Source organism: Lactuca saligna, chromosome 4 (assembly GCF_052625555.1).
Source record: "Lactuca saligna cultivar CGN05327 chromosome 4, ASM5262555v1, whole genome shotgun sequence".
Classification (NCBI taxonomy): Eukaryota; Viridiplantae; Streptophyta; class Magnoliopsida; order Asterales; family Asteraceae; genus Lactuca; species Lactuca saligna.
Genome location: NC_136420.1, coordinates 312748424 through 312820512, shown reverse-complemented (window position 1 = coordinate 312820512; position 72089 = coordinate 312748424). Strand labels below are relative to the sequence as shown.

The 72089-nt window shown below is 34.8% G+C and overlaps 5 protein-coding genes across 11 annotated transcripts in view; 1 reads left to right on the top strand and 4 right to left on the bottom strand.

The window, feature by feature from the left end:
• LOC145043975 (DUF1336 family protein (DUF1336)) overlaps positions 1-3258 on the bottom strand; it is a 4854-nt gene extending 1596 nt beyond the window's left edge. Inside the window, exons 1-5 of one of the 4 annotated variants that reach the window (XM_078992770.1) lie at positions 2959-3258; positions 2179-2243; positions 1227-1562; positions 874-960; positions 1-399 (exon numbers count right to left, since the gene is read on the bottom strand). The exon at positions 1-399 is cut by the window's left edge and continues 9 nt beyond it. In XM_078992770.1, the coding sequence (XP_078848896.1) occupies positions 1-399; positions 874-960; positions 1227-1470 (730 nt within the window). In that variant the 5' untranslated portion in view covers positions 1471-1562; positions 2179-2243; positions 2959-3258. Of the gene's footprint in view, positions 400-873; positions 977-1226; positions 1563-2178; positions 2244-2958 lie in introns of those variants that run through there. The other 3 variants (XM_078992767.1, XM_078992768.1, XM_078992771.1) reach the window with 3 other exon arrangements.
• Positions 3259-15695: 12437 nt separating this feature from the next.
• On the bottom strand, positions 15696-17041 carry LOC145043972 (ethylene-responsive transcription factor ERN1-like). The gene has a single exon (XM_078992764.1). It carries the CDS (start codon positions 16978-16980, stop codon positions 15988-15990), a length of 993 nt encoding a protein of 330 aa, XP_078848890.1. The 5' UTR covers positions 16981-17041; the 3' UTR covers positions 15696-15987.
• Positions 17042-18467: 1426 nt separating this feature from the next.
• LOC145043971 (hyperosmolality-gated Ca2+ permeable channel 2.3-like) lies at positions 18468-24467 on the bottom strand. Of its 3 annotated transcripts, XM_078992763.1 has the most exons (12): positions 24246-24467; positions 23806-23823; positions 23258-23589; positions 23023-23175; positions 22870-22933; positions 22327-22536; positions 22062-22250; positions 21140-21438; positions 20771-21047; positions 20393-20668; positions 18892-19125; positions 18468-18707 (listed from the first exon to the last, which is right to left on the bottom strand). In XM_078992763.1, the coding sequence occupies exons 3-12, from the start codon at positions 23536-23538 to the stop codon at positions 18549-18551; spliced, it is 2142 nt and encodes a 713-aa protein (XP_078848889.1). In that variant the 5' UTR covers positions 23539-23589; positions 23806-23823; positions 24246-24467; the 3' UTR covers positions 18468-18548. The 3 variants fall into 3 exon arrangements, with proteins under 3 accessions (XP_078848889.1, XP_078848888.1, XP_078848887.1); XM_078992762.1 differs by lacking the exon at positions 23806-23823 and having other exon boundaries at positions 23258-23594; XM_078992761.1 differs by lacking the exon at positions 23806-23823 and having other exon boundaries at positions 23258-23606; positions 24246-24466.
• A 28260-nt stretch (positions 24468-52727) lies between these two features.
• On the bottom strand, positions 52728-58211 carry LOC145043970 (hyperosmolality-gated Ca2+ permeable channel 2.3-like). 2 transcript variants are annotated; one of them, XM_078992760.1, is made up of 12 exons: positions 58073-58211; positions 57489-57807; positions 56402-56554; positions 56253-56316; positions 55977-56186; positions 55692-55880; positions 55093-55391; positions 54189-54465; positions 53807-54082; positions 53379-53612; positions 53059-53222; positions 52728-52934 (listed from the first exon to the last, which is right to left on the bottom strand). In XM_078992760.1, the coding sequence occupies exons 2-11, from the start codon at positions 57755-57757 to the stop codon at positions 53064-53066; spliced, it is 2130 nt and encodes a 709-aa protein (XP_078848886.1). In that variant the 5' UTR covers positions 57758-57807; positions 58073-58211; the 3' UTR covers positions 52728-52934; positions 53059-53063. The 2 variants fall into 2 exon arrangements, with proteins under 2 accessions (XP_078848886.1, XP_078848885.1); XM_078992759.1 differs by having other exon boundaries at positions 52728-53222.
• A 2867-nt stretch (positions 58212-61078) lies between these two features.
• On the top strand, positions 61079-63651 carry LOC145040866 (uncharacterized). The gene is made up of 4 exons (XM_078988756.1): positions 61079-61137; positions 61217-61910; positions 61997-63064; positions 63160-63651. The coding sequence occupies exons 1-4, from the start codon at positions 61079-61081 to the stop codon at positions 63649-63651; spliced, it is 2313 nt and encodes a 770-aa protein (XP_078844882.1).
• Positions 63652-72089: the final 8438 nt, after the last annotated feature.

Genomic DNA, 72089 nt, shown 5'->3' with positions numbered 1-72089 from the left:
GGTCGTCTCCATCGGTGGCTCGTTTTACAGCAAGCTTAATAACGGTGGGTTTTGTGGTATGATTTTGTGAGACGGAATGATGAGTGGTGGAGATTTGATCGTGGAAACTAGCAGAAGGGAACAAGTGGGGTCCACCACCAGACATCATCAAGATATGGGATTGGGTTTTATCATCTTTATCACAACCATTATAGCTGCTATAACTACGTCCGAATTTGTTTGTAGGGCTTGAATCACCATGATTCCCTACTGAGTAGTATGATGAGTATGCATCTTCTAAATCTGTCGAACACTTATCTTGCTTCAATGTCTTCTTTGTCATAATCTCATCGTCTACTTGGAAATAATCTTCATCCCCTTCCCCTTCCCCGTTTGGTTCATCATCATCACCATCATCGTCTTTAGTTCAAACAATCAAACAAACTGGGAATCAGTATGACATTAGTGAAATCTTACTCAATTATTATTGACTTTTTGAACCATCTTTTTTGGCATTTTGTTGCCATAAACACTATCTTTACTTATTTTATGGCCCAAAAAATCATCTTTTTGCCAATGAGACCATGTTTTCGGCCTTTTATTGCCAAAAGGACAATCTTTTGGCTTTAGACAAATATTGCCAAAGAACGATGGTCTTTTTGTTGCCTTTACATTTTCATGATATGTCCAAAATTGCTCATTCTTGCAAACTCGAGGGGACTATTTCAATCCCTTTATGTGAGAATGGATCAATTTGTGTTACATATATCACTAACAAATAAAATATTGGCTGATCAACCCAGCCTATTTGAACTTCAAAAAATTTTTTTCCCCATTTTTCTAAGAACAAATAGAATGGTTGAATAAATTATTTATACGAAGTGAAGTAATTACCTCCATGCACGCTAGCAAAATCATCCTCCGATACTGCACCATCACCATCACCATCAATGCTGCTAATCGTATCAAAAAATGGGTCGTCTACTGTAAAAAGAAGCTTTAATAAAAAAAAACTAGAAATAAAAACATAGTTTCATTAATCTATTTATTATAACATCCCACTTTCACTTGTTATTACGAAATAGTACAATCCGTAGTATATCGCCTTAATAAAAAACTAAAAGTAGAACGCTTTAATTAAAAAAAAAAAAAATTAAGTGGGATGTTCATGTTATAATACATAAATAAATAAAAATACATTGTTATTTCTTGCACAAGTTAAAAAGAAAAGAAGATTGTACCCTTACCATTAGCATTGGTGTGTGATTCGGTGTGACTAGGTATAGAAGTACGAAAGGAAGACACTGAGTCCTGAGAAACTGACATCCTATCAACATTATCAGTATCACCATCACCACCAGTAGGAACGGGAATGGAATCAGCGTCTCCCTTCTTCTTTGTTTTGTCGTGCTTACGTGTCTTTTTGCTTCGATGACGCCGTGATCTCCTTGGTTTGATTGTTTTCACGGGGCTCGAAGCACAACTACCCATTTTTTTACGTATTTATAAAACAACTACAAATCCTTTGATCCCTCAAAAGCATCAAGAAACGTCTCCGGGTCCCCCAAAAGTTGATCCCCAAACTGATACGAGTTAAAAGCCGACAGTTGGTAGAATATTAACATTGACATATGTAAGAGGTAGGCCCCACTTGTTACATAGATTCAGTGGATGAAAGTTAAATGGAGTCTCCATTTTATTACAAAAAAACATATGAACTAATAAAACTATGAAAATTTGGGTTTTTTTAGGCATAAATGGGTGCCGAGGAGGGGGGTTTTAATAAAAAAGAGATTTTTTAAAGATATTTTTAGTAATATACGGGTGGGACCCACTTCCAAGTATATAGTATATGACTAGACAAGACACAAGATTCCTATGTTTTACTATTTTATTTTTGGTGTGTATTGGACTTGTGATTAAGAGTAGACTAGATTGCTGTACCAAAACATGACAATTATTTCGCTACAAAAAATAGTGGGACCATTTTAACTTAAGATTTCTTATATGGTACAAAAGACATTAATGTCCCCATTCATATCATTGAAAATATCCCCTACAAAATTTATCGAGTCTTGAGTAAAAAATGGGCCGCATGGGAAATGTTTTTAGTACATTATGTAAAAAAAATTTCCATTTATAATTTCTATAAAAAGTGGTATCACTTTAAGTAAAATCCATTGGACATAAAAAACATACCTTACCTTAGCAAGCTGCAAAAATATTCCAACAAAGCCGATATCAGGATTCCTAACACAAGAATTCTGCGATAAACATCAATCAGATAGTTCAAATTTCCAATGCTGAAAGAACTTTTTGACATAAATGAACCTCTTCAATGGAAATCAAATAACTAAATTGTATGATAAGATGAAAGCGTGATGAGTAAAATAAAGCAAATGGTCCCTAACTAATGATTAATCTTTCATTTATATAAAGTACATTGTTCTTTTGTGTTTTATCGTTGTTCATGTTTTTATTGGCATAATATATAATGACAAGACTCAAAAAAAATGAGAAAGAAATAATTATTGCAATTCACAAGAATTAAATGCCAACCTCATGAAACCCAAAATACATAAAATAGAATTCAAGCCACAGATATCTCATACGTGTAGACATACAAATAGATATTCCCAAAAGTACAATAATTTATGTCCAATGCAACAGATAACAACATAGTTCGAAATTTTGGAATCATGCAAGATTCACCAAAAAGGGAACAAAAATAAGAAATAAATAAAAACAACAAAATGGCTAAATGTATCAAATCGAAAAGAAGCATGAAAACAAAAAATTGGGGAAGATAATGCATATAATTTGGATTTGAAAACTTCTTTTCATTACATAATGAGATATATCTAACAATACAGACAATAAATTATACTCTTAGAGAGAGAATTAGGAAAATAATGCATCTGACAATACAAACAATGAATTATACGTATAGAGAGAGAAAGAAGAGAGAGAGAGAGAGACCTGTAATTAATGAAACTATCAAGAGGCTAATGAATTTACAATCTCCTCTTTCTCTCTCTCACTCTCTCGCTCGATCACTCTGACGAATTGAAGGAAGCCACCATGGGAGGAGAGGGGAGGGGGAAAGCAGAAGGTGGGTCCGACTGTTGTCGGATCCGGGTTCAACAATCACAACCAAATCGATCTATTGATTCTCGTTGTTTCTCAAACCAATGCCAAGTTTCAGAAATTTTGAATTTATAAAGATAATCTCCGAGAAGCATTGTGTGTATGTGTCTCAGAGAGTCTTTCGATTTCAAACCCCTGTTTTTTTCCTAAGATTACGATGGGATTGGGAGGAAGAAGAACACCCTCTCCCTCCATTTTCTTCGCTTCCCACATTTTCACACAATTGTGCTTCATTTTGTGCACATTCGTTGCTTATGACTCCAAAACAAGCTGACATTATTGGAATGGAGGGAAATATTTATTAGATTATTTCAAGGTGAATTCTAATAAATAGTAATATATTATTATTTTTTTATTTCAAATTTTTGTAAATTATAATTTGTGTTACCTATAATAACAAAAATGATAGTGTCATTAGTAGTTTATTTATTTATTTATTTTGACTAACAACGATTTGTCAAGTATACTTTTAAAATATAGGGAGTAATTTTCTATCGATTTTATTGGGGTTTTCGCTTAAATTTAGTAGTTTATACGTATGATTTGTTATATAGATAAATTTTAAAATTACACTTTGAAGTCATCCATTAATAAACAAATAAATTAAAATCAATCACACCCACATTTGATACTCATGCTGTGTTGCATCAATCAAAGACACGATTGTTATAGGATATTGTCAAATGGGTAACATATTGCCTTGAAAATGAGAAAATAGATTATTACCATAACGTTTCAATTCACGAAAATTGTATAATGCAAGCATTTTTCACGACTCTTATAGCTTTTGGAGTAAGTTTCTATTTAAAAACAAAATCATAAAATAAATTGAAGATGCTCCGAAACTATAATTATGCATGGTAATACTTGTTGAATCATGAATGAACACCTTTCTAGAAGTGTTGTATTAAACGCTGCTGCATCAACATAGTATTTTCATTTTATGCTCCGATCACCAAAAGATTCATAATCTTCTTGACAGATGAACACGACGAGCAAAAAGTATTGAATATGGATGTCTTGTTTTCGTTTGTTTCCCACATTAGAGAATCACCAAAAGTATAAAAAATTATATAATTAAAGACCTAAACATAATGTCTATTTCGGCTAAACATAATATCTCTCCTAAACATAAAAAATTATATAATTAAAGGCCTAAACATAATATCTATCCTCTAAATGAAGATGTGTTTATATATAAATACAGGAGAAGATCTTGTCAAAATGAGAGTAAGAGTTGAAGAGGTCACATCTCACATCTGATTGTTTATTCTAATTTTTTGCTTCTAAAAGTTAACATTTGGACGTTTCTTCCTACCCTAAACATAAAATATTCAATTTGCATACGTATATAGTACTCTTTTTTTAATGGTGTGCTCCTATCCTAAGCATACAAGTTCAACCTATTCAAGGAAAAATAGGTCAACTTGTGTTAGATTTTATTGCTAATTATGGATCAAATGCATAACATCACAAAATTTAGCCTAACATGTAATTAGGTAAAACGATTTAGAAATCACACACCAAAGGATCTCAAGTGCTATGACCTCCCAAATTGTTCAGTTAAAAAATGAGTCATTTTTAATACTACTAGTTTTGAATTATGTATGATATATTAATTGTTAATTAATTATTCAGACGGGACTTGAACCTTTGGCATCTCATCGTACTACTAGGCCAAAGATATGTTGTTGGAACTTATTCAAAATTGAAGTGGGTGGGTTATTATTTTTAATGGCATAATTTAATTGGGTTTATGATAATAATATTATTATAAAGGGGTTTGGTTTTTGATGTTTAAATGATAACAAATGGCAATTACAAGTCAAAGGCCACTCTTATTCCTCCAAGTGGTATTGTATAAGCATAATATGGTGAAATGGCAACCAAAAAGAAAGAAATCCACGCTCATCCAACACTTAGAATAATCTAGACATGTCTATTTACTCCTAACCATGAAGTGTAATTAATTTGTACTTTTGATGGAACTAAAGATCTTTGCTTTATGGGGTGCAAGGTTGTGTTGATGTACTCATAAGTGATATGCATATCTAAAGATGTGTCTTAGGTATTGTTTGTTTTTTCGAAACAAAAATGTCTGAAGTCTGCGGATCACCTCTGTAACTCTTTGTAGCAGAAGATGTGGAACAAACGACTGCAACATTTAAAAAAAAATATGTTTGTTTTTTAACGTATGCAGACTGCTGCAGTAAGTTAAAGTAAAACGTGAAGAGGTTTGAAGCAACTGGTTTAGTGTTGCGCCACACAGCACACGCGCAATAGTTTTTAAGTCAGAAGTCTTTTGAAAAACAAACAGTTGCGAAAGGTCAAGTGTTGCGCGTGTGCTGTGCGGCGCATCAATAAAACACCGGAAGTTAGATACATAAAGAGTTGAAGAGGTCACATCCTATTGTTTATTCTAATTTTTGTGTCTAAAAGGTAAAGTTTGGACGTTTCCTACTGACTTATTCTAAGAGCAAAATATTCATATTGACTCCTGCATGAATAGCATTGTTTATCATAGATATGCCTCTCAATTATTGAGGGAAAATCAAACCGCATTACAATTTATAATTTGTGCTGATATGTATATGAGTATCGCAGATGGGAATATCCTAAAAATCTGTTGTTAATGTCATGAATGATGAATAATCTAAGAGTGTTTTCAAAGTCAGGGGGCAATATGAAGTTTGTGTAGCAACCAATGCTGACATCTGCATCACTTTAAATAATACAAATTGGCATATAAAATTTAAAAAGAAAAGAGTCAAAAGAATAGAAGTAATATATGTTATATAGCATATACTCTATCCATCAGGATGTGTAACATATTGCCTAATTAGATTGTCTCCAAAGAATTTTGTGAAGTTTGAGTGAAAACATTTATGTTTTATTTATCATCTCAAATGTGGTCAATTGCACTGCGGCTAGACACACCGTTTTTAGTTAGATTTTTTTTTTTTTTTTTTTTTTTTTTTTTTTTTTTTTTTTTAGTTTTGTGTTTTATACAATTATTGGTCTTCATTCAATAATGTTTCATTTACTCTCTTAATTATTTTGAACCCTCAAAGCTTTAATCATTAGAGTTTGACACTAAATTTAGTACTACTTGTTTTAGTTTTGTTTTTTGTAGTATATTAATTTTATATAACGTTCTTTTTAAGAATTATTTTTCATAATAAACATATGATGTATGCTAAGAAATAACAACTTAGGTACTGTTTGTTTTTTCTGAGGCAAAATGTCTGCAGTCTGCGGACCACATCTGTAGACCTCTGCAGTAGAAGAGGTGGACCAAACGTCTGCAGTCTGAAAAAAGAAGACTGTTTGTTTTTTTAACATCTGCGGGCTATTAAAATAAACTGAAATCTAAATAAACTGGTTTTTTAAAACTTCAAAGCGAATTTTTTATATATTTTTACGACTTTATTATAAATATATAACGAATCTAGATCAACTTTTATGTATTATTATATAAAAAATAAAAATAAAAATGGTATTAATTCATATACATATTTGATAAAAACCAACAACTTTGATTGCAAAGTTATAACTAAACATTATAATTAGTGATCAAAGAATTTGATACATAAATAGATGGAAATAAACTTCGATTTTTTCAAATAAATCTATTAAAAATGTACGATAAATATTTTCTCGAGAAATTGATGATACTCTATTAAATAAAGTTTTACAAAATTTTGGCAACTTCAACGACTATTATTATAATAAATTTTTATTTATAAATTTGTTAAAAATATCATGTTTGTATCGTCAAATGTTTTTTTTTTAAGTTTTGTAATTTTTTTTTTCATATTGTTTATCATTAATAAAGTTGGAAAAAATATAAATTAAAAAAAAAAAACTTAAAAAAAATAAAGATATATATGTTTTTTTAAGCTAGAAGATGTCTGAAGATGTTAGAAGACTCTTGTCCACATCTGCGCCAAGAAGAGGGCGCGCGGACATTTTTAGGTCTGCAGTCTTCAAAAAAACAAACAGTCTGCGAAGACTAATGTCTGCGCGTGGTCTGCACGGCGCAGACAGAAGACGTCTCGCAGATCTGCAGACAAAAAACAAACACTACCTTAGATAAGAGAGTTTTATACAACATTTCCAATGCATTGAACTTTTAAGAGTTCGTAAAGTTTAATAATTTAAATGACATAGTTAGTGGAATGTTGATGTGGTTCCACATCACCATTTTAGTTTTTTTTTAAATAATATTAATAAAAAAATATTACGTTAATTAGAAATTCAAAGAAACAATTACTAAATATTAATCAAAGATTACAATTTAGAAATTAAAAGTTACGAATATATTATAATGAGAACGTTTTATTTGAGTTGTTTGTGGGAAAAAATTAAATGTTATTTTCAATATAAATTGTTATATTAAGTTGATAAAGAAATTTTTTTCTTTATATTAAATTGAGAAATAAAAAATAGAAAATAATAATAATAATAATATAATAATAATAATAACAACAACAAGGAAATGCATCCCACTCTACCTACAACTCATTTTTAATCCATTAAATGACACATCACCACCTTTTTACCTATTAAACTCTTCATACAACCATTAGGATAGCCTAAGAATAATGGTGATTTAGTTAATTTTTTTAACATGACAATATTTAAGATGGTGTTTGTTTTTCAATATGTATGCATATAATTTTTTTTCTACGTATCCAGAAAAAAGTGTAGAAAGGAAATTTGTATTTTACATTAAAAAAAAGTTTATTTATATTTTAAAGTATGTTGACTAAAATTTATTATTTATTATCTAAAAAACACAAATTGAAACAAAACAAAAAATAATCAAAAAATGAAACAAACAAAAAATCAAACAAAGAAAACAAGAAAATAAACAGAAAATGAAACAAAGGAAAAACAAAGCAAAGAAAAATAAATAAAAAACTAACACCTAAAAAACGAAAAAATAAAACATGAACAAAAAAAAAAAAATACAAAGAAAATAAAAAAAAATGAGAATTTTCAAAGCTAAATGTTAAAAACTCTTTTAACTTCGCAAATTATTTTTATATTGAGCTACTATAGGTATGTTTTCATAGCTATTTGTACATCTAACATTAGTTAATCAATTAGCTACAGTCATATTAATTTTTAGTAAGAGATAGTTCAAATAAAGACAAATTTTGCTTCTTATCCACAAGAAACACATGGTATGTATTTTTATATTACTTAACTATTATAAATTAGTTAGTTTGTATTAAAAACTGAAGCTTCTCTTGTGCTTGAAAAAAAATTCTTAGTATTTGTGTGCATTTTTATGGATAAATGTCATCAACATCTAATTTTGATCTTGGGGGAATAATATTATTGATAGATTTTTTTTTTGCACAGAATCAAATGTTTTAGGGAGAATTTGATTGGACCTGTGTGAATGGAATTTTTTACTTTTATCTTATTTGGGTTTGGTTATAACTTGTAATTGATTTTCATGTCGCGTATGAAACTCTCCAAACCATTATCTCATGAAATTGTCACCCAATATCATTTGTTTATGATAGTTTTGTGTTACAAATGTTGTAGGATCCAATGAACCGAAATTTCTAGAGGTTCTAACAGTTTATGTATACGGTAACAAAAGAGTGACAAACTAAAGATGCAAATTCTTTATACTTTTTTTTTCTGTTGACAAATACAAGTTCATCAAGTTTCTTTATGAGGAAGATGTAATTGACATAGTGGCTCCAACCATCCTCCTACACCCTCTTCTTTCTCAACCTCATAAGAGGAAAACGAATCTCAATTATTTTTTCTCTTTTTTTCCTCTCTATTTTATTTATGCAATGTTTTTTTTATTATATTGATATATCATTATTTAGCTCACATAAATTGTATTTAAAGATTTTCTTACTACCATCTTGCCATCTCCCCACCTCTATTTCACACGTTTAAAGTAAGGATATCTACAACTTAGAATTTTATTAAAAAGTATTATAAATAAATTTACTTATGTGTTCCAAGAAAATCACTATATTGAGCTTTTGGTTGTTGATTACTTTTTTACAAATTATCACATATTATATTCACTTGATTTTTCAACTATTTATATAGGATTAGTTCACCTGGGAAGATGAAAATTGCACAACATGCTTTGACAAGATACAAATTTGCTATAAAGATCCTCAATCGCTGTAATATAATTACACAAATATGCAATTATAATTAAAAAAATGGTAGTGGACTAACATGACCATGGAAGAAAATGGTAGTGAACTAATATTCACTACAACAAGTGTAATATATTACACAAATATGCAATTATAATTAAAAAAAATAGTTGACTATAGGAAATAGAAATGTCATTTTCCATTTCGTGAATTGTTTAAGCATTTAACATCTAGAAAACAAATAAGCAAATATCGTCATCAAATGCAACAGAAGTATAGTTTAGCATAAATATAAAAAGTATTGAGAAACAGTTGCATTGAAATTTTAATATAACTGTTAATAGTCATGTCATGTGTGATTTATATATCATCGCAAATGATAAGAAAGAAAATTTTGTTAAAACTTACAAAGTAAATGATCCTGTTGCTGTGTCAAATGAGTCTGATAACATGCTTGATGCTCCTTAGATCAAACATCGGTGAAGACAAATCAACAACCAAAAATATGTCTTCTCTTGTAGCCACAATTCCTTTGTCATCAGCTAGAGAAATTAAAAAATATGTTGAAGTTAAGAACTTGCAAAGAATACGCCATAACCAATTCCAATGATGAAGCATATTGTTTAAGAAATTCCAAGTTTCATCTCCTCCAAAATTGAAGGAAAAGTTTCGGAATTTGTCCTACCTTTAGCATTTCCTGTTACACACAAGATGTTCATCGGGCAAGCAATCCAAGGCCCACCAAAAAAAAAGTAAACGTGGTCTGTTAAAAGATGGTAACTATCTTGTACATATTTTATGCAAATAGATTACAAATGTCTATTGGGTATGTAAATAATAGGTAATTGCAGTTGACGACCATCTTTGAGTGGTTTCTTTTGGGGTATAGATCATTTAGATCTATGTATATAAACCTCAAGTTTCTATATGAAATATCGACCTACTTGGCTACTTCTACTTTTATTATGAAGTTTGCAAACTGAAATTACAACTTTATAATCATACATGTTTACTTTTCTTATTAATTTGTGTGTGTATATGAGAATTACTACATAAACCAACTTTCTTATACTATTAAGAAAAATATATACATTAAAAAATGCAACTAACTTTCTGATTACTCTTTTACAGGATTGGATTCATTTTTTTAATAAAACTATATTTACTTTTATTTTATAGCAAAATTGTCATTGGATATGTATGTATGGTAATTCTATTATTACATTTATATACTTTACATTTTTGTGTTTATAGAAAAATTGTATTATTTGTTAAAGTCAAAACAATACGAAACATAAATGAAAGAGTCATAGGTCGCTATACATTGATCATCTTACACATAGGAAATAAAAAATATGTGGAATGACAAAATTAAAGACAATCAAATCTATTAAAATAAGAACTATCGAAGAATATGGTAGTTATGCTAAACACTAAATTAATATAATTGTGCAGGAATTCATATGATAAAAGTGACAAAAATAAAGATAAGATGGAGAGAACGAGGATAGTCGTTCATAAAGATTCAAATAGAAACCAAAAAGATAAAATGTAAAATTTCCAAACTACCCTTTAATAAGACAAAAAAAAATTGAAATTACAATGTTTCAAAAGAATGAAAGAACAATAGGATGTTTTAATAAACTAATAAACGGAAGTATGTTGTCATTTTTGCATTTAACTTATGTTGTTTCACCATTGTATAGGACTTGCATTAGTGATAACAAAATACACAGGGGATGCCATTATGCTGTAACGACCCAAAATTCAAGACCAAAAATTTATTTTAATAAAACATAACTTAAGGAAAAATCATCAATCCAAAACATAAACAGAGTATTAATTTCCAAAACACGTGTTCGTTATCAGAGTAAAACATTCCCAGACTGTGTAATCAATGGTGTGTGCCATGCGATCACCCCGAGCTCTTCCTTCCGCTACCGGAAGTACCTGAAACCAAAACTGAAAACCACAAGCACGAAGCTTAGTGAGTTCCCCACCCTACCACATACCATGCATAATCACATAATGCACATACTGGATCACGCCCGCTATCTTGGGCCTCGCCCCTGCCTCGGGCCTCACCCGCTACAACGGCCCCGCCGCTCCAGGCCCCGCTTGGCTTCGAGCCCCGCTCGGATACAGATTTGTTTCACTTAGGCCTCGCCTGTCACAGGGCCTCGCCCGCCAACAAATAATAACACATAAACATATCACAGGGCCTCGCCCGCCGACAAGTAATGACACATAAACATATCACAACACATAAGCTAAACTCATACAACTGATCATGTCCTAAGGCCTCGCCTATCCTGGGCCTCGCCCTTGTCCTGCTACTGATGAGTCATGGAACCCCATCCATGCTCCTACTGGTAATGAGATACGGGCCCAGCCCACTCTCACTCCTTCCCTAACTTGGGCCTCGCCCCTGTTCTGCTACTAATGAGATGTGGAACCCCATCCACACTCTGCTATTGGTGAGATACGGGACCTCGCTCACACACTCACCTCCCTACCAGGCACATACATGTATCACACAGACAACAAGTATAAACTATCATATAAACGACTCCTTGGGCACCCGCCCGCTATTAATGGACCTCGTCCTGAATATCATACTAGCATACTGTGCTTAGGGCTAACCCCCGGGCCTTCTACTCATAACTACATGGGCCGACATTGTGGCCTTAGACCCATTCACAAAAAGGAAAACTCACCTGCACTGGCTGAACTTGCTGATGATCTCACTGGCTGCTGCCCAACAACTCTCTGAACTCCTGCTCCCCTTGTTCCCCGAACTACCAATATCAAAGCAACATTGAGTCTAACTGACCCCCGAGAGACAACCAAGTCAACTCTGGCCAAAGTCAAAGTCCTGGTCAAGGTCAACCTCCCAGGTCAACCCTACTCGCCGAGTCAACCTACTGACTCGCCGAGTTCATATATTCAGAGTCCTTCCTTTCGCGTCTCGACTCGCCGAGTCAGTCCATGACTCGCCGAGTCTATCGATTTCTGAGTCCTGACCTGACCAACTCACCGAGTCTCCTCTCGACTCACTGATTCGAGTCCCAACTCGAAGGGTTTGGGGTTTAGCGACATGACTCGCCGAGTCCAAGAATAGACTCGCCGAGTACAAGGCAATCTTCATCTGACTCGGTGAGCTGTTTATCCCACTCGTCGAGTTGCTCCTACTCTTCATGCTACTCGCCGAGTCCACTCAAAGGATTCGCCGAGTCCATTCAGATCTTCTTACATGCAGAGGACTTTTGAGTCATGCATGGACTCCAAACTATAGATCTACCTTTCCCAAGCCTATTCCTCACGTAAATTTGCAAACTTTACGTGTAGAGAAGGAGATCTAGGCAAAATACACCATAAACTAGGATTTAAGGCAAAGAGACTCCATAATCAACTCAAGGGCAGATACTTTATGCTTCTCAAGACCATAATATGCTTAGATCCGAAGTAGCAACTTCAGATCTGGCTTCTAACTAAAAAGGGGTAGCTAATCATGGCTAGAAAACCCCCAAAACTCACAACCATACTAGATCTAAAGGAGAGAACAACTTAATACCTTCAATAACTCAGACAGTTTCCCCAATCTTTAGCTCTAAGGCCAATCCTTGAAGCTTCAATGATTCCCCTTCTCCTTCTTCCTTCAAATCACCCCAAAAATGGCTTGGAAGCTTGAATGAGCAACAATGGGGCTTAAGGTTCGATGTTCTGAGTGAAAGAGGCAGTAAAGGAACCCTAGGGGAGAGAATGAGACGTTTAAATAGGCTCCAAGTCCCGAATTTAGGGTTTTCCTCGCATAGACCAGACTCGCCGAGTCCCTTTGGCCGACTCGTCGAGTCGGTCACTTACTCCTCGACCCGGATCCCGCTCGGACTCGCCGAGTTCCTCCTTGGACTCGCCGAGTCGCCCTTTAAAATTAGGGGTTTCTTTCCTTTCTTGGCCTTCCAGACTTTGGGTGTTCATATGCATTGCTTCAGTCACTAGGTGAATCAACATTTGACAATACCTAAACTTTTGTGGGTTATCAAAATATAAATGAATCAAGATTACAACTTTTGATATATAAACATACAACACTTACTTAAGATGCACTCAAGAAAACATCAAAGAGATTTTTAATGTTGAAAGAAAATAAAATGCAGCAATCAGAATGAAAATGTTAGATGGTAAATTATAAAGAGTGAGTTTTGAGTCTTCCAATAGTGATGAACTTTATATGAGTATACTAGAGGATGTCAACATTAATTCCAATATAGCTCTAATACAACTTTATTATTTTGTATTCCAATATGCAAGAAATAGCAATGTACTTCAATTATATCTTTTGTTTCACATTCAAGGGTGAGTTTTGAGCCTTTAGTTAACTTGTGCTTTAAGGCAATATTTCTTTAAAAGCAGTCCCAAACACCACCGTTATGAAAATAAAGTGTTTTTCATTTATTTTTTCACTGCGTCTTATACTTTCAACATAATCTTCATATTATTCCTTCGGACTCTGGACCTTTGCAGTAACAACATCCATGGTATATTTAAGAATATTTATTGTCATTTGCACAATAAGATATACCAATCAATGTCATTAAAAATGTATTTTTACCTAAAATCATGTAAAAGTAACTTGTTGATCAGTTCACTAGGGTTGTGATTATCACGGCCCTAATACACACACACACACACATATATATATATATATATATATATATATATATATATATATATATATATATATATATATAGAGAGAGAGAGAGAGAGAGAGAGAGAATACATTGGATGGAAGTCGGCCAAGAGACTGTCTTCATAAGTTCATGAGGTAAGGGTGCGTTAGATGTACACAGTCTTAACTCTAGTCTTAACTCTGCCTAAAAGTAACGAGGTTGCATCCATAAGAGACATCTAGCTCGAGAAGTATGTGTACAATGAGTACATAATCTTCATACCATATAGTACATGTCGATAAATAATTTATCTAAATACAAACTATAATATAAACAAATAAGAATCGATGCAAATTCACTACCGTAATTTATGTCTCTGTTCCTTTTTTTTTTGTATGGTATTATATCCTCAAAAAGTGCTAACTTTTTCATGTTTAACCTCAAGTTATCTTTCCACTTGCTCATCGATCAACCTCTCGTCATCAACCTATCAAATGTAACAATGTCTACCCTTCTAACTGTATTTGTTGTTTGTCTCTATTCAACGTGCCCAAACCACCACAACCTTCCTTCCCTTAATTTTCCATTGATTGACACAACTTCCAACTTATTTCTAAATTATGATTATTGCATGGGGTATCCTATCTAACACATAACATCCTCATTTCCATATTTTCCATCAGCTTCCGATGTGCCTTCTTTGTTAGCAAGTATGCTGAGTCATATGACATAACTTTAGAAGATTCATTTTTAATATCATAGTGACCCTTTTGTTACTCGGTATCTCCAATTCAACCTTTTGGTGGTAGTATAGGCAGACTTTTGTAACCCCACATCATTACGCTTCCTGTTGACATTGCACCATAAATATTCCATCTTAATTGTAGTTATCCATAAACTTTTTCCTTAACGTCATCCGCCAAATGTTTAACCTAGCATTTAGTTTTCTCTGTCTCTTCCACCGACACAATGTCATCGGAGAAAAAAAAAACACCCCATAAACTGTGGTACCCCTCTTTTAATCCAAAATCAGGAGTAAATTACTGAAATCGTCCCTATGGTTTGATCAAAACTGCACGTTTGGTCCCTAACTTTTTTTTTTGCACTCGGATCGTCCCTGTGATTTGATTTTGTTGCGTTTTTCGTCCCTTACATACATAAAGTCAGGGACAAAACGTGCAATTTTGAGCAAACCATAGGAACGAAAAACGCAACAAAATCAAACCACATGGACGATCCGAATGCAAAAAAAATTAGGGACTAAACATGCAATTTTGACCGAACCATAGGGATGATTTTAGTAATTTACTCCAAAATCAGGGCTAGATATATGGGTAAGTGTGGATCCTTGATGGAGTCCTATTTCCACCATTAAAGGCTTTGTGTTATCTACACCTACATAGGTTTGGACATGGTCCTAAATCTCCAATATATATCACGTATAGCACTGTCATATCCCCACGACCCTGTTATCTAACACACATAGCCCTAAGATCATATGCCTTCTCAAGGCAAACGAACATTGTATGAAGCTCCAACTTCTTTCTATATTTCTCCGTTATGTTGTGGTTTACCATTTTTTATATTTCCTCATTAGGCGTCTAAATCACCTTAACACATGAAATATAACCGGTTCTCTATAAGGTTAATGTCGTGACCTGGTGTCCCAACGATTTCTAGAAGTTTCATAATATGACTAAGTTTAGACTGTTATCTATTCAAATTCAATCGTACTTAAAAATAAAAAACAAAACAAAAAAAAACACATGCTAGTAAAACTGATTCAACTGTCACCATTTTACATCTCTATATAGGATCTGAATTCAATAGACAAAAAAAAAAACTCCATTGTTCCTTTGAAAAATAACACAAAGTCGCATTCTTAACAAATCTAACATTCTACGACACCACATCTTAGAATGAGTAAGCAACTAAGCAAGGTTCCCATAAGGTGTACAATCTTCACAATATATGAACATAATAAAGTTTATCTTCCAATGATCACCAAGTATATCAAAAAAACCATATCAAAGCTTAAGATCAAGATCTAATTAACATAACATATGGTAGGAAGATCAAGCAAGTTCCACAGAGACAAATCTCCATCGATAAACTCATCCGAAGACGAAACCAAACACATTTCTTCTCCACCTTTTTTACATTCTTCATTCACTTGATGAGCCATTCTATGCATTTTCGACCTTTCTCTACCCTTCGCACCTCCTCCCTGCCCACCCTTTCTCTGTAAACACTCCGGAATCCCATGGAAAGCGTAAAGAGAAGCCGAAAACTTACGTTCATATTTCATCCTTTTCATCGCTTCACTTATCGTCATCGGCTCTTCTTCTTCCCCATCATAACTTTGCTCCGATACCATTTCTTGAGCCATATCAAATGGCGAAAAATTACAACCCGTTCCAATTTCATCAATAAACCTAAAATCCACCCTTTCTTCTTCTTCTTCTTCCTCTTCCACCTCCCTTTCGCCTCCACCATTTGTATCTCCACAAGAATCCACATCAACCGGCATACACGATTCAAAGCTCACGTTGCTACCAACATCACTACCCATCATATCGTTTACAGGGAGAAACCCGTCTACATCGTTTAAAAAATCGGTAAAATACGTATCCAAGAACTCCGGCGCCACCTCCGGCTGCTTCACGTCATCATGTCGATTCACCGAAGCCGATGGTGGTCGAGGGTTGTTTCGGGCTTCGAGCCGATGGAGAAGAAGATTTGTGATTTTTGATGGGAGTGCGGGTGTGGTGGAGAAGGATTGAGAAGAAGGCCAGAAGTTGGTGCGTGTGTTGGATCCACGTAACAAGCAAGCGGCTTCATCATAGGCTCGAGCCGCTTCCTCGGCTGTATCAAACGTCCCTAACCATACTCTGATTTTTTGTATGGTGTCTTTGATTTCTGCAACCCATCTACCCGATGGTCTTTGCCTCACCCCAACAAACTTCTTCTTGGCTCTCTGGGGCCCACCGAAAGCCATGGTTTGTTCTTGATTGATTTCTAGCTTTCTCTTCCTAGCCATGTTTGAAAGATGTTTGATTTGTTAGTGGTTGGTGATATACTGATATGCATACCTTTAATCAAGATATGTGTATATATAGATTAGACAAGATTGAAGAGGTCACATCTGATTGTTTATTCTAGTATTTGTGTCTAAAAGTTAACTTTTGGACGTTTCTTCACCTTTGACTAGTATTGTTTATCATCAAAGATGCCTCAGTTATTTGGGCAGAGTCAAATTGCATTAGAACTTGTAATCTGTGCAGAGATATGTGTACGTGTGTATCACAGATTGGAATATTGAGTAGGATATGTCAGCATTGATGAATAATGTAAGATTGTTTTTAAAGTCCGGGGGACAATATGAAGTTTGTAGAAACTAATGATGACATCCTCATTACTTTTAATAATACAAATTGGCGTAAAATATTTATAAGAAGTCTGCCAAAATGGAAGTAAAATGTGTTATACTATATACTACTCCATCTGTTCTATTTCATATGAAATAGGTAAATTTGGGTTATAATTATTTGCTAATAGGTTATAAAATTAAACATTTTTAATAATAGTTTGGAACCATGTTTAATAGAAATTAAATGTTACAAAAAAAAATTGAAAAAAAAAAAAACATTTAGTTAACTCAACCACTTAACCATGGAACTTTATACTTTGAGGAGACTGCCACGTGGAATGACGGGGTTAAGATACTAATATTATGAAGGGGTTTCGTTTTGTAGTTGTTTTTTTTTTTTTTTTTTTAAAACAAATGGGAAAATTACAAGTCAAAGGCCATTCTAATCCTTCCAAGTGGCATCCTATCAATAGAACAGTGGTTATCCTGAACATAACTATAGTTAATACTTGTAATAATACTACACACACACAGCTGCATATTCATTATTCAACATTTACGTAATTACTTCAAAAAAGTGGGATTGCTGTGCTTTGCGGCGGGTTTATTAATCATATATTTTCACACCATTAATGTAATGCCACTTACATAAGGTTAATTTATGTAATTTTTGTGAAGCATGGGACCATGTCTGTAAATTTGCTATTAGGTATGGAGCAATTCTGTAATTTTGTAAACACAGGAACCATTTATGTTATTTCGCAATTAGGTAGCGATCATTTATGTAATTTTGTGAAACATGAGACCATTTCTGTAATTTTGATATTATGTAAGACCATTTTTGTAATTGTTTCAAAATTTGAGACCATGTATGTACCTTTATGAAATAGATCAACAATTTATGTAGATTCGCTGTTAGGCAGGGACCATTTCTATAACTTTACGAAAGACAGAGGCTATTTATGTAAATTCCCTATTAGGCAGGGACCATTTCTCTGAGTTTAAGAAACAAAAAGACCAATTTTGTATATAATTTGAAATAATTTTGTATATAATTATAAATAATATAAGTAGACATGTAAATTCCCTATTAGACTTCTTTTTCACATGTCTACGTATGTTATTTTGATGCAATCACAATAGCTGTTGAAAATGAATTTTCAAAAAGCAATAAATTATTATTATTAAACAATGGAATTAAGGTGCACAAAATCTACACACTGTTCAATCATCACACTCTATGATTCAGAAGCAAGAAGAGGGGTATTGTGGCTGTCTGTTCTTCCAGAGAATTTGATTGGCTGCAATGCCGGATCTTTATATGCAGTGATTAGTTTCTCATGGAAATCAGACTTTCCAGGGGCATTTTCGTCACGTCTGTCTTTCTTTATCATCAACTGTATCATGAGTAATGTTTTAGCTACACATTTAGAACTTCATATATGATGGATGGTTGATGTTCATAGAATCTTAGTGAAGGAAAAGATGTGAGAAGTAGCAACGTGCTTTCTTTGATTTTTTTTTTTTTTTAATGTAATGAATGAGATTGAGAATTTGAGATGAATGGTTATTGACATATACCTCAGCAGGATAGCCTTTGAAAACAGGTAGAAACCGTTTTCTGCAGTAGCTGTTGAAGAGAAGAGTGATGATTGGAAGTGGAATAGTCAAACTGGAAGCCAAGGGAAGGTTTTTGAGACCAAATATCCCCACAACAATCAATTGCATCAATACTAATGAAAAGATTGTAGAATTGTGCACAATTGGCCAAAACTCCCCACCAGTCTCAAATTTTGGTGAATAAACATTCAGCAACTATCAAAAAAAAAAAAAAAAAAAACAAACAAACAAACAAAAATCAGTATCATATCTATTATTTTTGTCTAAACGATGTGCAACATTAATGTAGGTAGACATGTGAAAAAGAAGTCTAATTTATAATTTATAAAGTTCGGTTAATAAAATGAGAAAAAGACAACCAATTGCAAGTAGACATGTGGCGTGACCTTTTGTGAATCAAGATCGTCTGTGTGATGTTCATGAAAGGTTGCATGCTTTTTTCATTTTTTTTTTTAGAAAATTACTTGTCTTTGTTGGTGAACCATAGGGACCAAAACTGTAATTTAGTCTTCTTGTAAAAATTTCAAAAGACGTAAAGTGCAGACCGCAGAATAGTGGAAACCACAAGGACAAAAACTATAACTTACTCTTCTTGTAAAAATTTAAAACTTGGACTAAAGTGCAAGATATCGCAAACTACAGGGGCCAAAAAGTTATTCGCTCATTTCTAGCAAACTAAAAAATCCAGGGACCAAAAACGCAATTTACTCATTTCTTGCAAATAGTTAAAAACTACTGGAACCAAAAATGTAATTTACTCATTTCCTGCAAAAAAATTAAAATCTCCAGGGACCAAAAGTGTAATTAAATCAAACTAAAAAATACAGGGACCAAAAATACAATTTACTCATGTATTGCAAATAATTAAGCACTACAAGGACCAAAAATGTAATTTACTACTTGAAAATAATTAAATGCTACATGGACCAAAGGTGAAAAACTACAGAGACCAAAAATGTAATTTACTGATTTCATGCAAGTAGTTAAAAGCTACAGGGACCAAAAGTGTAATTAACTCAAACTAAAAACTACAGGAACCAAAACCACAATTTACTCATCTACTGCAAATAATTATAAACTAAAGGGACAAAAAATGAAGTTACTCATTTCCTGCAAATAATTAAAAGCTACAGGTCCCAAAAGTGTAATTAAGTTAAACTAAAAACTACAGGGACCAAAAATACAATTTACTCATCTACTGCAAATAATTAAGAAATACAGGGACCAAAAATGTAATTTACTAATTTCCTGCAAATAATTAAAAGCTGCAGGGACCAAAAATGATCAATTCAAACTAAAAACTACTGGGACCAAAAACACAATTTACTCATTTACTGCAAATAATTAAAAACTACAGGGACCAAAAATGTAATCCACTAAAAGTAGACCAAAAATATAATTTACTCATTTCCTGACAATTAAAAGGAAGATAGTAATAACAAAATATATGAATCCATCTAACCTGATGACGATAAACTATGTATCCCTGACAGAAGTAAACCAGTAGAAAAGGCAGAATCAAGGGCGAGAGGACAAAGTATGTAATGCCAAAAAGTCCAAATAACAGAATACTTGGGATCACACTGCTGTAAGAAAGTGAAGGCACTTCAAAGTCTTCACCACTTTCAGTTGAAAATATTCTTCTTGTGTAACTGTAAATCAAGGGCATCAACCGTAAAAGTTCTGAAGATGTATTAGTCCACCCAGATGTCACTACATATGTTATGAAGAACGTAGCCTGTAATAAACATGTACAAGAAATTAAAATATTACTATCACCTCTTTAATATCCATTAAAAATGCAATGAACATGAGTGTATTTATTTATTTTTTTTTTTACCTGTACTGGAACAGCAACAGCTAATATATTTGGTATTTCCTTAGGCTCAAGGAAGATATTAACCCGATATAAAACCGATCCAGATAAAGCATTTGCAAAAAATACATTCCATATGCTAAACCAGAGCACTTTATTACATGCACTTTTCTCTATTTGACTTCTAGCAACATAGCCTTGAATAGAGGATAATATTATCATCACAGGTGGCACATATTGTAAAAACGTCTTCAGTATCAAACTAGGAAGATATCCTGTGATGACTTGACTTACAAACGTTCTGCATACAAGTTAAACACCATATAGACAAGTTAGATATGTAATTTCATAATATAGTGAAATGAGTAGATTATATAGTTATAGTATACTGACATGTTTAAAATGCCTGAGAGAAAAGGGAACCGAGTCTCCAACTGATTCAAATTAGTGAGACCCTGGACTATGAGAACAGGAATGAAGAACAAAATGGTAAGAACAACACACGCGATAACCACCACCACATTTCCAATCCATCTGCTTAAGAAAGACGCAGAAAAGAAAGGCCAGTATGTGTCACGAGGCTCGGGGGCCCGCTCAGTAAGCCACTCTGTAGGCTTTGCTCCTTGTTGGATTTGTAAAACTACTGCAGCACCAATCCGTGATTTGAAAGATACAAATGCAGCAGGAAGTTCCTACCAATTGAAAACAAAACAAAAAAAAAATTATCAACCAATTACAAATTTAGCCAAACATACAAATACTAGCTTATTTGTAGCTTAATTAGAGGTTAACCATTGGAGAGATCATTTAATTAGAGGTTTAAGTTAATGGAAGATGAGTTGCCAATTTTTTTTAAGTCGTAACATAACTTAACCATTGGAGATGCTCTAAAGCAGAAAGCAGATACTAACAATAAAGCAGAATGCAGATACTAGCAATAATGCAGGAAGCAGATACTAGCAATAAAGTAGAAAGCAGATACTAGCAATAAAGTAGAAAGCAAATACTAGCAATAAAGCAGGTTTCAAATACTAGCATAAAGGAGAAGGAAAATACTAATAAAGCAGGAAGCGGATACTAGCAATAAAGTAAAAAGCAAATACTAACAATAAAGTAGAAAGCAGATACTAACAATGAAGTAGAAAGCAGATACTAACAATGAAGTAGAAAGCAGATACTAACAATAAAGTAGAAAGCAAAAACTAACAATAAAGTAGAAAGCAGATACTAGCAATAAAGCAGGTTTCAAATACTAGCATAAAGGATAAGGAAAATACTAACCTTTAACATGAGGGAAAATATATAATAAGCTTACCTTTCCATGAAGCAAAGATTGTTGTGTTCTTGTTTTTTCTTCTAGATCATCTAACTGCTTCTCATAATACTCCACAAGATCAACCTTGGGCCTACAAAGCCCAAAAAATCCAACACGCCCAAACCTTTGAGACCTTTGCTTTGTGGACTTCAGATAAGTGATTCTTTTATATAGCGCATCACCTTCATGCTAGAATGACAATTAAATACAAATAGGAATCAGATTGAATTAAATGCATCATGTAAAGCTTTAAAAGTTGACTTACAATTAATTTCCAAATCTTTGAAGTGTGAAACACCATATAGTGTGATAGATATATGGAAGGATAAAACTCTGAGAAAAATTTCTCAACAGTTTCACTTAAGGTGTCTGTAGGTGACTTTGGAATACCTCTAACCAATACAGTGAATTCATTGGGTTTAGGCTCGGATGAGGAGTAGAATGCAAGCCTTTTCAAAGAGATATAGTTATACTCCTGCAGATCATAATAAATAATTCATTGGATGAAAGGGAATTGATGTAGTGTTTGGTATGCGGGAATCAGGAAGGGAATGGAATTGTTCATTCCATTGAAATGAAAGAAATTTGTTCGTTTTGTTGGATGGAATAAACAATTTATTAGTTATAATTATATAATGTATATTGTAGAGTTAAACAATGTACCTTAATAAAAAAAAATCATTCCATTCCTACAGAACAACCAAACATGATCATGGAATGTAATGACTTATTCCATTCCATCCCTTCATCATTCCATTCCATACAACCAAACAAACCATGATTATCTATTGGTTAAAAGAATGCTTACATCATAAAGAAGATAGCAGACAAATGCAGTGAAGGCATACACTGCACCAAAGTGAATCCATAACCTTCAAAAGTTCCAAATAATGTGATCAGAGTTAACTAAATGTAAGAGTTAACTGTTGATGAATCAAAAAGGTAAAGTAGGAAAAATCACCTTTTGGATCCATCATTGACATTTGAAATACTGAATGATTCCAAGGACTTGTTTGTGAAGTCTGAAAAATCAATAAATATCTGACTTCCCATATAATTGATTGGCAGAAGAACACAAAGACCAACTACCCCAGCAAAACAGAATATTTTCAAACTGTAATGAAGGGAAAAGATTAGATAGCTTATACTTAAAAGATATAACAACACTAATTTGTTTGTGAATAAAAAATAGTAACCTGAAGATAAAAATGCGCATAAAGACAACACCATCTAAACCTGCACGCATGAGGAGTTCTTCTTCAGGGGGATGCCATGCCCTCATCACCCAACTGGTAGAAGGAAGTAACCTTTCCAAGTTGAAATCACTTCTCTTATCATACTTTCCTTCAGCAACTATCCGTGGTGCATAAACTTCAGCATTCACTGGTTGCTTCCTCAATATGGAGTATAGAGTGATGTATATTAAACATAAACCAAAATTTATGCCAACAGAAGTCAAAAGAGCAGAAAGAATCATCCTTCAGAATGCTGAAAATTGAAGTTACTCCAGCTGTCTATGGTTCTCAATAGTCTCTAAAAAGTCAACTTCCATGAAACATCAAAAATCAGTCTCTAAATATCAATCATAGTCCATTAAGAGGAATAGTCAAGTAGTCAACTCAAACGAATACAATCACTGAAAGTATAAGAGCAATTAATAATCTAAAGTAAAGCTGAATCCTAAAGCCAGTATAGCTTTATCTGTAAAGATGCATAATCCTAAGAATAAAATCCAAAACTGAATGACAAATCAACTTAAACCCTAAACCATAACCATAGATTAAATAAAAATAATCATAACTGTATACCTAACCCAAAAAATATATACATATAGAACTGAGGCTAGTAAGAACTTAAGAAGAAATTACATCAATTAGATCATAAAGTGTTAATCCGAATACAGCAACGACGACTGGACTACTAAATATCATCGAAGTTTATGAAACTATTACCTGAATTAACGATTATTCTACTGCAATAGGTACGGATAGAGGAATCAATAATCAAGAAGGAATGTTGAGCTAGAAATGATAACTGTATATATGTAAATGCGAAATAAAACAATCAAACGTGTAACTACGGCTACTTAGAACTTCAAAACAAAATTTTAGCAATTAGATCACAAAATGCATATCTTAATACAGCAAGAACGATTGAAGAAGTGAAAGTTCATCAAATTATTACCTGAATTAATGATAAGTTTCCGGCGATCGATACGGGTAGAGAAATCGAAGAAGGAATCTTTAGCTGAACCGGAGTTTAAGCTTCTTCGTCAGAATGTATTTTAACCGACTTTGAATGGGAATGGGAGTACGTGCCCGCTGCCAGATTAAGAAGTACTCCGTTTGTTCGCCGTTAACTGCCGTCAATTATCGTTTGCCACTTAAACTGATTCCGTTAGTAAAGATCGACATATAAGTTTGTAACCCGATATCCGCGCCTTTTATAATGCCAATTCAATTTAATTAACACTTTATATATCTATTAAAATATCTAGATTTACGTACTTTTAAACTTTATTTTTAAGGTTTTTAATAATCGAGTGTATATAAAAGAGTGCTATTGAACATACTTTTCTAAGACTTTTATATAATATTTTTTTATAGTTTTTATGTATAATCATTTGGAGATAAACATAATTATCATTTCATCATCATTCATAATACAATAAAAAATAATAATTTAATAGGTAGAGATAAAAATTAGCCAAAAATGAATCAGAATGGATCACCCTTATAGAATCTGTAAAGCTGATTTAGAATACCTTTTCCCTTTTATTCGTTTAATTTGTCCCATCAATAATATATACAGACAAAATAAATTGTATTTTAAAATTATAAATTTCATAAAATTTACTGTATCTGGTTATTTTTGCTTTTATTTAACCAAATCACTGTTTTCTTTTCTTACAAAAGCTGTTGTGAGTTTTTTTTTTTTTTTTTTTTTTTTTTCCGGCAACGAATTGCAAGAAAACAAATGGAACATATTTTTTTTCAAGTTAAAGTTGGTTTTATTTAATCAAACTTTTAATGATAATATTATTAAAAAGAAAATTCAATAAATTTCAAGCTGCATTGATTTTTACAGAATTTATAGTTTTCCGGTTTAATCATTAAGAATTTGTTTTTTATCTAAAAAAACGTTGTATGTACGCAGCAGTAACGTTTAAACCGAAAGAAAATATTTAAATAGTGAAAGCTAAAAGGAAAAGAACGAAAACTAAGATACAAAGGCTTTTATGAAACTTGACTATTATTATATATTTAAACAATATCCTTATATATAATTTTGTAATTATATTACCTCATTGAATAGACTTTAATGAGATAGTGTCGTTATGAAAACACAAGTGTGTGGTTGATAATCTTTTGTGACCAACTGCCACACCAGGTCGACTAAATTACATAATTGGTCCCTATAATATATCAAAAATTAATTATTGGGTTTTTTGTGAATTTTTTAAACATTTTTCGTTGGTATGATTTGCTTTTGTTGAAAAAAATATCCATAATGGATGTAAGAAGACTATTATATATTTATCTTGTTATTTAAAAAAATTATTTAATATTTAATGATTATTTATAAATTATATGGTTTTTCAAAACATATTGATTCAGTACAACTATTAAAGTCCATATGCATTTGGTCCATATGGAAAATGGATGTTTGCTCGGGATATGGTAAGGCATGTATGGGTTGACTAAAGCCTAGAGCTTCTCATTACCTTTTCATGGATATACGTATCGTCGGAATCGGATTTATAACGAAGAAGTTATGGCCTTTGGAGTGATTAAGGGTTTAAGAGGAAACCCTAGTATGCGGGGCGTACCTAGGGAGTACGCGCATCGTACTGATGAGAAGGGTGTTACGCTGGGCGTAATGTTTTGTATGCTTAGCGTATTGAGAGGGTCAGATCGGGGTTACGGGACCTCGTAAGTTGGGCGTACGAGGAGTACACGGGGCGTACGAGGGTTAAAGGAAAACCCTAATTTTTGGATGTGAACCCTATATAATCTCGTTGATTCTTTTTGGTTGGATCCTTTACCAGCCTCCAAGTCCCCAAAACCCTAGAAATCGTCTCTAAGCCTCCATGGTTGTGATTTTGAGCTCATGTTGTGCATTTTGGTGTTTTTGGGTCATTTCCAAGAAGATGGAGTTTAGTGTAAGGTTGTGGATCAAGGAAGAGCTTGTGGATCTGGATTAGGTGCTTCATTTCCAGCTTGTTTAAGGTAAAAAGCTTTGATCTTGTTCATTGTTAGCTTATATCTATGTGGTATGAGTTTTTGGTTCATTTTGGTCCTAAGAATGAGATCTAGTGGTTTGGTACCACTCCAGGAGCTATGAGTTGCCACTCTTGGTGTTTCTAAGGTTCTAGATGCATAAAGTTTCCTCCTTTAGGGTTTGGAATCCCTCACGTATGAGATGGTGTCTATTTGGTGAAAGTTTAATGCTTTAAGTTGATGTTGGGTTCTTTTGAGGCATGCAAAGTCATCAAGTTAATGACTATATGGGTCTTGACGTTCTTTAAGATTAGATATGTGTTTGGACTCCTGATCTTGAGCATTAAGCACTTAATGGAATTTGTGACTTAATGGATAGGTACGTTAGGCGTACAAGTCTATACGCACAGCATACAAGCCAAATTGCATGTACGCTTAACGTACAGCTGAATACGCCCCACGTACTCAATCAGGAGGATTTTGGCTTTTGGGCTTCATGTTGGGATTTTTTTTGGGCTTGGGTGTTTGAGTTCTCAATGGGACATCTGAGTACAAGTGTTTTGGACTAGGAAAATTAGTCAGGCTTTAGGGTAAGGCCCATGTAAGGAGTTTGGGCCCAATTTGGAAAATTGGGCCATAATTGGGCCTTGTTGATTATTTGGCTTTTGGGCCTTTTGGGTTATTAGTTTTGGGCCTAGGTCTTGTTCCAAAAGAGGTGAGGGGTAAATTGGTTGTTTAACCTAGTAATGGATTTATGAATATGGATTGGAACCCAAATGTTGATCGGGTGTTATTTTTGATTTTGACAGTTAGGGGAATCCATCAGCCAACAGCCAGGGATCGTCTGTGTGTTTCGGCAGTGCGAGGTGAGTCTCCTCACTGGGTTTAACGGGTTAAAGGCACCAATGTCGACCCTTATTGTTATAATAAGATATATCGGCCCTTATTGTTATGATAAGATATAGGGAGTTTGTGTGACTCTTTCATGTGTTATGGGTTGTTATGTATATCGGGCGGGGCTCGATGTCGGGCGGGGCTCGATGTTGGGCGAGGCCCGATGACTGGAACGTATGCTATGGTTTATGATATTATATGTCTTCACTAGAGTATTTGATATGCTTATTGGGCAAGTACCGCTGCCAGGCGAAGCCTGATGAGTAGATTTTATGCTAAGTTATTAGTATCCAATTTTAAGCTTAACAAGCGAGGCTCGATGTTGGGCGAGGCTCGATGGTTGTAGGAAATGCTATAGTCTTTGTGATTATTGCATGTGATAGTAAGATTATTTGTTTATATGTTTATATGGTTATATGATTATGTGTGTATCGGGCAGGGCCCAAAGTCGGGCAAGGCCTGGTGATTGACAGATCTATAATCCGAGCGGGACTCGATGTCGGGCGGGGCCTAAGGCCGAGTGGGACTCGAGATCGGGCGAGGCCCGAGGGAGGGTGGGGCCCCACTATGTGATTTGTGTATGTATGGTATGTGGTAACTTGGAGAACTCACTAAGTTTTGTGCTTACGGTTTTCAGTTTATGTTTCACGTACATCGATTTTCAAAAGGAAGAGCTCGGGATGATTACAGAGCACACACCATATATTTCCACATTCTGGTGTTTTACTCTGATTTGATAATGTTTTGATAAATCTAGACCACTTTGGTTTCACGGAAATGATATGTATTAACAATTTATTAACTTAAAAATGAAAAATTTTATGGTATTGTTTTTGGGACGTTACACACCACATCGTGGTGTTTCAAAGTACATTGCCCTTACTATTGACTTTATGTCAACCAAATTACCGCTTTAGGAACACGTTATGGCACTACCCTTACCACGTCGTGGTTACTAGAAGTTCACAAATTCCTTAGAATTTTCCTATTTTACCCTTTTCTATAATTTCCCACTCTTATTGCATTAAGTCCTTTTCATTAAGAACTTATTTACACTCCAGAATCATATCACTCATCTATTATACACTTAGAAAGTTATTAAAATTCACAATTTACTCTAAATGAACAACATACCCTTTTTGTATAAACACTTTTTTTAGCATATTGTCTACCCTTTACCACATATACCTACATATTTTACACTATTACTATATTACAAACATCATTGGAAGCTTTGCCAAAATCTCGATGTAAATCTACTATCTCTGTTTGACACAAAAGAGGTAGGAACTCCATGTCGCCTTATTACTTCATTGATATACATTTTAGCTAATTTCTCAATAGTATAACTTTCTCTTATTGATAAGAATTAGGCTAATTTATTTATCCAATGAACTACAACCCAAATGGATTCATATCCGTTCAAGGTTCGGGGCAACTTCGTAATGTAGTCCATAGTAATGTCATCCCATTTTCTTTTTGGAATCAGTAATGGTTGTACTTTATCATAAGGCTCTTAGTGATTTGACTTCACTTGTAAACATGTTAAACATTCTTCCACATACTTCTCACTTCTCTTTTCATTCCCGACCACTAGTGCATAGATTTTAAAGTATGGTAATTTTTTGGACTTTCATGGTAAACCAAATATTGAGTGCAATATGCATCATGTAATAACATCTTCCATACATAATTGAAGTTAGGGACCTAAATTCGCCCCATAAAACTTTTCAAACCTCTTGTATAATCTTTTAATCTGGAGATATATCCCTTTATTTTCTTGCTTTTCATCCTCTCAGGTCTTCAACCTCTAATTGTGCTTTTCGTATCAAATCGGGTAATTTACAAGAAATTCCCATTTGAGCAGACTATACTTGAATTAATGGCTCATTTCGACTTAGTTCATCATGTTGTATTAAGGTGTCTAAGCTCATAACTAAATTGGTATAGATTTGAAAATAGAAGCAAAGTGTAACATCTTATTTAGAGGTACTTTCACTTTTGACCCTTATATTGAGATTTATTGCATTTTGGTCCTTATAATGTAATTCTTGTGGTTGGGAGGGGCTAATATTTCCACTTTTGGATTTGTGGGGCGGAGCCACGTACGTTGAGCATACATTTTGCGTACGTTAGGTGTACGGGGTGAAGTCTCAAACCCTAACATTTAGGGTTTAGACCCTATTTATTCTTCATTAACTCTCAACCCTGGTTCTTTTCATCAACCTCCATCCTCTTAAAACGTCTTTGCAAACCCTAACCCTCCTTGAGAGAAATTTAGAGCTTGTTTGTGGGTGTTTTGTTCCTTTGAAGAAGAGAGAAGGAAGTAGAGACCATCTTAGAGGAGTGAATCACCTTAGATCCAGCACCACATCATCTTTTAGCATTACTTGGAGGTATAAAGTTCTGAACTTGGTGAAGTTCTAATTAGATCCTGTTTTGGACTTGATTTTATGTTCTTTTTGGCCAAAATATGGTGATTCTGGAGCATAGCATGTTCTTAACCCTATAAGTCATCCTTTCAGACCTTAAGATTGGTCTTAAGTCATAAAAATGTGGTCTTGAGGGTTAGTTTCACTCCATGCATGCTATTGAGGGTCTTAATGCATTAAGATGTTGAGGGTTTGTGTTTTAAGCACTTAACGGACATGCGAAGTCATAAAGTTGGAAACTTTATGACCCGTGAGGGTATTTTAGCCTTGGATATGACTTTGGACATAAAGATGTGGAGTATTAAGCTCTTAATGGAAAAAAGGGTTCAACATGGTGCATACGTTGGGAGTACCAAGTGGTACGATGTGCGTATGTGGTCATCACCCCGTATCATGGTCAATCACCGAGTATGCCCTGCATATAGAAGAGTACGACCAACATACATGGCTGAGTAGGGTCGGTCAGATTGGCTCGGCTGGGTGTTGACTTTGACTTTGATCAAGGTTGACCAAGTTTGACTTAAGGGTATTTTGGATTGTGTTTGAGATTTTTCTATTTGGATGGATATGTGTGCTGGTATTTTGGGGGATCTCACTAAGCTCATGCTTATAGTTTTGTTTTATGGTTTTAGGTACTCCAGTGGTGTCACACCCCAAAACCAAGAATGGCGGAAACATTCTGGGGCGGAGGACGTCATGTGTAGTATCACAACACAGTAATTGTAAATAAGCAAACAACATCATCCATTGCATTAAATATAAACATTTTAATTACAAGTGTTCTCTTTCATTGTACAAGATATGATAATAACTTATCAAAATAAAAGACGAGTCTTGAGTGTTCCATCTTCTCTAAACCTTGTATTGACACCTGTTTATTTGTAACCTGAGAATACAAGTTATTTTGAAAGAGTTTATCAGCATTTAAGCTGGTGAGTTCATAAGTATTTAATGTCATTACTTTGATTAGTTGATATGAAAGACTAGTAAATGAATGATGAAACATTTAGTATAAGTATGAAAAGCTCTAGAAAATCCCATATTTCCTACTAGTATGAAAGTAGTCTTTTACCTAGACCTGACTATTTTGACAGTACGTATCTCTTTGAAAATGTGATGGTTTTTCCTTGTTTATCTCATATTAGGAGCCCCTGTAGTATACCTGAAATGGTATCAACTTAGAACATCCGTAGAGTGCTCATTTACCTCTGTTGCTAACAGCCGGGTGTAGGAATAGTTAGTCCCTTATGTATACCCACGATGGTATCAACCTAGAACATCCGTAGATTGTTCATTTACCTCTGTAGCTAGCAGTGGTTTTCGGAATGGTTAGTCCCTCAAAGTATGATGTGGTACTAGGAGATAAAGTCCCAGTCTTCCTCGTCGATGTTGTGATTGAATCACAAGGTAAGGATAGAAAGGCGAACGATATAACCATATCTAGACATATAACATGTAATATTAAATTGCCATATAATGTCTATGTAAAAGTATTCATGTATAAGTATTCAAGTAAGAGTATTCATGTACAAGTATTCATGTATAAGTATTCAAGTAAGAGAATTCCTTCATATAACATGTAGTTTGGACTCATGAATGAACTGACTCTGGTGTAATTTCTTGTAGTAGTGAACATGTTTTGCTTACTTTAAACTATTCCTATAATAGTTTACTAGAATGTAATTGATGAGCGACCAAGTAGGTTTATACACTATTGTTATCTATTTGTATCGGAGCTAAATTACTGAGGGAACATTTATGACCATATATGTATACATGATATATAACTAATATTTAAACGACTTTCGGACGAATACCCAATATCCCACCAGACCACATCTCAAGGCGCGAAAAGGAAATAGGGTGGATAGCCTTTCTAAGTCTTTTAAACATTTCTTATATAACTATACATATAGAGGCATGCAATTTATAATATAAAAGCATAAAGAAGTTTTGTAAAACCGTTGAAAAGTCTAATAAAGATTTGTGACTTGATGTCAGTTTATAAAATGATTGAAAGTATTTTGTTTGATAAGACAGTTTAAGTACACGTAAAACCATTGTTTGAAAACACCTTTGTAACCGATTTTGAAAGGAAGCTTACAGTATGTAAGACAGTTTGATAACGAGCTTTAATCATGTAAACACGTTTAAGAAAGTCATTTGAAGTAATATGTTTAGTGAAACTGTTGAACTTGTAATAAATCTATTTGTATACTAGTTATAAATCACATATGATTGATTTATTAACAAGAAGTATCCCAAAATATTGATGTTTTTCGTACTAAAATAATCGCATGTTTGTAGTACTAAAATAATCGCATGTTTGTAGTACTAAAATAATCGTATGTTTGTAGTACCAAAGGTGGACACATATACATATAGTATACGCGGAGTGTTTGATTTATATATAAATAACAACACTTTTCAGTTACCGAAAGATATGATATCATCGTGATGCATTTTGCACACAAAAGTTTCTTTATAATGATTATAAATCACATATGATTCCGTTGATAAAAGTATAAAACGAAACTTTATATAACATACGATAATCATCGTGTGTTTTACTTGTATTCCCCCCCTTAAAAGCATATAAAAATATTCATAAAACATTTAAAAGTGTGGATTATAGGGGTATGAACTCACTTGACAACTTGAAGATAGCGAGATGGAAAAACGGCAGAGTTTCGTCTCGGGAAATGGATTTTTCCTCGGAAATCTCGGGATTTCTCGGGAGAAAATCGACCTTCAGATCTTGCACGAAGTGACCAGGGCTTCGGGGTAGTACGAGCACGGAAAATGAGGAAAAACGCAAGAAAAATGAGAGAGAATGAGCCTCTTTTTCGGAAGCCTTCGCATGCCCTTTTATAGGGAGGCTGGTCAGCCTTGGTACGCGGGTCTGATGGGACGGGTTCCTGGGTTCGCGGGTCGGATGGGACGTGTCGCTGGCACGCGGGTCGGATGGGACGTGTCGCTGGCACGCGGGTCGGATGGGACGTGTCGCTGGCACGCGGGTCGGATGGGACGGGTTCCTGGGTTCGTGCACTTCGCATTTTCATTCTTACACCCTTCGCATCCCTTCGCATTTATCACTTTCGCATTTATCACCTTCGCATTTATCTCTTTAGAATTTCTACAATTTCATCATTTATGACTCCCATTTGCGAAGTTGAGTATTGATTTCCAAAAATGCGAAACTTCAGGGACAATATTTGAAATCTTCTGTTTTCTTCCCCAATTCGCATTCTACTGTGCAATACTTCGCATCTTCATTCTTACACCCTTCGCATCCCTTCGCATTTATCTCCTTCGCATTTATCACCTTCGCATTTATCTCTTTAGAATTTCTACAATTTCATCATTTATGACTTCCATTTGCGAAGTTGAGTATTGATTTCCAAAAATGCGAAACTTCAGGGACAATATTTGAAATCTTCTGTTTTCTTCCCCAATTCGCATTCTACTGTGAAATACTTCGCATCTTCATTCTTACACCCTTCGCATCCCTTCGCATTTATCACCTTCGCATTTATCATCTTCGCATTTATCTCTTTAGAATTTCTACAATTTCATCACTTATGACTCCCATTTGCGAAGTTTTAACCCAATTGACTTCAAATGATGTCCGACTTGAGCGTTCTTTTCATGTATGGTTACGGTTTGACGATATCTATGACTTTCATTTAGACACCTAAGGTCAAAAAGTGTTTTGTTGAAACTTTGCGTTTTTACGTAACTTCGTATTGCCGGTTTTTGTCGGGAAACTTAGAATGGTCATAACTTCTTCGTTATAACTCGGATTTTAGTGTTCTTTATATGTATGAAAACCTTGTTACGATATCTACCACTTAGTATACTTAATTATGGTTTTATAAAATTTTAAATTTTGACCTAAATTTTGCTGTTGTTACATTATCCCCTCGTTAGAGAGAATTTCGTCCCGAAATTAGAGTTTAAGTAGAATTGATACTACGCTACGGATTTGAAGTTTAATTTGATCTTTCTGTTCCTAAGTGAATTCAAATCCTCGCATGGCCTTCCAGTGAACATTTCACTATCGGGGAACGACTTTGTTTCTTTCGTTTGCCTTACTAGTGTTAAAACTCTTCTTGGTCGAATGTATGTTGGATGTTTTGTGGACTGTGAAATTAGTACACCTTGTACCCTACAAGTAGTGCCTCCAGATCTTCAGAGCGATTATCATTGCTCCTGACTCAAGATCATGTGTTGTATAGTTAGCTCCCTGTGTCTTAAGTTGTTTTGAGGTATAGGTAGTGACCTTTCCTCTTGTATAAGAACAAAACCAATTCGTACTGATTATGAAGTCAAAACCTTGTGGTTGATTAGGTGACGTGAAGATCTAAACTAAAGTATGATTGCTCATGACCTAAGGAAAAATGGTAGGTACTTTTGTTCTATCTGACTTTCTTGTCCCAATCGACAGAAAGGATACGCATTGGGCTTCTAAGTTTACTCGCATGGCAGCATGATCACTCGTAGTCTTCTTAAGTAGTCTCCATCTTGAAGTTCATCTTAGAACTCATACCTGGTTCATCAATTTCAGTTTTGCGTATACGAGTCGTATATAATTAAGATTGAAAAGGTAGTCGAATAAATGATTCTTCTTTAAGCTCACATCCCAACGAGGAAAAGAAGTTAGAGTGGAATCATCAATTCTAAACCTGTAGAACCTTGATTATATACTACCCTTATGTATACATTCTTCAACAATAGATCAACCGTATGGGTCTTTGGATTGAACTTGACATGTTGTACGAGTGGTAATTCGGGGCGGTTTGTTGAATTTTTCTTCGGAAAGGATGAGAAACAATAACTAAGAGGTACTCCTGGAATGAGTACTTCGGCGTTCTGATATGACGGCTTCGCTGGAAAAGTGATCTAGAAGATAGGGACGTATGTGTGAAGTTGTTTTCGCGTCGATCAAATGGAATCTGATTGTATGATAATGTCGGAATCATACAAAAACTTTATAGACATTAGAATTAAACATAAGACGTTTACAGACAAAACATAACCGTGCAACCACGAACAGAGTTACAGTACTTTAGGTTTACCACTAGACTATTGCTGCGAATAAGATATACTACAAAAGACAAGTATACTCAGCACGAGAATTCCTTTACAGACAGGATCTCGCAAAAGGTAAGACTCTAGTTGCACTAGTCCTAGATAGTTCATACGTCTGTTACAACGAAACGCCTTAATTACATTAACGTGGTTCCTGAGCAGGCTCTCCTGCAGCTGTGATTCTGAGAATCTTCCCGTCTGCGCCAGAGTTCCGCGTTATCGGGCAATCCTTCTGGAGGTGTCCAATTTCACCGCATTGGTGACATATATGGACAGTACCCACATTGGTGGTGGAAGTGAAACGTCGGGTAGGAGTTATGGGAACGTAGGTTCTTTCCTTTTTCGGGCAATCTCTCTTATAGTGCCCATACTCACCACAGTGATGGCAAGTCGGATTTCCATCGGCGTTGGGCGGTTTGTTGATCGGTTTTGATAGACTCTTGCGGTAACGTTTGGTGTGCCTCTTTTTGTTGTAGTTTGAGCACTGCTTCCCCCGACAAGGCCCAAAGTGGTGAAAATTACATTTGACGCAATTTGGGAGGTTTCCAGCATATTGTCGGGCTGGGTTAGGGACAACTGGTGTTTCTGAAGGGATTGTAGTAGGAGGTATAGATGTCGTAGTTGTGAAGGTCGTTACTCGTGGTTGTTTCTTGTTCGTCCCTTTACGCGATTTGCCCTTCATTCTATCCCAAAACTTTCGTTTGTTTCTCTTTGTCTTGGAAATTGGGGTGTCATGGTAGCTTGTCGTTCGCTGTGGTACTTGATTGTTACTTGGATTGGAACTGTTGTTACTAATCCCGCTACCATTCGCATTGTTAGCATGAAGGTGGGTCAGAAAAGCTGACACAGCAGCCGAGACTGCAGCTTGAACGGTAGTTGCATCGATCTGGAGGGTTGGTGCTTGGTTGATGGGTTGCTCGTTTTTCTTTGGCGACATGATTCTGTAACATAAAAGAGTAAAGATTTGTAAGCGATTCTGGTTGACCCTGATGTACTTAGATTGTTCATGTTAAGAGTACCACGATGTTCTCAAAAGTTTGACCTACATCTCTATGATGCAGTCCTAGTACAGAATGAAAGTATGTTCGCGAAGGTTTGACCTACATCCCTATGATGCAGTCCTAGTAATGAATGAAAGTATGTTCGCGAAGGTTTGACCTACATCCCTATGATGCAGTCCTAGTAATGAATGAAAGTATGTTCGCGAAGGTTTGACCTACATCCCTATGATGCAGTCCTAGTAATGAATGAAAGTATGTTCGCGAAGGTTTGACCTACATCCCTATGATGCAGTCCTAGTAATGAATGAAAGTATGTTCGCGAAGGTTTGACCTACATCCCTATGATGCAGTCCTAGTAATGAATGAAAGTATGTTCGCGAAGGTTTGACCTACATCCCTATGATGCAGTCCTAGTAATGAATGAAAGTATGTTCGCGAAGGTTTGACCTACATCCCTATGATGCAGTCCTAGTAATGAATAGAGGTAAGTTCGTAGAATGTTCTCAAGACGTTTGTTGTACAAGTTGAGGTATCGTGGGTTGGTGAATAACAAAATCCAACCACTGAAAGAGACTTGGAAGTGTCTCTTGAAATAAATTACCTTAGTCCAATGACTTGACTAAAGTATGATTCAGATAGATTCCAATGAAAGTAAGATAAAAGTACTTGGATGAGGAATGATGCCAAAAGTTAGTCGGCTATCAATATCTTTGATATTCACGATGTTAAAGATTCGGGAAAATGACCTTGTAAAGGTCTTACATCATATCCATAGAAGATAGTTCCTGACAGCATAAAGACCTAACTAAAGTACTTACGGAACAAGATAACTTCATAGAAAATGCCACATCGGCCATAAATAGAAAAAAAACACGATTTCTTTTTACAAGGGAAATAAAGTAAAGCGTCTACTACGGCGACGGTCATCTCTCTGGTGAACTCTTAGTTCAACCAATTGACTTTCCATGTCAAGTAGGTGTCTTTCGCACACCATCTGGCGAACTTGAAGCTCTATGACTTCGGCTCGTGACTCAGTCAGTGCTTGCAGTAGGGTTTCATGGTTTCTCTCTGATCTCTCGTGAGCATCTTCTAGATGAATGATGTGGAGGGTATGCATTCTCGCATCGGTGACAACTTCGGCAATCTGATGTTGGTCTGACCTGCCTTGAATCTCATTTTGGGCCACTCTGCTACCCATGATTGGCAAGGTTCCACTTGCTGAGTCCCCATTGCTCAGGTCGTAAAAGTTTCGGTCGCCAATAACTGGCATGGGCTGATCTTGTTATTGGCTCCATGTTCCCAAGCATTCCACCGAATCAGGCGTCGGGCCATGAAGAGTCGGACGAGGGTTAGGAATTGGAAAGGGAGCTGCTCGGGGTAGGTTCTCAAACTCTAGTTCGGATTTAGCATCGTAAGAAAAGCCTTCATCACGGTGGTCATCCCATAGGATGATCGTTCTATGGTTCTTCTCCAAACCAACCAGCTATAACTTCATTTGAAAGATACTGGTTGTCAAAGGGGATGGAGTCCAACTGTGATTTCTATGCGAGAATTTAGGGTAAGTGGATAATTATTAGACGAACTATCTAGATAATTATGTAGAAAACCTTCATCAGTTACATCGCTATTTGTGAAGTGCATACCAGCTATGTGTAATCTAAATATGATAGACCTCCGAATAAGTAACCTTAATTCCAAATTCACACAGAATAGGGGTAAGGCAAAATTATCATAGATTCTAAGTCTATAACATCCTAATTACATGCAGCCTTAGTGTATCCACTTAGCAACTATCAACTTAGTAATGAAGATCCCGTTTTAATTCTCAAGTATAAAGTACTCATAGTAACACCAAAATACACCTATAGTATTTTTAAATTTATTGTTAGGTTCTATTGTTCTCTTTGTGGTAGGGTTGGTAAGATTTTAGCATTGTTGCAACCACACACTTAAACTTAGGCACATGCTAGTCAACTCTCGGATAATATAGGCGATCAGGCTATATCTTCCCAGTTTTGACCATATGTCTCTAAGCCTACTTGTGTTGTCCAACAATCGTAATTCTTTTGTATTGTCCTAGTGACACTGATTTTAGTATGAATGCAGCACGTATACCTACTTAAATATTTTACTATTTAAAGTATAGACTCTTGGTCAGAGTATTTTTAATCCCTTATGTATTTATAGTTAGTATATCTTTTATGGGTTGATATACTTAATTCACTATAAACAATGCTCTGATACCAATCTGTCACACCCCAAAACCAAGAATGGCGGAAACATTCTGGGGCGGAGGACGTCATGTGTAGTATCACAACACAGTAATTGTAAATAAGCAAACAACATCATCCATTGCATTAAATATAAACATTTTAATTACAAGTGTTCTCTTTCATTGTACAAGATATGATAATAACTTATCAAAATAAAAGACGAGTCTTGAGTGTTCCATCTTCTCTAAACCTTGTATTGACACCTGTTTATTTGTAACCTGAGAATACAAGTTATTTTGAAAGAGTTTATCAGCATTTAAGCTGGTGAGTTCATAAGTATTTAATGTCATTACTTTGATTAGTTGATATGAAAGACTAGTAAATGAATGATGAAACATTTAGTATAAGTATGAAAAGCTCTAGAAAATCCCATATTTCCTACTAGTATGAAAGTAGTCTTTTACCTAGACCTGACTATTTTGACAGTACGTATCTCTTTGAAAATGTGATGGTTTTTCCTTGTTTATCTCATATTAGGAGCCCCTGTAGTATACCTGAAATGGTATCAACTTAGAACATCCGTAGAGTGCTCATTTACCTCTGTTGCTAACAGCCGGGTGTAGGAATAGTTAGTCCCTTATGTATACCCACGATGGTATCAACCTAGAACATCCGTAGATTGTTCATTTACCTCTGTAGCTAGCAGTGGTTTTCGGAATGGTTAGTCCCTCAAAGTATGATGTGGTACTAGGAGATAAAGTCCCAGTCTTCCTCGTCGATGTTGTGATTGAATCACAAGGTAAGGATAGAAAGGCGAACGATATAACCATATCTAGACATATAACATGTAATATTAAATTGCCATATAATGTCTATGTAAAAGTATTCATGTATAAGTATTCAAGTAAGAGTATTCATGTACAAGTATTCATGTATAAGTATTCAAGTAAGAGAATTCCTTCATATAACATGTAGTTTGGACTCATGAATGAACTGACTCTGGTGTAATTTCTTGTAGTAGTGAACATGTTTTGCTTACTTTAAACTATTCCTATAATAGTTTACTAGAATGTAATTGATGAGCGACCAAGTAGGTTTATACACTATTGTTATCTATTTGTATCGGAGCTAAATTACTGAGGGAACATTTATGACCATATATGTATACATGATATATAACTAATATTTAAACGACTTTCGGACGAATACCCAATATCCCACCAGACCACATCTCAAGGCGCGAAAAGGAAATAGGGTGGATAGCCTTTCTAAGTCTTTTAAACATTTCTTATATAACTATACATATAGAGGCATGCAATTTATAATATAAAAGCATAAAGAAGTTTTGTAAAACCGTTGAAAAGTCTAATAAAGATTTGTGACTTGATGTCAGTTTATAAAATGATTGAAAGTATTTTGTTTGATAAGACAGTTTAAGTACACGTAAAACCATTGTTTGAAAACACCTTTGTAACCGATTTTGAAAGGAAGCTTACAGTATGTAAGACAGTTTGATAACGAGCTTTAATCATGTAAACACGTTTAAGAAAGTCATTTGAAGTAATATGTTTAGTGAAACTGTTGAACTTGTAATAAATCTATTTGTATACTAGTTATAAATCACATATGATTGATTTATTAACAAGAAGTATCCCAAAATATTGATGTTTTTCGTACTAAAATAATCGCATGTTTGTAGTACTAAAATAATCGCATGTTTGTAGTACTAAAATAATCGTATGTTTGTAGTACCAAAGGTGGACACATATACATATAGTATACGCGGAGTGTTTGATTTATATATAAATAACAACACTTTTCAGTTACCGAAAGATATGATATCATCGTGATGCATTTTGCACACAAAAGTTTCTTTATAATGATTATAAATCACATATGATTCCGTTGATAAAAGTATAAAACGAAACTTTATATAACATACGATAATCATCGTGTGTTTTACTTGTATTCCCCCCCTTAAAAGCATATAAAAATATTCATAAAACATTTAAAAGTGTGGATTATAGGGGTATGAACTCACTTGACAACTTGAAGATAGCGAGATGGAAAAACGGCAGAGTTTCGTCTCGGGAAATGGATTTTTCCTCGGAAATCTCGGGATTTCTCGGGAGAAAATCGACCTTCAGATCTTGCACGAAGTGACCAGGGCTTCGGGGTAGTACGAGCACGGAAAATGAGGAAAAACGCAAGAAAAATGAGAGAGAATGAGCCTCTTTTTCGGAAGCCTTCGCATGCCCTTTTATAGGGAGGCTGGTCAGCCTTGGTACGCGGGTCTGATGGGACGGGTTCCTGGGTTCGCGGGTCGGATGGGACGTGTCGCTGGCACGCGGGTCGGATGGGACGTGTCGCTGGCACGCGGGTCGGATGGGACGTGTCGCTGGCACGCGGGTCGGATGGGACGGGTTCCTGGGTTCGTGCACTTCGCATTTTCATTCTTACACCCTTCGCATCCCTTCGCATTTATCACTTTCGCATTTATCACCTTCGCATTTATCTCTTTAGAATTTCTACAATTTCATCATTTATGACTCCCATTTGCGAAGTTGAGTATTGATTTCCAAAAATGCGAAACTTCAGGGACAATATTTGAAATCTTCTGTTTTCTTCCCCAATTCGCATTCTACTGTGCAATACTTCGCATCTTCATTCTTACACCCTTCGCATCCCTTCGCATTTATCTCCTTCGCATTTATCACCTTCGCATTTATCTCTTTAGAATTTCTACAATTTCATCATTTATGACTTCCATTTGCGAAGTTGAGTATTGATTTCCAAAAATGCGAAACTTCAGGGACAATATTTGAAATCTTCTGTTTTCTTCCCCAATTCGCATTCTACTGTGAAATACTTCGCATCTTCATTCTTACACCCTTCGCATCCCTTCGCATTTATCACCTTCGCATTTATCATCTTCGCATTTATCTCTTTAGAATTTCTACAATTTCATCACTTATGACTCCCATTTGCGAAGTTTTAACCCAATTGACTTCAAATGATGTCCGACTTGAGCGTTCTTTTCATGTATGGTTACGGTTTGACGATATCTATGACTTTCATTTAGACACCTAAGGTCAAAAAGTGTTTTGTTGAAACTTTGCGTTTTTACGTAACTTCGTATTGCCGGTTTTTGTCGGGAAACTTAGAATGGTCATAACTTCTTCGTTATAACTCGGATTTTAGTGTTCTTTATATGTATGAAAACCTTGTTACGATATCTACCACTTAGTATACTTAATTATGGTTTTATAAAATTTTAAATTTTGACCTAAATTTTGCTGTTGTTACAAGTGGATCGTGGCAAGGCAAAGGCATGACCGTACACATCCTTGCGTCTTTGGGACTTATGATTTCCAAGAAACCCTGATGATGAGAATGTTTTGAAAACTATGTTGTAAACAAATCTGATTTTAAATAATGTTTTTGGAAACGATGGTTTTGTAAACACTTCTTTAGAAAAAGGGTTGTTTTGAAAAGTTAAAATTTGTTTAGATTTTCGGGATGTTACAAGCACATTTTATCCTGATCACCGAGAGTATATCCACAGAGAAGCTAGCTGATATTTATGTTCGAGAGGTGGTTATTAGGCATTGGGTGCCTGTATCAATGGTCTCGGACCGAGATGTTCGTTTCACCTCCCGATTTTGGAGGAAGTTCCACGAGGAGTTGGGAACTAAGATGTATTTCATTACAACATACTACCCTCAGACCGACGGTCAGAGCGAGCGGATGATCCAGACGCTCGAGGATATGCTTCGGGCTTGCATGCTGGATTTTAGGGGGAGTTGGGATACTTACCTTCCACTGGCAGCGTTCTCCTGCAACAACAATTATCATGCTAGTATTGATCGACCACCTTTCGAGATTTTGTATGGAAGGAGGTGTAGGACCCCGGTTTGTTGGGGGGAGTTCGGACATCGGGTCATTGGAAGCACCGAGGTGGTGCTTAAGACCATCGAGTTGATTCAGCAGGTGCAGGACACGTTTCGGGTTACACGGAGTCGTCAGAAGAGTTACGCTGACCGACACCATTCGGACCTTGAGTTTCAGGTGGGAGACTTTATGTTGTTGAAGGTGTCACCTTGGAAAGGTGTCATCCAATTTAAGAAGCAGGGCAAGCTGGGTCCCTGATTTATTGGTCAATACAGGATTACTGCCCATGTAGGTTGTAACGACCCGTTCCCGGTATGTTAATTAATTGTTAATTGTCTAAGTTTTTTTTAGAGGGACTCGGCGAGTTCTAGCCTGACTCGCCGAGTTGGGTCGCATATTTTGTGCACGCGGGAACCGGGGACTCGGCGAGTCCGTCCGTCTGGGTGAAACCCTAAATCCCCGGGTTTGCCCACTATTTAAACCACCTTATAGCCCCCATTCTCGCCTCCCTCACCCTGAGAACGCAATGATAGAGCCCCAAACCTCCATTGAAGAGCTTATATGTGTTTTGGTGCCATTTTGTGAAGGTGTGAAGAAGGAGAAGAAGGAAGAAGCAAGGAGAAGTGTTGTAGTGCAAAGATCCAAGGTCAAATCAGAGTTAATTGAGGTATTTTCGGAGTTCCATCTTGTTATATGCTTTAAACTTCCATTAGAGCTCTCCTAAGAGCTAGTTGATGCTTGTTCCAAGCCTTGCACTTGCATGAATGTCTTATTAAGTCGGAATATCTATGGATCTGAATGTTGGGGTGTTGTAGAGCCCAGATCTACTGTCTTTTTGGAGTTATATTGCATGATAACCATAGATCTACCCATTTTATGCATCTTTTAGCCTTATTTCCCTTATTCATGAGGTTGTGCACGTAAAGTTGGAAACTTTACGTGGTAAAACAGCTTATTGGACTCAGATCTATCAATTGTATGCTTTGGATTCAAGAGAAATCAAGTAAAAACTAGCTGCATGGCAGCGACTCGGCGAGTCGGGTCGCAAGTCCCCGATTCCTTTGTTTTCAGCAGTGTCGAGTGCACCCAGTGAGTTAGAGAGTGGACTCAGCGAGTTGAGGGTAGACTCAGTGATGGAGGGACTCGACGAGTTTGTTCATACAACTCGGCGAGTCCAAGGCAATCTTCTTGGGATCAAGAACAACTCGTTGAGTCTGATCATACGACTCGGCGAGTCGGATGAAGATTGTCTGAGTTCTTGGATCAAGAGGGTACTCGTCGAGTCGATGCCAGACTCGACGAGTCGCAGTGAGTATGAGTTGGAAGTGAGAGTAGGACTCGGCGAGTTGGGTGGCCAACTCGGCGAGTCAGCCCAAAAGAGAGTTGACTTTGACCTAGGGTAAAAGAGTCATTTTACCCCAAGTGCAGTGTTTAGTATTTGATTGAGTGTGTTCATGGACTTGTAGCCGAGGAGGTTCAGGAGCAGCAGCCGTTAGCTTTCAGAAACCCACACTCAGCCGCCAGTTTACGAGGTGAGTTTCCTTCCAGTAGGAACGGGTCTAAGGCCACAATGCCGGCCCGTTCAGTTAGCAGTAGTTTCCAGATTTAGGTCCGATGCAGCAGTTAGTATGTTCGATGCCTTCGTGGTTCGAACAGGATTTGTGTGCTATGTTTTATGTGTTAAGTATTATGTGTTACGGGCCACGGCCCGATGTAGCATGTCGTATATGTGTTATGCTAGTTGATGTGTTATGCCATGCCATGTTCAGTCAGTTAGTTCCGGACTTCGGTCCGATGCAGTTAGTTCCGGATTTCGGTCCGATGCAGGGGACAAGGTCCCAGTCAGTTCCGGACTTCGGTCCGATGCAGTCAGTTCCGGACTTCGGTCCGATGCAGTAGTTCCGGACTTCGGTCCGATGCAGGGGACAAGGTCCCAGTCAGTTCCGGACTTCGGTTCGATGCAGTAATTCCGGACTTCGGTCCGATGCAGGGGACAAGGTCCCAGTCAGTTCCGGACTTCGGTTCGATGCAGTTTCCGGGCTTCGGCCCGATGCAGTGGGCAAGGCCCAATATGTGTTTATATGTTATTGTATGGTATGTGGTAGTTTGGGGGAGCTCACTAAGCTTCGTGCTTACAGTTTCAGTTTTGGTTTCAGGTACTTCCGCAAGCAAAGGGAAGAGCTCGGGGTGACAGCATCGCACACACCGCAGCATGACTTTTATCCTGGGATGTCTCTTGATATTTTGAGTTGATGTAGTATGATACAGTTTTCCGCACAATATTTTATTATGTTTCGGGAATACATCGCATGTGTTTATGTTATGATACTTATATTATGGTTTTAATTATATGGAAAAAACGAAAAATTTTGGGTCGTGTTTTTGGGTCGTTTCATAGGTAGGGTTGCATACCGGCTGGATCTTCCTGATGAGCTCAATCAGGTCCATAACACTTTCCATGTGTCTCAGTTACGGAAATATGTAGCTGATGATTCATCAGTGATCTCGTTGGATGATATTCAGGTGGATGAGTGCCTAAACTATATGGAGAATCCGATTGCGATCCTTGACAGGAAAACTAAAACTATGCGTAACAAGGTGTGGAATCTAGCGAAGGTTCAATGGCAACATCGTAAGTGCTCAGAGTGGACATGAGAGCCGGAGGTCGAGATGAGGGAGCACTACCTGGATTTGTTTACAATAGCAGACTTTGAGGACGAAGTCTAGTTCAAGTGGGGGAGATTTGTAACACTCGATTTTAGGTATTTCCCTTTTTATTCCTTGAAGCAAAGCATATTTTTGAAAAAGGTCCACTCGTATGTTGGGTGTACATCTATGTACGCTTAGCGTACATGAGCATGCTGGATCGGGGACCTGAGCCATGTATGCGGGGGGGGGGGGGGTATGTAGCCTAAGCTAAAACCCTAATTTTAGGGTGTGAGCCCTATTTAAACACACTAATGACCCTTGAATCCTCACCCTTATCAACCCCCACTTCTTTTAACATCCCTAAAACCCTAGTTTGCCATTGAGAGTGATCTTTGAGCTTGAAAGTAACTTTAATGGCCTTTTTGGTGTGTTTGCAAGAAGAAGAACTTGGTGAGCAATCTTTGGACGTGGTTGAGCTTTACATCATCTTAGGAAGCTTTTGAAGTTAAAAAGATCATACCTTGTTGATCCTTTTGATAGTTAGAGTTAGGGTTTGTTTATGAGCTCATTTGGGTCCATGGATTTTCTTTTGTGAGTTTAGGCAACTCCAGAAGCTAGAAATGCTAGATCTTAGTCCATATGATGTGTTAGAGGCATAAAAATGTTATCTTGGTGGATGATATGAATCTATGCATGAATCTAGGTCCTTAATGTGAGTTTGATGAACAAAAATGGATGTTGGACTCCCATAATACATGCTAAGGCATAAAGTTGCCAAATTTATGCCCTATGACCCCTTTAATGACAGAGATATGGAAGTTAGATTAAGTGGATGCATGGATTAAGCACCAAATGTCTAAAGGTGTTGAGTAGATCAGTACGCCGAGCGTACCAGGTGTACGCATCGCGTACTGCATGCAGTCGAAGTACGTCGGGCGTACTGAGTTTACGCCGCACGTACGCCCCAGTGGGATTTTGGTCGATCGTTGGGCTTTTGGATCATTTGGTCCTTAGTTGGTTTTGGGACTTGATCTGTTTATAGTAGGTGGGAATTTGATTTATGCTAATGGGCCTTAAATGGCGTAGTTGGGCCTTGGATCATGTTATTGCGTTTGGGCTAAGAATTGATAGGCCCATTATGGGGAAAAGAAAATGAGCCCTTATTTTAGGATTTTAGACTTAGGGCTTAGGCCCAAGATTTGGGATTATGACCTAATCTGATTAGGGTTATTTGTTTGTGTTACTGTGGGACCTTCCTGTTTAGTAGTCGAGCATCTTGTTGTTTCAAACAAACTGAGGTGAGTTTCTCACCGTATCAATGGGTCGAAGGCACTAAAGCCGACCCATCCTTTGTGTAATAGTATGAAGATTATTTGTGTGATATGTGTGTGAAAGACCAGGATGCGGCCCCTGACAATTGTATGTAAGACTAGGATCTGGCCCCTGATAATTGTATGAAAGACCAGGATCTGGCCCTTGGCACTTGTATGTAAGACCAGGATTAGGCCCTCGGCAATGATTATATGTAAGACTATGATTTGGCTCATAGCATTAATTGTTTGTTGGTATGTGGTATTGTGCGAAAACTCACTAAGCATTTGCTTACAGTTTGTGTTTATGGTTTCAGGTACTTTCGATACTAAGGGGAAAGGCGCGACATGATGGCACAATATTCTCTCCCGTTATTTCCGCATTTTTGATATTGTACTTTGATGATATGACAATTATACGTTAGGATGGTTTTGAAATAAATTTTATATCAATGGTACTTGTTTTTTTAGAAAGATGAAAATGAAAAATTTTATCCTGGTTTTTGGGTTGTTACATTTGGATATATATATATATATATATATATATATATATATATATATATGATTTGTTAATATTTATTTGATTTGCAAAGACTCAATTTTAAACCCAAATGTTTCATTTTTATTTATTAAAATTTATTAGAGTGCAATTACATTATGCAGAAACATATTCCGAATGTGTGTGTGTACAGTCCAACATTTCCCTTCTTATGAGTCAATAAAGTACTTGAAAAACATTTATAATCAACGAAGCTTAGTGAGTTCCCCAAAATATCATATCCCATAATATATATACAATGCATACACATAATGGTCTTCAACATAAAGTTGGTCCACCCTTGGCCTTCAACACAAAGTTGGTCCGCCCTTTTTTCCTTTAGCATATAGCTAGTCTGCACTTTGACATTTAGCATAATGCTAGTCCGCCCGTGTCTATTGGCCTTCAACACGAGACTGACCCGCCCCCAACACCCACATAATATATCAACACATATATAGAATAGCGATTATTCAACATACAAGCAACTAACTAGGATGGTCCTTTCTAGCCATGCAAAGGCTTAAAGTCGATGACTTTATGGATTAAGTCACACTAGGTACTACTGGCTAGATGGTTAGATATGAAGTTGAGTTAGATGTCTTACCAGATTAAGATACAAAAGATGGTGAAGTTGAATCAAACGGAGTACGTCGGGTGTACTAGTGGCTACTGCCCGCGTAGCGGGTTCCGTCCCCGACTGGTCAATGTTCGTATAGTACCCCCCTCATAAGAAACTGTACACCCAACGTACATGTTGGGCAGTTGACTTTCTTTAAATTTTGACCTTAAAGGATTAATTTGTGGGATTTGGACTCGCGAGTTGAGCTTTGGACCTTCATTATTAATTAGGGTTAATTATTTCGTTGATTAGGCGAGTCTAGTTCTAGCAGTTAAGGTGTGAGATTTACTTGTCGTCAATAGCAGGTGAGTCTCCTCACTTATTCTTACATGTGTGGTAGAATAGCGGTATTTGTGATGACCAGACCGGTCTACTGTTATTATGTGTTATGTTGACTTTCTTTGAATTTTGACCTTAAAGGATTAATTTTTGGGATTTGGACTCGCGAGTTGAGCTTTGGACCTTCATTATTAATTAGGGTTAATTATTTCGTTGATTAGGCGAGTCTAGTTTTAGCAGTTAAGGTGTGAGATTTACTTGTCGTCAATATCAGGTGAGTCTCCTCACTTATTCTTACATGTGTGGTAGAATAGCGGTATTTGTGATGACCAGATCGGTCTACTGTTATTCTGTGTTATGTTGTTATGTGTGACTGTGACTGCGAATAGTCTGTAGGGTTGCTGATAACCTATAGCCCATAGGGCGTGCTGTTGCCCACTGTGACTGTTGGTAGTCCCCAGGGTTGTTGATAACCCATAGCTGTTTATTTATGTTGTGTTGTATGTGGTATCTTGGGGACCTCACTAAGCTTCATGCTTACAATTATTAATTTATATGTTTCAAGTACTTTTGAGGACCACGGGAAGACGAAGTCTGATTGTACACACTCGCTGGGAGATTTGTTACTGGAACAGTTTGAGATACTTTGATATTTTTGATGATGTTTGTTTTAGACACTTATGATTTTGGATGAGTTGGTTTGTGAAACTCTGGTTTTGGGAAATTAAAAATCAAAAATTTGGTTTAAAATTTGAGGTGTTACAGACTGCCAAGTCTAAGTTGTTGTACAATCAAACACTATATTGCAATAAGTTTAAAAACAACCTAGCTTATACATGTGAGCTCCAAAAGGTTATAGTATAAAACATTATATTATAGTACATTTAGAAAACATAAGCTAGTTTATATGTACCAAGTCAAAAATGGTTGCAAGAACCTCTTCAAAAAAACTTCATTAATTCCACACACTATATATATATATATATATATATATATATATATATATATATATATATATATATATATATATATTCCCGTGGCTCATTGGGAATAGTAAAGTTTTTAGTTGTTGGGTTTTGCCACACATTTGTAGCTTTTTTCAAAACTGCCCCCTTTTTTTTCTTCTAGACTTAGGAAACAATTTTCCAACTCTTGACTTGGGGTTACATTTTTTGGTGTTTTATCCATTTTACCGGTTCAAAACCCAAATAATGTCAAAACCCCATTCATCTCATGCGGAGCCTAAGCTTCTCCTAATTCCTATGATACTAGGTTGTACAGAAGATTTAAAGTTTTGTGAAAAGGTCAAATTGATATACTAGTTTTAAAATTAAGAAAATGTAAGGGAAGAGAAAAAGAAGAAAGAAAAATTATATTGTTATGAGGGACGGACGCAAGAATACATAGTAGGTGTTGCTGGATGAAAGTGTTGCCGATACATGAAAAATAGGTAAAAAATCAAAAAATTTCCACTGCAGACAGAAAAAGTAGGTGTTGCCCATGCTACACCGAGAACCCTCTAGAACCGCCCCTGATTGTTATATTTTTGTTGACTTTTGGTTAATATATAGTTGTTAAGTTTGGAAAAAAGATTGGAATGAAAAGAAAGAAAAAAAAGAATTAATTAGTTGTTGAATATGGAAAAAAGGAAGAAAAATTATGTTTTTAAATTGGAAGGAAAAGAAAGGAAAATGATATTTTTATATTTTTGCCAACTTTTGGTTAATATATATAAAATTCAACAAATTGTTTACTTCCTTTTAAAAAATAGCCATTAAGCCATTATGTCATAAATCATAAAAGAAACAATCGTGTGTACTTGTTTAGGTTAAGTACTTAAATCATTATGCCTATAACCTTAAAAAGAAACATTACCTAAAATCTTTAAGGAAAATCAAAGTAAACTGGCTAATAGTAGGGGTGGAAATTGGGTCGGGTTTGGGTTTCATGAGTCACGAGTTGGCAGGTCAGAAACATCAACCCAACCCATATAAATTGTTTAGTTATATTGGTTCGCGGGTAGGTTTCACCGATGGTGGTGGTTTAGGGATAGAGCAACAAACGTTGATGGGCCGGTGGAGCGTAAGTGTGCCGGTGGTTTACGGCTTTGTACCCGTGGGTTGGTGGTGTGTGACGCCGATGAGAGGTGGTGGGTGAGCGGCGGTAAGGTAATTAGATAAAGGCGAAGATGAGTATGTGGTATTTTAGAGTAACAAGGAGCCATTGATTGAGTTTTTGACTGAGTAGGGCATGTTGTGCTCATAAGTAATAATTCATGAATATATATATATATATATATATATATATATATATATATATATATATATATATATATATATATATATATATATATATTGGCCGGTTGACCACGAACTCAAACACATAACCTAACCCGCACCCATAAATTAAACGAGTTGGCGGGTCAAAAATCTCAACCTAAACCTGTTTATTTTTGTATCGGGTTCGTATCGGTTTACGGGTTGGGTTGAGAATTACACCCCTAATTAATACTACATCTGTCTCATATTTGTTGTCTATTTTTTACTTTTTAGAGTCTTTATTTTACAACTTTGATTTTAAATACTTTTGTTTTTTTGTATATAATACTTGATACAAAATATATAAATGTATAATGTTTTAAATTTATTTTCATAGTTATAAGTTTTATCAAATAATTTATAACACAAATAAAAATACCTAATGTCAAAATTGAATAGTAAAAACTTAAAAAATCAAAAGTTAACAATAAATATGAGACGGATACGAGTAGTTAGTTTAATAGACTCCTATGAGGAATTTAACTAATAATTGGTGGCAAAAACATATACATATACTACATAGTACGTACCGTATACCATAGACAGTTAAACCCTTATATTTGTTATTAACTTGTTCGTTGCAATTTTATATTTATATATATATATATATATATATATATATATATATATATATATATATATATATATATATATATATTCATCAAATTAGTAATTAGTAGGTATGAATACCAAATACAAAATATAAAAGCAAGTGGATATAAATACATTATGGCTATACCTACAAATATAAATACTTGTAGTATTGAATGTATTGTTATCTAATCCCTAATAATCTTTAAAAACAAGTGCTCTTAGGCTAGGGTGTCGGCTGCCACATCCCCTTACTTTTTCCTTGCTAATTCATCACCATGCTATTATTTTCCTCACTTCCACTTTATTTTTCTCACTGCCACATCCCCTTACTTTTTCCTTTCTAATTCATCACCATGCTATTATTTTCCTCACTTCCACTTTACCTTCTTATCACTCCACTCAAAATATGGAGCTATATGATGTTATGTTGTACAATAGTGTGAAACATGAAAAAAAGAGAAACGTTGTGGAATCAATTCATACCGGGGGGGGGGGGGGGGGGGGGGGGGGGGAGTGAGTGTTCATGCCTTTCACTTGCTACCTCTGCATAGTAAATATTACATGGTGCGGTGGATGTACACCTTATGACCTTACAAATTCATACACCAAAACATTGTTCCTAACCACTGTATATCTCTTAATTGTTACCTTTGCAAATATAATTATCCATGGAGTAGGACAAAAACCTAAATGCAAACTAAGTCGTAAATTTGGATCAATAAATTTGCAAGAAAGAAACTTCATAAGCTATTTATTTTTTAATATATATATATATATATATATATATATATATATATATATATATATATATATATATATATATATATATATATATATATATATATTACAAAATAAGCTAGTTTATTGTAATTTGATATTTGATAAAACAATAAAAACAGTTTATTGTAATTTATAAAGTAGTTTATAAATTAGTTTGTTGATGAGCTAACTTAAAATAACTTATTGATAAGTTAGCTTAAGGTGCACGGTATAAGTAAAGATGGAGGTACCGTCGATATCTCCAAGAACGCCGCCCCCTAGGTGGAGCTACCTACCAATTGTATGGTTGTGTTGTGGTTGTGAGTATTGTTGTGAGAATTAATGCAGATAATACGGTAGCATACTGTCATAGTGATAAACCGGAGGCGAATAAATCAGTTGATCATAATGGTTGTTTTTTTTTATTATTTGGGTTATTGGAAGAAGACATGTTGAAAGTTTTGAAAAAAATAAGATATTGAAAGATAGAATAATTGAATTAAGGTGTGGTAAATTAAGGGGTGTAAGGTTTTATTTATAGGTAAAAAATAAAAATAAAAATCGATTTTCAAATATTTGACCATTCAAAGGTTGGGAAGAACGAAAAGTACGAGAGTGTTAACGTATCACTTAGGCAAAATGTTAAAGAAGAAAAGTCAAACTAGCGCCAAGATTGGCCTAGTTAGAGCTAGGTCATACCTAGTACTAGGCCAAGGTCGGGCCACTGCCTGCATGGACTCACTGGCATGGTGGTTAAGGGGCAGAGCTGCGCCTTACCCTATTCTCCCCAGGAGAAATACCCTGGCAAACGTGGAGCTAATCAGAGAGCTCCACTTGCCTATCTGAAGACAGTCACGATCATTTTATATCGAAGATTTCCCTCTAGCCAATGGGGGAACAAGATGGAAAAACGCAATGGAGGATCCTTCAATACAGATCCGCCATGTCTCGCCTCACGAGGGGAGGCTCAACAGAATCAGTTAGGAGGCATGTGCCTCTCGATCAAATATATAGGAACCCTTCTTCCTCACAGAGAACAGGACTGAACTCTTTTTCTCTGGGACATTCTCTATTTTCTCATAGAATCAATTCTAACTTAATCGTCGTAGCTTCATCCTGGGATCACCTTTCGGACATTGTCTAACGATCATCTCGTTTTTTTAGTACTGTGATACCAGGAGTAGGAACCAGCTCGACACCCATCCTTGATCTCAATCCTACCATCTCCGACATATCACAAGAGAGAGGGAGAGAGAGAGAGAGTGAGTGAGTGAGTGCGGCGGAATACTACTGTATGTACAACAAAACCGCATTGGAAACCGTGGTCGGGGATGGTGTTCCACTACCACTATGGCAAACCGCAGGGGAAACCGTAGCCCCTCCTTTGGTCTTAGTGATATGAGAGGACAAAACATCCATCGCTTCGTTATAAGCTAAAACCTAGGTTCTCCTTCTTCAACAATACCAATCAACAGGTTACTTCAAATTAAAATATAAAAAAAACACAGATTCAAAAATTGAACTACTGAATTTCATCATGATTCATGCGGCTCTTCACGCCAATCGATTAGCTCTCTATCACCATATACCTTTGTGTGTTTGCATATTTTGTGGCATTGATACTAATTCACCTGAAATTTAGCGTAATTAAACCAAATTTTGATGCTTTCTGTGAAATACAACAGTTCCTTCTCTAGGGTTCTTATTAGATATCAACAATTCCAAAAGTGCATCTTTAATCGCTCTAGTGGAGTTACTAAACCCAAATTTCATCTAGTATAAGTACCTTTGAGACATAAGATTTATTAGAATAATGGAGTTACTAAACTAAGTTCTCCAAAGTACACCCAAAGTCTACTTTTCCAATATACTAATTTTATAAAAATTTATATACTTCAACATGACAATGGGGACATACAAGCTAATATCAAACATGCCAAGAACATAATACAACATACAATCACATGAACCACATCATCGCTGACAAGTATCTACTAAGACCAAACAATCCTGAAGCTAAGCCTTCCCTTTAAACTATATCCAATGCAAGGCATAACTTTCACTGCACAGGGTACAAGTCAATCCAACTTTATTACTTTGGATTTGTACAAAGTCATCAGGTGCAGTTAGTATTGATTGTTATCATCAACCACCCACTTTTTGAAATACCAACATTAAGGTTTTACCAGATTCATGTCTCAGAAGCAAGAAGTGTGGCATTGAGGCTGTCGGTTGTTCTAGAAAATTTGATCGGCTTTAAAGCTGGATCTTGATATGCAGTGATTAGATTCTCACGAAAATCAGAAATTGTAGGATCATTTTCGTCACGTTTGTCTTTCTTTGTCATCAACTATACCACCAATAATTCACACTTAGATATACTAGATTATATACTATAATAATAACAACAACAACAACAACAACAACAATTATTATTATTATTATTATTATTATTATTATTATTATTATTATTATTATTATTATTATTATTATTATTTCGACATACCTCAACAGGATAGCCTTTGAAAAGTGGTGAAAATCGCTTTTGGCAGTAGCTATTGAAGAGAAGGGTGATGATTGGAAGTGGAATAGTCAAAGTGGAAGCTAAGGAAAGTTGCTTCAGACCAAATATCCCAATAGCAATCAATTGCATTAATATCAATGAAAAAATTGTACAGTAGTGCGCAATTGGCCAAAACTGTCCACCAGTTTCAAATTTCGGTGAATAAACATACAACAACTGTAAAAAGATGAAAACGTCATTAGTAGAATTACTAATGTTCTTAGACAGTAGATAGTAGACAGTAGACAGTAGACAGTAGACAGTAGACAGTAGACAGTAGACTGTAGACAGTAGAAAGTCGAGAGTTGACAAAGTGAAAAGTGGAGAGTGGAGAGTGGATAGTAGACATATGATTCATGAATCCATCTAACCTGGTGACGATAAACTAAGTATCCCATACAGAAGTAAACCAGTAGAAATGGTAGAATTAAAGGTGACTGGAAAAAATATGTAATTCCAAGAAGTCCAAATAAGAGAATGTTTGGGATCTCTCTGGCATAAGAGAGTGAAGGAACTTCAAATTTTTCATCACTTTCAGTGGTAAAAATTCTTTTTATGTAACTGAAAATGAGGGCCGTCAAGCGTAAAAGTTCTGAAGCTGTATTAGTCCAACCAGACGTCACAACATATGATATAAAGAATGTTGCCTGTAAGATATTCAAAAAAAAAAAAAAAAAAAAAAAAAAAAAAAAAAAACTAGAGGTTAGAATTAATGATATGATAACATGAGGGTTATATTTAAAATATTTTCACCTGTCCTGGAACAGCAGCAGCTAATATGTTTGGTATTTGCTTAGGGTCGAGAAAGACATTGAGGCGATAAAAAATAGATCCTGATAAAGCGTTTGCAAAGAATACATTCCATATGATAAACCATAGCACTTTTATACACGCACTTCTCTCTATCTGACTGTGTGAAACATAGCTTTGAATTGAGGATAAAAATTTCATGACAGGTGGCGCAATTTTTAAAAATGTCTTGAGAATCAGACTGGGAAGATATCCAGTGATGACCTGGCTTACGACATTTCTGCAAGTTATAAATTGGTTGTGTTAGCCTTATAGGATGTTATTAAGTAGTTGATCATAAATGAACTAAGCGAGTATACTTTTCATAATTTTTTTATTATAGCATCCTACTATCATTTCTTCCTATTACAACATTGTACTTTGAAAAATCTACCGAGTTATAGCAATGTCTTCAAAATACAAAGCAATTTTGAACGCTATAACTGGTTAGATTCTGCAAAGAGTAATGTCGGATTAAGAAAATTTTGAAAGTATAATGTTATACCGTAATAGTTTTTTTTGCAAAGTACAACGTTTGAATAAGAAAAGAAGTGAAAGTACAATGTTGTATAACCAGAAGAAATGAATGTAGGATTATATAATATACAAATTAATGAAAGCAAGTTGTTAATTATTGTATTTAGCTTAACGCAAAGAGCACATGCTTAACACCGTACACAAAAGGTAACAACAACAATACCAATGGTCCATATGAAAGGAAATGATATTTTAGTACCATCTGAGCGACCCATGTCAACTCGCCTCAAGGCCCATGTGGGAGGTCATGCACCTTAAACCACTAGGCTCCCATCGCGGGAGAAGGGTAAATATGTAATTTATGCAAGGTAGAAATGCAATGAACACTCACATATTCAATATGCCTTTTAGAAAAGGGAACAAAATCTCCAACGTGTTTAGATTTGTGAGACCCTGCACTATGATAACGGGTATGAAGAACAAAATTGTAAGAGCCGTGCATGCAAGAACCACCACGACATTTCCAATCCACCTGGTTAAAAAAGATGTAGAAAAGAAGGCCCAATATATGTCTCGGTCCTCTGGGGCCGGGTCAGTAAGCCACTCGGTAGGATTTTGTCCTTGTTGGATGTTTAAAGTTATTGCGGCTCCAATCCGTGATTTGAATGATACAAATGCAGCACGAAGTTCCTACCAAATTCAAAAATTATCAACCAAGTAAAAATTTATGTCAATATTAAGTCTAAAAAGTAGTTAAGTTAAGTATATCCCACTTCTATACACATACAACAACAATAACCAAGTCACATGAGAATGGGTAAGGGAGAGGTAAGATATATGCAACCTCTACCCGCAATAAAGAAATAATAACGTTACGTAACTAAAGAACAAGAAAAGAAAATACAAACAATAAAGCTTAAAGTGAAAAAGGAACAAGGATAAGTAGTTAGATACTATAAAGATACACAATGTGGGAAAGTAATAACTTGCCTTTCCACTAAGGAGTGATTGTTCCTTTCTTGCTTTATCTTCTAGAACTTCTAACTTATCCTCATAATACTCCACGAGATCAACTTTCGGCCCCAAAAGCCCGAAACATCCAACACGACCATACCTTTGAGAACTTTGCTTTGTGGACTTCAAACTGACAAGCTTTCTATATGTCTTTTCAGCATCATCCTAGAATGACATTATGGCACGATTCGAATTAAACGAATTGAATGGATCAAGAATTTTAATTATAGGATCGTGTAAAAGCTTCAAAAGTTGACTTACAATTAGCTTCCAAATCTTTGAAGTGTTATAGATCATATAATGTGATAGATATAATGTCGGATAACACTCTGAGAAAAATTTCTCAACAGTTTCACTTAAGGTCTCTGTGGATGACTTTGGGATACCTCGAACCAATACAGTAAATTCATTGGGCTTAGGCTTAGATGTGGAGTAGAATGCAAGCCTTTTTGAAGCGATATAACCAAACTCCTGCATATAATAATAATTATTCACCGGAAAAGGATATTGAGTAGTTATTAATAAAAAGATGCTTACAGCATAAAGAAGATAACAGACAAATGCAGTGAAGACATACACCGCACCAAAGTGAATCCATAACCTTGAAAAGTTCCAAATAATGTGATCAGAGTAAACTGTAACATTTTACTGTTGAAGAATCAAAATGGTAAAGTAGTAAAAGTCACCTTTTGGATCCATCATTGACATTTGAAATACTGAATGATTCCAGGGACTCATTTGTAAAGTCGGAAAAATCAATATATATCTGACTTCCCATATAATTGATTGGTAGAAGAATACATAGGCCAACTACCGCAGAAAAAGCGAGTACCTTTAAACTGTAATGATGGAAAAAGATTACACGGCTTGGAATCTGATATAGAGGATGAGAAATATGTGGCAATAAAATTACAACCGATAACAGATAACTGTAGTTGCTTAATGCTTCATCTACTAAGTGGAACAACAAAATTCGGTTGAGATTTGTTAGATTTGTTGGTTTATATGAAAACATGAATTCGTCCTACATTGGTAGAGTGTAGAAAGGTGAAGTTGGCTTCATGCCTAAAAAAAGTGTTGAAGGCTTTCGTTACAATTTACAAAGTTTTCCGAAAGAGCCCCAATCAAATAAACTCTAAGTACTTTGATTCTTTTGTTTTCTTCTCATGTTTTAGAGTAGAAAAGCATGAGTTGAAACTTTTGAGAGTGTAGATGTAATTTAAGGGAATTGGCTCAAGAGATTTGTCAGTGTGATTGTAATAATGTATCATAGTGATTTTTTCTCTACGGTTTTTCTCCAGATTTTGGAGTTATCCACGTATATTATTTTCTCAGTTATTTTCCATTGCACAAATTGTTGGGAATCTTTGAGACCATTTTTCTAACATGTTCTCCTATCTCACTACGTTGTTGGTTGTTATCATTCTTCAGATTTCACGCTCAAAAAATATAACCATACTTTGGGCTTGTTCGGAAAAACTAACCGTAGCGGATAGTAGCTAACGGCTAGCTGGTAGCCGGTAGCTGGTAGCGTTTTGTTAAACGCAGTTTTTAGATTTGGAGCGTTTTGTTTAAACTAAACGCTAAAAGTTTGTAATGTCAAACGAGGTTTTTTTGTTAAAAATGAAGCGTTTTATCAAACACTAAAAGCTAGAAACTCCCAAACGTTTTGTGTCAAACATGTCCTTTGTTCAACGTATCCACTTAAAATGGTTTCTTGCGTATAATAGGATTACAAAATTCCACAAGTTGTAAAGTATGAAAGTTAGTAACCTGAAGATATAAATGCGCATAAAGACAAAACCATCTAAACCAGAACGCATGATGAGTTGATCTTCTGTGGGTTGCCATGCCATCCTCACCCAACTGGAAGAAGGCAGTAACCTTTCCAAGGTGGAATCATTTTTTGTTTCAGCAACAATCCGTGGTGCATAAACATCAGCATGAACTGGAAGCTTCCTCAATATGGAGAATAGACTGATGTATATAACACATAAACCGAAATTTATTCCAACAGAAACCAAAAGAGCAGAAAGAATCATCCTTCAGAATTATACTGTCTTAATTTGATTCTTAATAGGTCCAGAAAAGTCTGTTGCAATGAAAACATCTAAAATTAGTCTCAAGAATATGAATCAGAATATTGGAAATAAAACTACTGATTTGAATTAACAAAAATATCAAAGTGGAGACAGTAGACTGAATACACTATATAAGCAAAATAATGATAGTTGTATACCTAATCCCCCAAGAACATCAAATAAAACTTTAGCAATTAAATAACAAAAAGCATATTTTAATACAGTAAGAATGATCGAAGAACTGAACATTTTTGAAGCTGATCATGAAAATAATACCTGAGTTGAATGTTTGGAAGTTTCAGTCGACTACCAGCTCAACTTTGTTCTTGCTTTACCCATTAAACGGATTCCATTTGTGAAACCACTTATATAAGTTTGTGTCAATATCTGCTACTCGCCAAATGGTAAGAAAGAAAATATATTTTTAATCAATTTGTATTTAAAATGCTTTTGATAAGAGTACAAAAAATAATAATATGTGCTTTTAACTTTTGATTTTAAAATACATTTCTTACGATAATATTTAACAAAAATATGTATATGTATAAAACAATTTAAAATTACAAAAACATGAATGTTAAAAAAAACATGAAACAAGTTTGACTAAAGAAGTTGCTTTCTAATGCAAATATAACTAACTAAAAATATGATTTTTGGGTATCGGGGGGATAGGTACTATATGGTATTGGTTCGGTTCCGGGACAACATCGGCATTTTAGTACCAATTGTATTTTAGTACCAATTTTCTATGTGCAACTTCACGCATTGACGCACCTCACGCATTGACGCGCCTTTTAGAACACTGATAAAAATTAAATCGAAAATAGACACACCGTTATATAATTCACTACTAATATTCAAAAACAAAAATATGGTCAAAATTTTACAAAAACAACTAATTTAAAGAAAAATAAATTTCCTAAAATTTTTAGATAAGTTAGTTTTTTCTATATATAATTTATATTTTATACTGTATACTTTAGGAATTTTGGGCCCCTTAGAGACATGAGCACTGAGCGACCATACGGGTTGCCCACCGTCAGGGTCGGCCTGCTCTCCAATAAAAATAACAAACTAAGTTCGAAAAATTTATGTTTTCAAATACCTATGTTTGGGAATATGTAATGGAGGCTATGTTCATCCAAATCAGTTGATTCTTAAGCCTAACATGTAGCCAAGACAATAAAAAAGATACAAGAAAAATTCAGGTCGTACAAAGGAGTTTTGAGGGTCGGAATATGATACGTGATCTAAGTTGGGCTCAAGGGCGTCCCTTAATTCGATTTGGTTTTGGTACTTACCGGAACCCGAAACACCGAGTATCACTACTCCTAAGAACCGAAATGCTTGATTTAATGGAATCAAGTACCTACCAGCATGTACGAAAGAGTTTTGAGGGTAGGAATATTATACATGATCTAACTTTGGTTTCAAGGGTGTTCCTTTAAATTCAATTCAGTTTCAGTACTTACCCAAACCCGAAGCACCAAGTATTGCTAGTCTCGGGAACCAAAATGCTTGATTTAGTGGAATTGAGAATCGAGTACCGACCAACATATAGTTATACGGTAGCAGTTCGGGTTAGCACCGTTGGGATTTTTTTGCCACCCTAATTTAAACGTTGTTTTTCATAATATGATTCGTAATATATTGAGAATATGATATTTATGCATTTAATGCAGGGAAATTGTAAGAAAAATCCAAATATTTTTGAAAAGTTACACTTTAGTCCTATTTTTTTTAAAACATAAAAAATACCGATTATTTATAAAAATACGATAATATTTCATATCCTGTTAGAAAGAAAAAAAAATATATTCTTGTTAATTTGAGCTAAAATGAATTTTATGTTAAAAAAAAAAATTGGTATCAAAATGTAACTTTTCCGAAAATATTTGGATGTTTCTGACAATTCTCCATTAATTTATCTTATTAAAAATATTTAAATAGGGAAAGTCCTCATTGTATTTTTTATATTATATAGATATATATTTAAGTAATATATTTATAGATTATATTTATACTTTTTAATAGATTTGTTAGGTTATTTTAATTTAATTTATTTAAGATTTCTAATAAAATAAATTATAATGACTAATATTTATTAAAGAGGTTGCTTTTTGTTAAATGTTGTATGAATAATATATATGATTGGTAGGTGATGATTCTTTCTCGAACACGACTATGTTTGAGAGAACAATTTAATTTTTAAAACTTAGTTCTTAGATGAAAAACTAGATTTTAAATAATAAAAAATGATTTTTGACAAACTAGTTAATATGTTAGTTGAAATACGTAAAATGACTTTAAAAGATATTTAGAAGATTGATTTTTTTTTTATAAATAATAAATATGTATGAAACACCCTTCACTTTTGGTCATTGGGAATAGAAACATATTTTTTCAAAAAACTACTACTATAACTTAAAAGCAACCTTACAGAAATAAAATGATTTTTGACAAACTAGTTAATATGTTAGTTGAAATTTGTAAAATGACTTTAAAAGATATTTAGAAGATTGAAATTTTTTTTATAAATAATAAATATGTATGAAACACCCTTCACTTTTGGTCATTGGGAATAGAAACATATTTTCAAAAAACTACTACTATAACTTAAAAGCAACCTTACAGAAATAGTTTAGATAAAGGGAAAATTTCACATATATCCTTGTAAACATTAAGAATTACGTTTATATCCTTTCAAAATTCATAATTACGTATATATCCTTCGTAACCTATTAAAATCACATTTATATCCAATCTTATAATTTAATGAGGTATTAATCAATTTAATACCAAAAAATATATTTAAAAATCAAAATAAAAGGTGATTGTACTAAATTACCCTTTCAATATTATTAATAAATAGAACTAAATAGACTTAATTAGCATTAAACCTAATTAAATATGTCAAAACCCAAACACGTCAAAACTAAACCTCAAAACGTGAAATCTTCCAGGCTTAATTAGCATTAAACCTAATTAAATATGTCAAAACCTCAAACACGTCAAAACTAAACCTCAAAAACGTGAAATCTTCAAGGCTTTCATTACGTTGTTTTCTTCTTCAAGTCGTGTGAACTTTTGCCTTCCTTTATTCGAATATCATTGCTACATAGTAACAAATCACGTTATTCATCACAACAGGTTAATCTTGTTCTTCAGTCGATTAATTTTGGTTTTTGATTAACTTTTTGTATTCGATTAATTTGATTAATTGTTGGCTCTGCATTTAATTATGTTTGGTTTGCAATAGGTAGTTTATTATTCTCCTCTTTGATGGATAATGAGGTTGATGCACCGAGATGGGACATAAGTGCTCACTCGCCCATAATTGAGTAAGTTTTTATCAACAATGAATGATACTTTATGTTTCCCTTCAATTATATTAACTGTTTTTTTTATTGTGGTCATCAGACAAGTAATATCGGAATTCAAGTTTAAATTGAAATATGGAGGCTTCTTTCGATTAGCTAGGAACTCATGTAGGCAAGTGTATTGCTTTGGATCTACAAAATGTCTCTATATAGACACATTTTCATACGATTTAAATCATCTAGTTGAAGAGGTGAAAAAACACTATCCATCACAAAACGATATTGTTTTGTCAATAGTATTTGTTGACAAATATGCAAAAGAGCAATCTTTTATTGAACTTGATAATGACAAGAGCTTCATGGTGATGCTAAACATGTATGATAAGGAGAAAGAAGTAACAATTTATGCGACAACCAAAAAATTAAGGTATAACCCTAAACTCTTAAGTTGTCAAGATAAAATTATCGATGAATATGATGATGAAAGTGAGACAGACTCGGTTTATCCAAGTCAAGAAAGCTATCATAGTCTTCATAGTTCCGATAACGAATATGAGCTTCTAAATTATGGGGAAACTTATGCATATAGTAAGATAAATCCATTTATAAAAGTGAATTCTAAATTCCCAAGTGTAATTGCTTTTAGAAGAGCATTAAACCATTATCCACTAACAAATGAATTTGAGTATGTCATTGAGAAAAGTGATTTGACAAGACTTACAGCATGTTGTGGAGATAAAAAGTGCAAGTGGAGAATTCATGCTTCTCTTACACAAGATGGGGTTACTTTTGAAGTAAGTATAAAATTTGAGAAATACTACATTCGTCGACATTGTTATTATGGTAACATAATTATATGTTTTTTTTTTCAATTTTGTAGGTAAAGAAATTTATAGAAACTCATTCTTGTACTCGAAGCAACAAGAGTGGTAATAAACATGCGACTCAAGGATGGATTGCTGATGTTGTTACCGACAAGTTGAAATCTGAAGGCGATGTCTCTCCTGCCGACCTAAAAAAGTGGCTTATGCATACTTACAATGTTGAAGTACCATATATGAGAGTCTTTAGAGGAAGAGAGCAAGCTTATACCGATATGTATGGCAAGTGGGATGACTCTTATGCTAATATATATGATTTCAAACAAGAACTTGAAAAAAGAAACCCAGGAAGTGTGGTGGAGATTGATTTACATATAGTTGGTGAAAAGAAACATTTCCTACGCTTTTTTGTATCATTAACAACATGCTCTAAGGGGTTTCTTACTGGTTGTCGTCCTTACATTGGGCTTGATGCTTGTCATTTGAAAGGGAAATTTAATGGTGTGTTAGCCGCTGCCACAAGTATCGACGGTAACAATGGTATGTTTCCAGTAGCCTATGGTGTGCTTGAGGCAGAGAATACAAAATCATGGACTTGGTTTCTCACGTCACTAAAAAAAGCGATTGGTACACCAAATGGTCTTGTTATCTCTTCTGACATGCAAAAAGGCTTGGAATTAGCTATTACACAGGTTTATCCTAATATTGAGCATCGAGAATGCATAAGACATTTATGTAGCAACTTCAAGAAACATTTTCGAGGTGACTTTTTCATGAGCAAACTATGGGAGGCTGCAAATACCTACTCTGTTAATAAGCATGATAGATTATTAAATGAAATTGCTACTAAATGTGACGATGCAATTTCATATTTGAATGAGAACCATAAAAAGATATGGAGTAGAAGTAAGTTTGGCACACTTGTCAAGTGTGATTACATTACCAACAATATTTCAGAAACTTTTAACTCTTGGGTAGGTGACATACGTTATAAACCGGTGCTTGATCTCCTTGATGCAATTAGAGAAAAGCTTATGGAACGATTTGACAAGAAAAGGAGTAAGGTGCAAAAATGGAAAGGACCACTACTTCCAAAAGCAAATAAGTATCTCAAATCAATCACTAAGGCAAGTTAAGGAACTATATATACATAATTGTTTATGCATTAAACATATATATTTTTCCTGATATTAGTTTGTTCTTTTTTTATTTTCTCATGTAGAACTTGGGTGAATATCAAGTTTGTAGAAGCAGTGATAATAAAGCAGAAGTGAAGTACAAAGGATATTGTTGGGATGTTGTATTGGATGAGAAAAAGTGTAGTTGTCGAAAATGGCAAGTTACAGGCCTTCCGTGTGTGCATGCAGCTGCTTTTATTGCTTTCACAAGGGAGCCTAATTGGGACAAATATGTTGATACATATTTCACAGTCGACAAGTTTAAAGAAGCATATGCTTTAGAAATCAGTCCGATGCCTGGAAAAGATCAATGGGTGAATATAGAAACAGTCGAAAAAATATACCCTCCTATTATAAAACGACCGCCTGGACGACCTAAAAAGAATAGAATTATACCACACGATGAGCACAAGAAAAGACACAGATGTTCGCGTTGTGGTATGTATGGACACCATCAAAGGACTTGCAAAAATCCCGCGTCTCAAGGTTTTTATGAAGCATCCTCTAGCAAGAGGAAAGAACAGAAAATATCATGAGTTTTTGTTATGATGTTCATTACACTTTAGTACTTTAATGCTTTCTGCATGGATTTTTTTATTTTATTTTGGAGCATGTTTTTAATGAATTTATTCCACATGGATTGTTTTTGTAATGTATTTTTCTCCAATAAGGACCATTTATATAAACATTTTCTGCTATAGGGACTGCATTTGTCATCTATTTCTGTCGTAGGGACCATTTTGTAATGATATTATGTCACAGGGGCTGTTTATGTAATGTATTTCTCCCATGGGGGACCATTTCTGTAATCAATTTCTGCATATGGATGAATTTTGTAATATTTTTTTGCCATATAGACCGATTCTATAATGAGTTTCTGAAATAGGGACTATATTTGTAATGTTTTTCCTGAAACAGGGACTATATATGTAATGTTTTTCTAGAAACAAGGACCATATGTGTAATGTTTTTTCTTAAACATGGACAAAATTTTCAATGTTTTTGTGCACAGGATCCATTTTGTCAAGTTTTTTTTCTTTTTTTTTTGCCATAGGTACCATATCGGCAATGTTAACATGCTACAAGGACCAATTTTTGTTTTTTTGGTGGCATAAAGAGAAATTTTGTAACTTTGTTTTTGAAACAGGGACAATTTTGTATTCTAAATTACTATTTTAATTTTCAATAACCATAGAACAACAACATGAAATATATGAATTTGGAGGGTAAACAATGAAATGATACCAAACTTAATTTTTGAATGGCTAAAATGCATTACGTATTGACAGCGACAAGAAAGTTACAATATAGAGATAACAAAAAGTTACATAAATTAGATGAACATAATGTAAAGAATCTTTAAGAAAAGACCAGCAACAACACCAACACTTTAGCATCATCCTTTGAAATAAAAATCCTTTCCTTGCCTTTTATTATTTGGATTTTCAAAAGAAGCAATCTACTTGTATTGGTGTTTCCAATATAGCACTCTACTTATGATATGGTTTCTTGATCCGGACAGAATTAGCACCCTACCTCAAAAGCATCACTCTTTTGCATTAACTAAGATTGACATGTCATGATAACAATCTACTTGTAGCTTAAAGTGCAGAACTTGCACATATAATTATAAGGTACCTGCATATAGATGGAAGACAAGAATGATAGCTAGAGTTAACTAGGTAGCCACTTGAAACAATGTAGATTACATATTAACTTTTAAACCACACATCCTCTTTATAAACAATAGATGGTTAAAAGGTTAAAAACTCCTTTTTCCATTGTAAAGAGATCAACAATATATGAATATAAAGTTTTGTAATTCGATTCGATGATGTAATGACAAAGTAATACCCTTTGGCTAAGTAAAGATAGTGAAGAAAATGGAATGTATTTATCTTTTCAATTCACACCAAAAAATACCAAATTATTTTGACGTGTTCACTTTACAATAGGTAATACGGTTTGTTAATCGATTGTACCACACTTATCGTAACATAACATTTAAGCAAAAGATAAAGAAAAGAAAAAGATTCTATCTTCTTCTCTAACCTGTGTAAAACTGAAAGCAGGTTGAAAAAATGTCTTACAACAGGAGAATTAGGGGAGGGGCAGTTTAGTCAAATGTGGGTTCCACTATGAATTCCATTCAATTCAGCAAGTGTTCTTTCTCATATTGTCTATTTCTCTTTATTGTTGGTTATATGCTTATCAGGGTATACATCGTATGAGCATTTAGAAGAGAAGAATGAATAATCACCTGTAATCCAACTAACATACAGTCTCCAACTTCCAAGATAACATTAAGACCTCAGAGTGGAAACATTGTCCGTGTCAAGAATCAGGGATGCTAAGCTAATATATACCCTAAAACATTCAAACGATAATTTTGATATTTTGAAACCAGGAAAGACAATCCAAACCAACAAAGTAAGAAATTGGGTACAAATGCAAAACCTTAACAGCACCAAATCACAGGGAGATCAGAATCTGAGTTTTGCCTTGAGATTTTATGTTTACTGCAGCAGGGGAAGCCGACGAAATTGGGGTTGAGACACATCTTCGGCTACGGGGTGAGGCTTCAACCGGTGGTAATCAGTGAGTATAGGAGGGGGGAAATCGTGGGTTACAGTGATTTTTTTGTGAACAGAGGAGGTTGTACCTAGGTCACAACGATGAAGAGTTGTTGAATTGGATTTTCAAAGTATCTTGGCATGAAGGCAAAAGTTCGCACGGCTTGAAGAAGAAAACAACGTAATGAAAACCTTCAAGATTTCACGTTTTGAGGTTTAGTTTTGACGTGTTTGGGTTTTGACATATTTAATTAGGTTTAATGCTAATTAAGTCTATTTAGTTCTATTTATTAATAATATTGAAAGGGTAATTTAGTACAATCACCTTTTATTTTGATTTTTAAATATATTTTTTGGTATTAAATTGATTAATACCTCATTAAATTATAAGATTGGATATAAATGTGATTTTAATAGGTTACGAAGGATATATACGTAATTATGAATTTTGAAAGGATATAAACGTAATTCTTAATGTTTACAAGGATATATGTGAAATTTTCCCTTAGATAAAAACAAAACAATAAAAAACCTAAACTTAGGGGTGTATCAAAAATCCTAGTCTAAACTATTCCCAAAAGTAAGGTTGTAAAACTCGTTACTCGGTAGCTGTTCGACCGACTACCGAGTAACGAGTACTCAGGACTACTCAGGGAGTACTCGGATTTGGTAATTCATGTAAAAATATTTATAGGGAAATTATTTATGTCAAAATCATAAGTTAAATTCGTAAGTTGATTGAAATATATAACAAAATTAGATACATGTGAATACGTAAAAATTGAAAAACATAATGGTCTTAGTTAGTGAATAATTACTGAAATTTAAGACATATGTAGTAATAATCACATGTGTGTGTTAAAAAATAAATCATTAAGTATATTATACATATTAATCACCGAGTTGACCGAGTTTTACAATATTGCTCAGTTCAGTAAGGGGTCAATCGGGGAGTACTCGAGATTCTGTAATTTGCCTCGGTAAGGGGCCGAGTAGCAAGTACTCGGAGGAGTAATCGGCCAACTCGGCGAGTTTTACAACACTGTCCAAAATTCGATAGGTAAACTCTCAAGTGTGTGATTTAAAAGCATGGTTGGATATGTTTCATTTGAATAGGATGAAAAAATGATGTTGAATGCTTGGTGGTGCATTTGGAAGTTCATAATTGCATCGGTTATTATAGAAGCAAACCGAGGAAACTTGTTTATTTGATAGTATAGCCACTTTTTCTTATAAGTGGATAGCGCATAGAAAGAATAAACTCAAATGTAAATGGACCTCGTGGCTCCAAAATTTGTTGATTTCTTCCTGATGCGTTTTTAAATTCTATAGTTCCTTGCTAGATGTCCTTTTCTAATAAAAATTCACCCATTAAAAAAAACTCCCAACACTTATCATATCAGTTTTCATCGTACTCTTATTTCTCTACACCAAAGACTCACATCAAAATAGTATTTAGGATGTGAAAACATAACGAGATACATAAGGTTTGGGACTCATACCAACATATACAACTTACATTATTTTATAACGTCTTAAAAGAAACACGCTTCAACAACATAAGAATCAACATATTTGGATGCATATAGATAAATACACTCATCCAAATCCTCTTACAACTTTCGTCTTCACTCATAACAATGTGGTAGTATGTTACGGGTGAACAAGTTAATATGCCAATGCCTAACTTAGCATGTGGTGGTATGGAGGGGGTCACCCATAACTGGTAGCATGGAGGGGATAAAGGAATTAATCGCCTATTCCCAACTTAACAATGTTGTGGTCTAAGCGCGACTGATACCGAGGGAAGCGCATATTATTATGAGTCACTTACGAGTAGCAAATCTGATTGATGGCCCATGGTGTGGATGACCAGCACCAACAACTTAACAACTTAGCATTTAGAAACTTTTCCGATCTCTCATAGTGTCTCATGCTAATCCTCATTTAACAGATAATGATTGTAACATAAATAATTCAACTTGAAACATCTTAAAAGAAAACTCATAACATATCACAAATTTCACACTTATCACACATAACATCATATTATAACACGTGGGAAAGAAAAATACAACTTTTATAGGGGATATATGCCAAGAAAATTCTTAATTACTCACCTTAATATTCGATAATTGCATTACACTTTCACTTTACCTCATAAGCCACATAATTTGCCAAAAATACGTAGAAATAAATGCATATGCATTTAGTATATGTCTTAACACTTAGTCTCTATAACCTAATGAACAATAAAGAAAAAATATAGTTAGGATTTCATTATTGTATAAAGAAAAATACAATTACAAAGAAAGGGACATACTGAATAAATAGGAAAGTTAATTAAGTTAAACCTAGATAAATGGATAAACATTGGGCCCAAATAAAAAAGGTCCAAAAAGATTATAATGCTAACATCCTCCTTCAAACTCATAATGCGACAACAATAAGCATTGAGTCAGAAATTGAAAATGAGAAGCAGACAAAGCATTTTTGAACATCTTAACAATCTGCAAGGTAGATGGAACATGTGGCAAATAGATAGTCTCATACTGAAAATGATGACGAATGAAATAACAATCAATCTCAATATGTTTCCTTCACTCATGAAAAGCTGAAATTCTTTGCAATTAGTATTGCTTTTTTGTTATCACATTGCAAGGGTGTATACTGAGAGATGTTAACACCCATGTCTCTAAGAAGCCCACGTACCCAAATAATTTCACAAGTGATAACAACCATAACTTGATATTCATCCTCTATTGAAGATCAAGAGACAACGTCATGTTTCTTACTCTTCTAAGAAATCAATGAATCTTCAAGAAAGATACAATTAACATCACTGTAAGCATACAACTCAAGAGAGGACATGTAAGGAAACACAAGGTTGCGAAACTGAGTTCCCTCAAGATATCTCAAGATATAAAGAACAAATCCCTAATTAATAGTAGAAGGAGCAGTAACAAACTAGATAACCACATGAGCTATATTCGTTTGAGTGATTGTAAGATAAACTTAACTCCCCACAATGGTTTGATATAGACTTGGATCTGATATACAGACACCATTAGTTGGAGTATACCAGACATTAGTCTCCAGGGGGTATCAACAATCTTGGTGGGGTTCTGGCCATAAGGGGAATAATAGGTTTAACATAACATCCCAAAAACCATGATAAATTTTTTTTCATTTTAATATATTGTTTTATAAAACCACAAGATAATCAACCATTATTTCAAATAAAATTCATAGAAATCATAGTATCCAACAATCTCTCAAAGCATAAGTCAATTGGAAGATGTGTACAATCATGCCATTGCCTTACCCCGATCATCAGAATTAACTAAAAACATTAAAATCAACAACTATAAGTCAAAGGTTAGTGAGTTCCCTCAAAATACCCCACACAACAATATATATACAATGCATGCATGTCAAGCCCAAAATATAACATTGGATTACCCATGGGCCCACACTCACTAGATTGGATTGCCCTCGGGCTCACAATCCTCAGACTGGATTACCCCTGGGCCCACAACACACAGCTGGATTGTCTCAGGTTTGTTGGCCTACAGCACAATGTCATACCACCTTAACCCAACTACATTATGTCGACATATGGAAACAAATAAACAATAACCAACAATACAAGTACAGATCTACCATTCTAACATATCACTATAGTGTACTAATTTCCTATATATTGTAGTAAAAAGTTGTGACATCCCTGATTTCACGGCCATAAAAGACCAATTTATTTATGCTTATTTTAATCATAATATTCTTTTGAAAAGACTAACTATGCGAAATTTGTTCCCAAAACATGATAATATTTATTATCAAAACACTTTTAAAGAAATGTAGTTTATTTATTGATGTGCACATATTATACCTATTTAGTTTTAAATTTATAAACCTAACTACTTATCTACTAACGCACCTATAGGCAGTGTACCTAGTCAATTTATTATAGTAAATTCAGTTGGGTATCGAACACTGGGAACAGATTCAGTATACTAAAATAATTACTAAAAATTAATCTAAAATAAACAATAGTTAAAAAGGGTTTTAATCTGATTTTGCAAGTTTAGATTAACTTTAAACTAACAAACACTTAATTAAGAACGAATGTTATCAAGATATTAAAAACACTTTCATTTAGTCTTGAATCCACCTTTTTCCCATGGTTAGTTCTTATTTATGGACTAATAAAGTTTGTTACTACAATAGATATTATTAGCAGTCTTGGTTAGATCTCTTAACTATTTTATCAATTCATGAACTACCATGCAATGATCATACACAAGCAAACACATAATTAACTATTAAGAATTAGTGATCTATGTAAGATTTACCTAAACACAATTTTGATCAAATTATGTTCTCTAACACGGATAAAGTTGTTGTCTTTATTACCTAATCTAAGATTTGGTGAATCTTAGCTCTAGCAATTTAATGTTCATAAACTACTAGGTAATTAAGTTCATGCAATATAAATTGATCATTCAATTACACTTAACGTGAATATAAGAAACAAAGATTAAAGCTTTAACATGCTATACCAAAAATCAAACACAAGCTTAAATCCAAGTTCACATAATCCATCAAATAATAAAATAACTCATAGTTTAGGTTTCATCTAATTAAATGAAAGTCTACTAAATTAGCTACTCATGGAAAAAAGTAAACACACTAAATCATAAGAATTTGAGATGATTTAATTAATGCAAACCGAATGCGATGTCATAACTTTTTACTGCAATATGTAGGAAATTAGTATACTATAGTGATATGTTAGTGTAACGTCCCAAAATTTAAGAGTGAAAATTTCTATTTTATAATAATAGAACTATCATCCAAAATGTATTTATAAAACCATAGTGAAATCAAAGTATGCCAAAATCATCCAAATACATAAGAGTCAAATAAAATGTGAGACAATACGGTGCGTGCGATGCAATCATCCCGAGCTCTTCCCCTTTAATCTGGAAGTACCTGAAACATAAACTGAAAACTGCAAGCACGAAGCTTAGTGAGTTCCCCAAAACACCACACACCATACATATCTAACATACAATGTGCTATTTCCCAATACCCATCTGGCCCTGCCTGACATTGAGCCCTGTTCGGAACAGATCTATCAAAATCATGAGATGGGGCCCGCCTCATCACATCCATCAAGCCCAACCTGCATCCCCCCCCCCCCCGATATAAATATAGACATATAAACACATATAAAAATCACTAACTCAAATAACATACAATACATTCATCAAGCCTTACTTGGCATCGGACCCCGCTCGGTATACATATCACATAAAACACATGCAATAGTCACACAGACAGCTAGCATCCTATCCATAGCAAATCATGGGCTGGAATTGGTGCCTTCAAACCATCAAACACAGTAAGGAAACTCACCTCAAGCTGCTGAATATCTCAGATAAAAGCTTGGACTGTTGATCTGGAAAACCCTCGCGCTAACTAATCAAATAAAACCCAATTGATAAGTTATGCAATAAGACAAAGTTATGAATCTCATTCATTCTTCCAACACCCAGGGAAAAAGACTATTTTACCCTTTCCTCACTTGGCCTAATAACTAAGGCCCAACCTAAACCTTTAAAAGCTCAATATAGCCCCAAAATCATAAATGGCACCCAAAGCCCATTATAGGCCTAATCCAAGAAAGCCCAATGTCTAGAAATGATTCATAGGAGTTAAGGGTCCAAGCCCAATCAAAACAAATCCCAAATTAACCAAGCCTACAACTCCTTCGGCCTACTAATTAGCTTACGCTCTGCATATCAAGCTCGTACGCCCTATATATATGCGATTGATCCAAAGATGGGGCTCGCACCCAAAACGCTCAGCGTACTAGCCTGATTCCAAGGCCTTGATTAAAAGTATTAACCACTTAAGAAATTAACATCCAATCCTCAAATTAACATCATATTAAGGTCTTAAACCATAAAGTCGAAGACTTTAAGGCTTTGCATGGGTAAAAACACCCCAAAGTCCAACTATAGCATCTTAATTCCATTAAGAAGAACGTCAACCTTGCATGGTTGAGCTAAACCCTTCAAAGTATAATTTTTATGTACAAAGGGCCTCAGAAAAGCCTAGATCTAGCATAAGGAACCATCAAGTTAGGAGCTTTATACCTCAAATAGCTTGCAAAGTTGATGAAGATTATGGATCTTCAAGCTCCAAGTCCACCAAAGCCTCACCACCAAGCTTCACTTCCTTCAAGGGGCACAAAAACACCACAAAAATCACACAAAGTCTCACAAAACACTCAATGAAGGTTAGGGTTTCATTCTTATGGTTTGGAGAAGTGGAGGTTGATCATAAGATGCACCCAAGGAAACATAAGTTGTTTAAATAGGGCACAAACCCTA

Bases quoted from the DNA above. Each gene is read 5' to 3' on its own strand.
- LOC145043972 (XM_078992764.1), bottom strand. From the start codon at position 16,980: ATGGCTAGGAAGAGAAAGCTAGAAATCAATCAAGAACAAACCATGGCT.
- LOC145043971 (XM_078992763.1), bottom strand. From the start codon at position 23,538: ATGATTCTTTCTGCTCTTTTGACTTCTGTTGGCATAAATTTTGGTTTA. The intron at 22,537-22,869 runs GTAAGCATTCTT...TATGATCTGCAG, and splicing joins TCTGCTATCTTCTTTATGAT to GAGTATAACTATATCTCTTT. The intron at 19,126-20,392 runs GTTAGATGGATT...TTTTTTTGATAG, and splicing joins ACATAGTTTATCGTCATCAG to TTGCTGAATGTTTATTCACC.
- LOC145043970 (XM_078992759.1), bottom strand. From the start codon at position 57,757: ATGATTCTTTCTGCTCTTTTGGTTTCTGTTGGAATAAATTTCGGTTTA. The intron at 55,881-55,976 runs GTAAGTCAACTT...ATGTCATTCTAG, and splicing joins CAAAGATTTGGAAGCTAATT to GATGATGCTGAAAAGACATA. The intron at 53,223-53,378 runs GTATGTCGAAAT...TTGGTGGTATAG, and splicing joins TCAAAGGCTATCCTGTTGAG to TTGATGACAAAGAAAGACAA.
- LOC145040866 (XM_078988756.1), top strand. From the start codon at position 61,079: ATGGATAATGAGGTTGATGCACCGAGATGGGACATAAGTGCTCACTCG. The intron at 61,138-61,216 runs GTAAGTTTTTAT...TGTGGTCATCAG, and splicing joins GCTCACTCGCCCATAATTGA to ACAAGTAATATCGGAATTCA. The intron at 61,911-61,996 runs GTAAGTATAAAA...TCAATTTTGTAG, and splicing joins AAGATGGGGTTACTTTTGAA to GTAAAGAAATTTATAGAAAC.